Source organism: Podarcis gaigeae (assembly GCF_964106915.1).
Source record: "Podarcis gaigeae genome assembly, chromosome: 3".
Taxonomy (NCBI): Eukaryota; Metazoa; Chordata; class Lepidosauria; order Squamata; family Lacertidae; genus Podarcis; species Podarcis gaigeae.
The window spans coordinates 121,832,153-121,899,958 of NC_139680.1; the positions used below are offsets into that span (position 1 = coordinate 121,832,153).

At 53.3% G+C, this 67,806-nt stretch overlaps 4 protein-coding genes and 1 pseudogene across 24 annotated transcripts in view; 4 read left to right on the forward strand and 1 right to left on the reverse strand.

Moving 5' to 3' along the window:
- MAPRE3 (microtubule associated protein RP/EB family member 3) overlaps positions 1-2,130 on the forward strand; it is a 32,426-nt gene extending 30,296 nt beyond the window's left edge. For all 6 annotated transcript variants that reach the window (XM_083733769.1, XM_083733770.1, XM_083733773.1 and 3 more), the window contains exons 6-7: positions 674-826; positions 968-2,130. In XM_083733769.1, coding sequence (XP_083589895.1) covers positions 674-826; positions 968-1,036 — 222 coding nt within the window. In that variant the 3' untranslated portion in view covers positions 1,037-2,130. The remainder of the gene's footprint in view (positions 1-673; positions 827-967) is intronic.
- A 5,335-nt stretch (positions 2,131-7,465) lies between these two features.
- On the forward strand, positions 7,466-24,951 carry TMEM214 (transmembrane protein 214). 2 transcript variants are annotated; one of them, XM_083733357.1, is made up of 17 exons: positions 7,466-7,608; positions 8,412-8,644; positions 10,430-10,580; positions 12,104-12,238; positions 13,340-13,422; positions 13,809-13,914; positions 14,238-14,319; positions 14,857-14,958; positions 15,626-15,767; positions 17,891-17,982; positions 18,516-18,564; positions 19,698-19,811; positions 21,098-21,215; positions 21,958-22,054; positions 22,204-22,372; positions 23,258-23,409; positions 23,639-24,951. In XM_083733357.1, exons 1-17 carry the CDS (start codon positions 7,497-7,499, stop codon positions 23,763-23,765), a joined length of 2,064 nt encoding a protein of 687 aa, XP_083589483.1. In that variant the 5' UTR covers positions 7,466-7,496; the 3' UTR covers positions 23,766-24,951. The 2 variants fall into 2 exon arrangements, with proteins under 2 accessions (XP_083589483.1, XP_083589484.1); XM_083733358.1 differs by having other exon boundaries at positions 7,477-7,601; positions 8,411-8,644.
- A 3,504-nt stretch (positions 24,952-28,455) lies between these two features.
- On the forward strand, positions 28,456-46,203 carry AGBL5 (AGBL carboxypeptidase 5). 14 transcript variants are annotated; one of them, XR_014562732.1, is made up of 19 exons: positions 28,456-28,644; positions 29,242-29,548; positions 30,072-30,243; positions 31,106-31,272; positions 32,607-32,741; positions 33,126-33,303; positions 34,044-34,222; positions 34,558-35,077; positions 35,610-35,779; positions 36,501-36,636; positions 36,862-37,049; positions 37,958-38,160; positions 38,300-38,497; positions 39,815-39,985; positions 42,172-42,257; positions 42,507-42,553; positions 42,804-42,915; positions 45,310-45,401; positions 45,596-45,736. XR_014562732.1 is itself a non-coding variant. In XM_083733102.1 (19 exons), the coding sequence occupies exons 2-19, from the start codon at positions 29,307-29,309 to the stop codon at positions 45,913-45,915; spliced, it is 3,405 nt and encodes a 1,134-aa protein (XP_083589228.1). In that variant the 5' UTR covers positions 28,456-28,644; positions 29,242-29,306; the 3' UTR covers positions 45,916-46,203. The 14 variants fall into 14 exon arrangements, 12 of the variants coding, with proteins under 12 accessions (XP_083589228.1, XP_083589236.1, XP_083589234.1 ...); XM_083733102.1 differs by having other exon boundaries at positions 42,804-42,964; positions 45,270-45,401; positions 45,596-46,203; XM_083733110.1 differs by having other exon boundaries at positions 42,804-42,964; positions 45,596-46,203.
- Positions 46,144-47,410, reverse strand: OST4 (oligosaccharyltransferase complex subunit 4, non-catalytic). Its single transcript, XM_083733925.1, has 3 exons — positions 47,274-47,410; positions 47,036-47,180; positions 46,144-46,318 (listed from the first exon to the last, which is right to left on the reverse strand). Exon 2 carries the CDS (start codon positions 47,177-47,179, stop codon positions 47,066-47,068), a length of 114 nt encoding a protein of 37 aa, XP_083590051.1. The 5' UTR covers position 47,180; positions 47,274-47,410; the 3' UTR covers positions 46,144-46,318; positions 47,036-47,065.
- An 18,352-nt stretch (positions 47,411-65,762) lies between these two features.
- LOC310842302 (glucosamine-6-phosphate deaminase 1 pseudogene) lies at positions 65,763-67,094 on the forward strand (annotated as a pseudogene). The gene has a single exon. The product of its transcript is annotated as a glucosamine-6-phosphate deaminase 1 pseudogene (transcript).
- Positions 67,095-67,806: the final 712 nt, after the last annotated feature.

Genomic DNA, 67,806 nt, shown 5'->3' on the forward strand with positions numbered 1-67,806 from the left:
ACACACACAAATTGCCGGGGGGGGGGGGGGAGAAAAGAACCTAAGTAGAGGCTTCTGGGTCAGGCCAAGGGGGGCCCATCTCCCTTTGGCCAACCAGACGCCTCTTCTGAGAAGCCCACAACCAGGCTTGACACCCCCTTAGCTGAGACTGAGCCCGTGGGACAAACGGCAGAGGGTCTTCTCAGCAGTGGCGCCCTCCCTGTGGAACGCTCTCCCACCAGGTGTCAAGGAGATAAAGAATTACACAACTTTTAGAAGACATCTGAAGGCAGCCCTGTATCGGGAGGTTTTTGGTGCTTGATGTTTTATGTTTTTAGATAAGCTATAAGCCGCCCAGAGTAGCCAGATGGGTGGGGTATAATAATAATAATAATAATAATAATAATAATAATAATAATAATGTGTGAACTTTTTGATGGGTGGGGAATAATAATAATAATAATAATAATAATAATAATAATAATGTGTGAACTTTTTGAACCCCCCCTGTGTGAGTCTGGGGAAGAAGAGCAGCCCTTTCTCTTCCCTTTGCTGCGTCCCTAAAGGGCATCTCCCTGCAAGGTCTGTGGAGGCCTTGCCCTTGGCCTTGTTCTCGGCTGCGGCAGGAGGGCTGCTGGGGTTGGCGCCCCCTTGCCCGCCCTGGCCCACCTTGCCCGTTCTCTCCCCGGGGCAGTTGGTGGACCTGAAGCTGACGGTGGACGGGCTGGAGAAGGAGCGCGACTTCTACTTCAGCAAACTGCGGGACATTGAGCTGATCTGCCAGGAGCACGAGAGCGAGAACAGCCCCATCATCTCAGGCATCATCGGCATCCTGTATGCCACGGAGGTGGGTGCTGTCAGCCGGGGGGCGCAGCTGCCCTTGCCCCAGCCCTGGCCGCTGCTCTTGGAGGGAGGGGGGGGGGCAGCCCTGGCCGGGGAGCCCACTTGGCCCTGCCTGTGTCTCACTCCTTCTCCCCGGTCCTTGCAGGAAGGCTTTGCCCCCCCAGAGGACGAGGAGCTGGACGAGCAGCATCCGGAGGACCAGGATGAATACTAGCTGGGCCCCCGCCCTTGTGCGCTTGCTCGCTGCCCCACCATGACCGACCACCCCACACTCCTCACAGGCCATGGACATTTACGGTTTTGCATTGTACAGCCTCCTCCTGCACAGTCACACATTATAACAGGTTTCTACCGACCCGAGAGGCCCACGGTGCTTTCTGTGCGTTCCGCAGATCCCGTGGGAAGCCCACGACTACCTGGTAAACAAGCGTCCCTAGAGAGAGGAGACCAGCGCTGTAAATAGGCCTGCGGTGGGGCAGGATGCTGGGTCCGGTGCCCCAGGCTCTGAGCCCCCCGCCCCGCTCCCATCCCACCCCATCTTCCTTATTTATTGAATAATTTTATTCTTTCTCCAGTTGTCTTGGGTGTGAGCGCTCCCGATCCCTTGTATTATATTGAGAGACAAATTCTTTGTATATTTTTCCGTACTGGATTTCACTTGCACTTTGCCTGTTGTGTTTGTGCGGAGCCAAGCTCTGGCACCCCCTCCCGGCTCGGGGGAGTTTGGGGGGGGGGTGCAAGCCGGGGGGGCCAAGCCCAGCACTGGAGGCTTGCTAATTTGGGGGGTGGGTGGGAGGTGGGGAGGGCTTGGACTTGGAATATTTATTTATTGGGGTTACTTTAATGAGGCTGCTGAGAATGTGGCTTTTCCAGCTGCTTTGTCTGACATATCAGGTGGGTTGAGGGCAGGAGAACTTCATAGACGGCTGCCTTCCTCTGCCAGGAGCTTCATGGGGGGGGGGGGTGTGACCCGGGGACATGGCAGCCTTGCAGTTGGGAAGAGAAGGGTGGACAGGAGCTCTCCCCCCGACCCCCAGATCCATCTGTTTCTCATAAGCATCTCTTTGGTTTGCGTTCCACCTCTTGCCCTTGGGGCGTCCGCCATTGGGAGGGGCTCAGGCCTTTGCCGGCTCCCCCCAGTTGTGGCCCACCAAGGTTTTAGTTCATGCTGTTTTGACAAGATTGCCACACAAACTCTGCCTTGGCCTGTTCCTCCTTTTGCATTGCCTGTTTGATCACAGACACCAGTGTGCAAAGCCTGCATCTGTGTTGCGTTTTATTTAAAATAAAAGTTGTGTGGTTCGAGAACTTGTCTACTGCCTCTGTGCCGTGGAGTCCTGCCTGCACTCCAGTCTGCAGGCCTCGCCCCCCCCCACCCCTTTTGTGGTTACTCTTGCGGCTGGGGGCAGTCTTTGCTTTCTTATAGAGCCCAAGTTTTATTAAGGCTTTTCACAACACAATGAAACAAACAAAACAATTTCTAAACCAAAAATGGTAAGAAAGAGAAAGAAGAAAAGGAGTTAGAAGACTATAAGGTGCTGGGATGTGTCTGGGGAGACGGGGGCATTTTGGCGGCCCCCCAGAAGGCTCCAGCTACCGGCCAGCAGCTGGGCGAACGCCAGTTCTCGGAACAGCATAAATCAGCGACACAAGACTCAGAGACCTTTAGAGACTTGGCATGCTGTAATCAGCAGAGTGAATAACTTCTCAAAATGGAAGTGGCGGACAGAGACATATGTAAGCATTATTTACAGGCGTTTATTCAGCATCGTTCAGGAACAAAGGAAAAACATGTCTGCTTCGCTTCATGTCCAAGCAAAACGCAATATAGCAAAAGCAATATACAACGGAAGTTCCCAGCAGACTGTGCTGGACTGTAAACAGGCATGTGACACACAACAGTCATGCCTGTTCCTTTGAAGGTGGAACGGAACTATATCCTAACATAAGGTCCCCTCTCACTGATATATCCTAACTTTTATCCCATACAGGGAAGGGTGTGCCCTCACAGCTCTCACCCGGGAGCAGCCCTTCATTCCCCCAGCCTCCCCCCCCCCCAGGAAATCTCCCCTTCCCTGCCTCTCATACGGGGTCCTTCACCAGCTTTCCATCTTCTTCACCTGTATGTAGTTTTTACCAAAATACATTGAGAGTATTGAAAGGAAGTAATAAAATAACAGGAAGAAATAGAAAAATGAAGGTGATCGATAAGAGCAAAGGATTAAGAACAATAACAGAATAAAGCAAGAGAGAGAGATGACTAAAAGGGACTTCCAGCTCTCCGCCTGTCAGCTGTAACTGCAAGATTCCTCCCGATAATCCCATGGGGTGTCCAGTTCTTCCTCTCGCTGCTAGCTGAGTTTTCCCAGGGTTCAATCCAGGCATCTCATGACCATTCCTTATCCTCATCATCCAAGAGTGCTTCTCCCAGCTTCAGTGGGCAGGGAAGGCCAGTCCCTGCCAGGTGCCATCTGTGGTCTTGCGTCTGGCCACGTCCTCACAGCTCCGCCAAGGCTGCCCCTGCTTCGGAGCCCAGAGCGGGGGCTTCTGCACACAGGAACCAGGAAGGCCACCTCCCCCCACCCCACCCATTTCCTCTGTGGCTTGGAGGTAAAATGGCTGACCCAACGTGGAGGCGGAGGGGTTCGCCAAGACGCAAGAAGTTCTCGTAGGCAAAAAGTACACCAGCTGATTGAGGTGAGGCCTGTCAAACTGGATTACAGGAATTCAAAAGGACTCCTCTTTGGGTCTCAAGCTGAATGACAACTGTAGCATTTTACAAGCACCCAGTTAGAGAAGTGGGATGACGGTCTCTGTGTTAGTGGAATAGAAGCATGGCCACGGGGGCGGGGGGCTTTCAAGGGTAAGACCAGCTGTGCTGCCCTGGTACTTTTAAGAGTCAACACACACTTCCCGTTTGTGTCAATGCACACCCCTCTTGGTATTCTTGGGTTGGGTTCCATGCAGGTTTTCAAGCAGATCACACAGAGAGGGTCTCTCTTCCTCCTGGTCTTTTCCCACCTGACTTGCAGCTATCTTCTCTTTAGAAGACATCTGAAGGCAGCCCTGTTTAGGGAAGTTTTTAATATTTAATGCTGTATTGTTTTTAACACTCGATTGGGAGCCGCCCAGAGTGGCTGGGGAGACTCAGCCAGATGGGCGGGGTATAAATTTATTATTATTATTATTATTATTATTATTATTATTATTATTATTATTATTATTAACTATGGCTCACCAAGGCTCTCGGCAATTTTCAGGTGGTCTCTGGGGGAGGGGAAGTTTTGGGAACCAAATGGCTGAGAAACTTACTTGTCCCATCCTCAGCTTCGTGTGGCGTCTAGCCTGTTGCTCAGGCATAGTCGGTTCTGCCACTGCTGTGTGAGTTGGGACGGTGATCAAGTGGATCAGGCATGGTCCAGATGTAGAAATTGGATTGGGGGGGTGTCCTTGCACAGAACAGATATTTATGTATTTTGCAAAAGAAAAAACAACTATACCGCCAGTTGTTAGGGAAAATACCAAAATGATTATTGGTACCCCGGTTCGGTTGCCTCGGACGGCCAGTCAATCCAGATGCCAGTCATATCAATTAAATGGTGTTTAATAAATAAATAAATATTTTTTTATTTATACCCCGCCCTTCCTGGTTCAGAAAACCGGGCTCAGGGCAGCTAACAACAAATTTAAAACACTTAATTGATGCAACAAAAAACAACATAAAACAAAGTATAAAATGTAAATATCAATAAATTCAGAATCAAAAAATCAGTTTAGGGGGGGAAATCCATTCAATAAACATTAGATGATCACCAAAGCTAGCTGGCTAAATTAGTCCTATTTGGGTCAGCGAGGAGACTGGGGAGAATTAGCTGTGGGATCCCAGAGCGAATAATCTTAATAAAAAGGGGAGGGGAGGAAGGGGAATAAAAGATCAGGTTAAGTTCCAATTGAAAGCCAGGTGGAATAGCTCTGTCTTACAGGCCCTGTGGAAGGAGGTTAAATCCTGCAGGGCCCTGGTCTCATGGGACAGAGCATTCCACCAGGTCGGAGCCATCACTGAGAAGGCCCTGGCGGAGGATGGTCTGGCTTCCTTTGGGCCTGGGACCTTCAAGCTATTATTATTCATGGACCTTAGGGTCCTCTGCGGGGCAGACCAGGAGAGGCGGTCCCGTAAGTATGAGGGTCCTAAGCTACAAAAGGCTTGAAAGGTCAAAACCAATTTATTAGCATTGCAATGCCAGCAACACGACACAGCTAATGGCCTCCGCCGCTTACAAAGCATTTCTCTGCTTCTACTGTCTTGGCCGACTTGCTCGGTGCACGGCTAGCTTTCTCACAATCCTTCTCGACGTTCTTTGGCCATTTGGGTTTTTTCCATAACGAACAGAACACTGAGAAAGTATAGCACAGCATAAAATCAATAAAATTCATAAAACCTCTCCGAAATACATCACAAATCACTAGATCAGCACAAGATGAAGAGAACGAGATCACCCTTCAGGGAAAGGCTGGCTGGGCCCGGGTAGAGAGCTTGGTTTTAAATAAGGGGCCAAAAGAGACAGAGGTCACAAGGGATACCTGGTGAAATGGGGAGGGACACGGAAAGCTGACTTGGGCCCACCTACATGTCATCAATATTGCCTTCTCTGGCTGGCAGGGCCCTCTCCCAGGCCGCCTGCAGGCGCTCTCGCACTGAGCTGTGACTCTTCCGTAAACCAGAGGGAAATGGTGATCTCTTGGGAAGGGGCAGGATGGGGTACAGCACGCTAGAAATCCCCTGTTGACGGAAAAATCCGAGGGCTCCCTTGGACAAAAAGTAAAGACACCAACCTGGATAACATGGAGCAAAAGAGCAGCCTGTAGGCTTGGCCTTTATTGATCTGTTGCAACAGGGTGCTCCCCTCACTCGCAGGAGAGAGGAGGGACCCAGAAAAATGGTGTGCAAGGCCTTATAAAGACTTTTGAAATTGCCACGCTGTAGATCAAGACCACCCCCAGAAACATCATACATACATCACAGAAAGGGCGGTCTACAACAGAAATCTGAGTGCGTTGTTTATCTCCTGTCTGGCAAGTTACCTATTAACGCTCACTTGATTGGATACCCTGGGGAGCCTGGCCAGTGTTTTGTAATGATAAGTACTTAGTTCCTGGGCCAGGTCACAGGCTCACACTCTATTCCTATCTTAAATCTGCCCTAAAGACAGGATTTGTGAAGGAAAAGACAATGTGGAGGCTTTCCCACTTTGACCTTGCAGAGAAAACATTTGCTCAGTTTAGGAATCAAAATGGCTTCAGGTTGGTCTTCCTGTGCTGATCTATGTACATGCGGTTGGTACACTTATGAACATTAGTACCATATATCTAAGACCATAAAATTCCTATCACACCCCAAAGGGGTGGAATCAAGGTGGGTGGTGAAAGTGGGCAGGTGCCATCTTCCTCTATACTTAGGAGACACAGGACTCTCCATGGTTGCTGACTGAGGACTGTGTTCCACCTCCACTCTCAAGGCAGCCATGATTCTGAACACCAGTTGCTGGTGGCCACAACTTAGCGCTGGACCTCATGTTTTCCTTAGTGAACTTAGGGCTTGTTCTATTCCTAATTGTTCCTGTCATTTTAGCCAGCTCAGTGTATTCAAATAATTTTACTTGCCATCCCTCCTTTGTCGGGACCTTTTCCCCCTTACATTTTCTAGCAATGAGCATTCTTGCCAGATGTTGTTGTTGTTTAGTCGTTTAGTTGTGTCCGACTCTTTGTGACCCCCTGGACCAGAGCACGCCAGGCCCTCCTGTCTTCCACTGACTCCCACAGTTTGGTCAAACTCATGCTGGTAGCTTCGAGAACACTGTCCCACCATCTCGTCCTCTGTCATCCCATTCTCCTTATGCCCTCCATCTTTCCCAGCATCAGGGTCTTTTCCAGGGAGTCTTCTCTTCTCCTGAGGTGGCCAAAGCATTGGAGCCTCAGCTTCAGGATCTGTCCTTCCAGTGAGCACTCAGGGCTGATTTCCTTCAGAATGGAGAGGTTGGATCTTCTTGCAGTCCATGGGACTCTCCAGAGTCTCCTCCAGCACCAGAATTCAAAAGCATCCATTCTTTGGTGATCAGCCTTCTTGATGGTCCAGCTCTCACTTCCATGCTTCACTACTGGGAAAACCAGAGCTTGAACTATACGGACCTTTCTTGGCAAGGTGATGTCTCTGCTTTTTAAGATGCTGAATTTAATATTAATATTAATAATATTAATAATAATGCCGCTGTAGTGGCATATAAGAATACCCTCCTTTTCCCAGAGCATCTGCTGCCCCTAGAGGACCCTCCCTTGCCCCTCGCAGCATCTCCGCCTCCCTCGCAGGGTTGTTGCGAAGAGAAGCAGGGCGCCCCCTGGCGGGGAGAAAAGCGAAGGAAACGGAGAGAGACGCGGGCCGAGCGCCCCTAGCGGCGAAGGACGGAACTCCCTCCCTCCCTCTCCGGCGTCGTGACGTGGCGGCAGGAGGCGGGCTCGGCCGGCGACGTGGCAGAGCGTGCGGGCGCGGGGCGGGCGCCTGGGCGGCCAATCGGCGCCTGGGGGAGCCGCGCGAGGCCCCGCCTCCGCCCGCCCTGGCGCATGCGCGCCGGCCGCGTCTTCGGCGGGCCTCCCGGCTGAGGCGGCGGCGGTTGGGCGCGATGGCGGCGGCGGTGCTGGGCCGCTGGGAGGTGGTGGGGAAGCCCGGCCGGAGGGGCGCCGCCGGCGGAGGAGGAGGAGGCCCGTCGGGGCGGAAGGCGCTGGGCGGGGCCGGTGAGTGCCAAGTCGAGCCTCCCTGGCCCGCGGCAGGCGACCCTTCCTTCGCCCAGGGCGGGGGCTCAGGTCCCAAGGCGCGTCTCCACCCCGGACACCTGGGTCCAGCGCCGAGGGCCTTCTCGGGGGTGGCGCCCGCCCTGTGGAACTCCCTCCCACCAGGTGTCAAAGAGATAAGCAGCTGTCCTCTCTTTAAAAGACACCTGAAGAGGGAAGCTTTTAATCTTTGATGGACTACTGTATTTTAATATTCTGTTGGAAGCCGCCCAGAGTGGCTGGGGAAGCCCAGCCAGATGGGCGGGGTATAAAAACAATTATTATTATTATTATTATTATTATTATTATTATTATTATTATTGGTGCTGACCTTTAAAGCCCTAAACGGCCTCGGCCCAGTAGACCTAAAGGAGCTTCTCCACCCTGAACACCGCAGTGCAACTCTGAGGACCTTCTGGCGGTTCCCTCCCTCCCTGCAGGAGGCCAAGTTACAGGGAACCAGGCAGAGGGCCTTCTCGGTGGTGGCGCCCGCCCTGTGGAACGCCCTCCCACCAGATGTCAAGGAAATAAGCAGCTGTCTTCTCTTTAAAAGACATCTGAAGGCAGCCCTGTTTAGGGAAGTTTTAAATATTTGATGCTGTATTGTTTTTAACACTTGATTGGAAGCCGTCCAGAGTGTCTGGAGAAACTCAGCCAGATGGGTGGGGTATAAATAATAAATTATTATTATAATACCCCAGGGTGGGGGGGCAGGGGCAGCTGCGCATTCAGCCTGTGTGACGGCTCTCTCTGCTCTGGGCCCGCAGCTCCCTCGGCCGTGCCGGAGAGCCTCCTGGAGCTGCGCCTGGACAAGGCGGCGGTGGCATCCGGACGGCGGCGGCAGCAGAGCAAAGATGAGGTTCCGCCTCCTCCGCCGGGGCAGCCGGCGTCCAGGAAGGCCGCGGCCGGCGGCGGCAAGAGCAGCAAGAAGGCTCCGCCCGGCGGGGACGCGGCGCCCAAGCAGGGCCGCTTCCGCAGCCTGGAGGACGCGCTCAAGGCGGTGAGTGGCTGGCGGGAAGGGGGATCTGCGGGCGCTCCTGCCTGCCCGCAGAGAGGACACGGGGGACCAGAGGGGGGCAGGACAAGCTGCACTGGGTGGGTGAGAGGCCCCCAGCCCCCTTCCTTAACCTCTTCTGTGTCCATGGTGAGGTGGGCCTAGACCAGGTTTCCTCAAACTTGGCCCTCCAGTTCCCATGATCCCTAGCTAGCAGGACCAGTGGTCAGGGATGATGGGAAATTGTAGTCCCCAAACATCTGGAGGGCCGAGTTTGCCGATGCCTGGACTAGGGCGAGGCAGGCGGAGATGCTCCCATCCTTCTCCGCTCCATCCATCTGGGCCAGCGGGGCTGTCCTGCGCCAGGGCTTCTTCTCCAGCGGCGCCCACCCCATCGTTTTAAACACTGTGCAATGTCTTGATTTGTCAGCTGCCCTGAGCTTCTTTTGATGAGGAGGCAGGGCATCATTTCTAAAAAGTATCCAGAATTGCTATACTGGCTGTGGGTTTGCCCCCCGAGGTGAATATTTCACCTAGCTAGAGAAAGGAACTTTAGAAGAAACCACAAGTTGTCAATACGTGCAGAAAGGTCTCCTCCCCATCCCATGTATCCAGGACTGTTCTTTGAACCATTTCCATGAAGGGACTGTGCCTTTCGCCAGCCTTTGCATAGATGCTGGTGTCTACCTCATACACAGCCTTTAGCTTCAGAATAAATAGTAATAGTCTAAAAAGGCAACTCGTGTATTTTTTTATTTTGGAGGAGGGAGTCCTAAACTTTGCCTTCCTTAATATATGAGCTGGAAATGTGTTGCCTCCTTCCTGTGTCTTTTCCTAGAATGTGGAAGGTGAAGTACAGAAAATGCATCTCTTGTTCATGTAGACTAGGGACCAGCTTGAAGCTGCGGAAGGAAGGAAGGAAGGGAGGAGTGAGTGCTCTAGGGACCCACTGCCTCCCTCTCCCCCCTTGCCTGGGGGAGGGGGCAAGCAGCTGACAGTCCTTCTGAACATTTAATGGACTCTCCACTTGGCGCATGGATGGGATGCTGGAGAAAGAGCCTTTGGCTGATCAGTCAAGGAACCAGTAGTGGAGCATTTCTCCTGCATGCTGAAAATTTAATCCCTGACACCTCAAGCTAAATGATCAGGTGCTCTATGATGTCAAACGTCTTTCTCTGCCCAAGACCCTGGAGAGCAACTGCCAAAGAGGGTGGGCAGTCCTGGGCCAGATGGACAGACAGGATAAGACAGCTTCCTCTTTCCCTAAATTAGATATTTAAAAGACCAAAGGTTCATTGAGGATTGGGGGAAATTCGTGGAATATCTGGAAAATATAAGTGAAGGTCATATAATGCTAGTTGGGTTTAAAAAAGCTCTGTGAAAAGGTTGGAATATTGTCTAAAGAGAAAAAGAAGGAAAGAGAAAATAATGTCAATATAAGCCAGGATTTGTGTGAATTTGTTAAATTAGGGTATGGATGATTTGAGGGGAAGCTGAAGGAAGTCTTACAGAAAGAAATCCGTGACAACAAGGTGTAAATTGCTGTATTTTTTGTTTGTTATGATTTAAAAAACAAAAAAAAATATGCAGAAAAAAAAGACAGCTTCCTCTTTCCCTTGGGGGCCGATGGAGTTGAGGTGGGACTCCTTGGCTGAGGGGCAGCCACTTCCGTTTGTGGAATAGGTTCACTTAGAGAGCGGTTCCAGAAACAGCCCAAATGTGCCCTGCTAAGGTGGGGAGGGGCAGGTCTTCCCTTTGCAGCAGCTCAGCTAACTCTCCCCCCCCCCCCAGCTTGATTTGTCAGAACTCCAGAAGGAGCTGGACAAAAGCTTGAGCATGTTCCCTGAGAATCCTTCTGTGTGGGTCAAAGACCTGGCTGGATATCTGAACTACAAGCTGCAAGCTCCAAAGAGCGACCCCACCCTCAGCCAGCACCCTCATGGTAAGTGTTGCCTTGGAAAGTGTGTGTGTCTGAGAGAGAGAGAGAGGGAGAGAGAGGCTATTTTGCTCGCTTGAACACCCAGAGCACCTGTCCTGTTGTGGGCTTGGTTTGTGGCCTTGGCAGTTGCTTGCACAACATTCAGACTTTCTAGTTCAGTGATCACAGAAGAAGAAACGTGAGTAAGCGCCTGTCAGCAAGATTTTGAATTCTGCAGTTAGAAAACCTCACGCTTGTAAATTGGGTGAGAAGTTGCCAGCATTTGGATGCTGCATGCATTTGTATGGTTTTGCTAGGAATCTTGTTCTTCAGAATTTGGAAAGTTGTTCTCGGTTTTTGGAGGACTGCAGAAACAAAAGTAATACCTGACATTTTTGTGCAGCTGTGACACCAGCGGCAGAATTTTTGCAGCCAAGGAGAGGGTTGTATGGGTTGTAACCCCTGGAATTCTAAACCAGTCTCCGTTCTTCATATACCTGAAAATACACTGGTGGTTTCTTTCTTACTCCTTGTAAAAGAAGATAAAATTCTCAGGGTTGCTGATGATGTCTCCTACACTCTGTCACACAGACATTTTTGTGCCTCCTGGATGGGGAATGTGGGCTTGGCTGCCTGGTTTGGCCTGGGCAGGGAAAAGCCCAGGAGAGAGAGAGGGGCGAGGTCTCCTCCCAGCCATTCCCTCTGAGCTTGTGCTTAGAGAAGCAAGTCTCATAACCACGGCATGTTCAGTTTCTGCTGGGAATGCCTTTCTCGACCTTTTCTGACCGAAGGGAGGGTGAAAAGCAGCTCCTCTCTTTCCTGCCACTATGCCAAGTAGCTGGAAGCCAAGCAGGGGCCTTATGGGCAGAGTCTGCTGCTTTGGCTTGGGAAGGGTGTCAGGTGCCGAATGCTCCCGGCGTGGCTGCACAATGCTGCCTTTGTCTTCAGCGTTTCCCAGTGGCGTTTGGCAGCAAGGCAGGGGCCAGAAGATCCAGAGATGCTCTTCCCCACTCCACAGGGACGTGGATGCTGGGAGTTAATGAGATTAATGAGAAGAGGCTGGCTTTGGCAGTTGGGCAACATCCTGGGCTGGGGCCTTGCAGACTTTGGTGGTCGCTTATTTCCTTTTCCTTCCAAGAGCTCTTATACTTGTCCTCCTGAGCAGAATGCATCTCTGCTCCAAAACCCAGGAGCCCTTGACAGACTCACCAGTATTTGAATTGTGGTTGACATTTGAGCTCTGGCAAGGTGGCTTCAGCATTGGCTTCTGGCATTGCACTGCTGAAGAAGCAGCTGTGCCTGGTTTGGTTCTCATAGGGCAGGCCAGTCACCTCTGCACATTTCTCTCCACGTTATCCTTGTGCTGCCAAGGTAGAATTCTGAACTGGGTTTCCCCGAGAGTCTGCTCAAGCCGCAGTTATGGATTGCTGTGCTGTTTAGGGATGTGGCTTCCCACCTGTGCTTTACTCATGGGAAAGTTGTTGCAGCAGTGAGGGCTAACGAAAGCCAGCCCTTCCTTCACACTGCCACCTTACTTTTGGCTGCAGACTATCCCTACTGCCTTGTGAACAAAGAGCTGAGGAGCACCATCAAGTCCTTGCTGTCAAAATCGGCGGGTGTCCTGGAGCTTTTCTTTGACCACTGTATTTACACAATGTTGCAAGAGCTGGACAAGACTCCTGGTGAGTGTGAAGTGCAGCCCAGTAAACCAGCCGTTGGGTCAAAGGTTCTGCCACACATGCTGCCTTGAGGGCAGAGAGCAGTTGAGCCAAACTGCAGTCATACCTCTTGTTGTGTTTGCTTCATGTTGTGGCTTTTCGGGTTGTGAACACAGCAAACCCAGAAGTATATACTTCCAGGTTTCACCGCACTCGCAGAAGTGTTCTGTGCGCTTCGCACATGCGCATAAGTGCTCTATCACACAGTGCTTGTGCAGAAGTACCACTCTAGTTGCAGACTTTTCGGGTGCGAATGGCACCCCGGAACGGATCGTGTCCACAACTAGAGGTACCCCTGTATTTGTACGCAGGGCCCTGGTGGGTGCTGCATGTACCTCAAGGCAGTTTATGTTCTGGACGTGGCACTAAAAGTGACCAGGGCTGCCCACTGAGGTTGTGAACAAACCTGATTTCACACCCACCTAATTCTCAATGCTGTTACCCTAAAGGGTGCAGCAAGGAGGTGAAAAGCCTCTGGTGAAGCTGTGACTTTTGTGGTGAGGGATTGAAAGATGGGGAGCAGCAGGGCAGAGGGGTGTGGGGTGGAGACCTGAGGGGACCCCAAGGGGGAAAGAGGTGCCAGCCGTGATACGTACATTGTAGGGGGTTGGACTAGATGACTTGTGGGGTCCCAGCCTGCAGTTCTGGGGTCCCAGCCTGCAGCAAGAGCAGCCAGGAGTTGGGTGAGAGACAGCAAATTAAAGTCGGAGAAAGGGGGAAGGGAGGACAAGGGGTGGGATCAGTGAAGGAACGAGGGTTTGGCTACATTAGTGAACAAGCATGGTGCTGGCTGTGTTCTTATAGGGGACTTCAAGAGGGGATTGGGGGCCACAGTAAGGACTATGGGCTCTAAAGCTTCTGCCACTCTATATTGTATTGAGTAAAGCGGGACACCAGGGGGACACGCATACCCGGGAGGGCCTCTGTTCCTCTCCTCCTGCTCTGATCCCACAGCAGCCACATAGATTTGCCAGGAGTCTGTGGCGTGCAAGGGCTCTGGGCCCCAGGCTGAAACGCCCTACCTGAAGGGCCCTCACAGTCTTCCTCACCTTGCTTGTCTTTCAGGGGACTCCCTGCATGGCTACAGAATCTGCATTCAGGCCATGCTGATGGACAGGCCTAAAGTTGCCACCATGAACTTGAGCAAGGTGGGTAGCTGCAGTCAGTTGCCCCGTCCAGCCAGGAGAGGCAGCCCTCTCTCCCTCTCCAAGGTACCCAGGTTCCCAGAGTTCCTGGTATATTTTACTGAGACAGGTAGTAAAAGAGGAAAGCTATCATCTTCGGAATAGGAGAGCATACTTTTGCCCTCCATGCGCATGAAACTGGGCCCCTCCCTCCCCGACCTCCCTTTCCCTGTGCTGGGAGTCCCACCTTCAGTCCCTCACATCTCATATCCCAGAGAAGTCAGGAGCTGATGTTCTGTGCTGGAGGGCTCCAGCTGCTTGCGAGGGAGCATTGTCCCTTTGGCCCCCTTTCCCACTGGGCTCTGTGCCACCGAGAGTTAACCCTGCAGTCTTTCCCTTTTCCACTTCAGTATCTTGAGCTGCTGAGCTCCCATCAAAGCCGTCCGGCCAAATGTCTCACGATCATGTGGGCCTTGGGTCAAGCTGGATTTACTGATCTTACAGAAGGACTTAAAGGTGAGGACGGCAGCAACCTTTTTTAAAAAAAATGTATATGATGATAAACACTTTGGAATATTTTTGGAGACCTAATAAAAATGACATGGGGGGAAAAGGGCTGATCAGGAGCTAGAAGGAGCTGCTCCAGCCCCTTGAACGGTGATGCCCTCTTCTCAGCCTGCCCCAGACCCTCTGGTGGTATGGCTCAAGAGCATGTTGCATGGCCTGAAGGCACATGGAGCAGCTGCCTTTCTGAAGCTCAGCAGCCCTGAGTTCCATCCTCGAACAAACGCAAGGGCAGAAATGTAATGCTGTTGCTCTCCCAACTCTTTTCTCCACAGTGTGGCTCGGCATTATGTTCCCTGTTCTGGGAATCAAATCTCTCTCCCCGTACGCCATTGCCTACCTGGATCGCCTGCTGTTGTGAGTTGCTATGTCCTTGTTTGTTTGTTTGTTTGTTTGTTTGTTTGTTTGTTTATTCAGCAGGGTTCCAAGTCCCCCCCCCCATGCTATTTGACATCTCTCTGAAGCCTCTGGGAGCTGTCGTAGGGAGATTTGGAGCAAAGTGTCCTCAATATGCAGATAACACTCGGCTCTATCTCTTGGCTCCATCAGAATCAGCAGGGGCAGTTAAGGTGTCAGGCCAGTGCTTGGAGGTTCAGATGAGTTGGGTGTGGGCCAATAAACTGAAGCTGGATCCCAAAAGGCAGCTGTGCTGCATGCCCTGGGTTCTCATGTCCGGGAGGCGGCCTCTGGAAGGAGCAGCTCCTGGGTTCAACAGCAAGAGGAGGTCAGCCAGGGATGGTGGGCACAGACAGGGCGGGTTTGGTTTTCCTGCAGTACAGCCCTTTGAGGTAGGCCTGTGGAGGCCCTTGTTCCAGCACGGGGAGCGGAGGCAGAGTTTGTAATGAAGTGGGAGTGGCTTTCCCCAGCTGACAGGCATTGCTTTTTCCTTGGCAGGATGCATCCCAACTTGACCAAAGGCTTTGGTATGATAGGACCCAAAGACTTCTTCCCTCTCATGGACTTTGCCTTCATGCCCAACAACTCTCTATCCCCCAGGTATGACACGGCTCACGGTGCATGGATGGGGAGAGTTAGAGCCCCGCCCCATTCCTGGGGAGACTGAGGGGGGGTGTCGTGCCTACTTTGGAGTGTCTCTGTTTGCACCAAAACACTGCTGTGGAGCGCCCCCCCCCCCAGCAGAAGGGCATCTCCTTCCTTCCTGGGCATTTATTTATCTTTACTTGAAATTGTTTTTCAATTGTTTTGAGATGTTTCCTAGGAAGCCATTAATACATGAAGTAAATAACAGGGAGATACAGAAAAGCCTTTCTGCAAGCTGCCTCACATCTGAGCAAGTTTCCTTTCCTAACCTAAACCCTTGGTAGCTCAGGCAGCATTTAAAAAACCCTGCTGTTAGCATAGAATTCAACTGGTGTTACGGTTAGAGTTCAATTTTGATATTTTAAGAGCTTTCAAATTGATGCTTCTAGTTTACACAATGGACTACTGAACCGTTACAAGCCAAATTTAAAATAAAATGTTGAAAGGCCCCCAACAGTAACTGTACAAGCTGTGCATTTCTTCCAGAGGATGCAAATGTATTCACTGTATAGTTTAGGACAGCGTTAACAGATACAACTATTTATATAAAATCCAGGCAGAACTGTGTGTGCGCATGTAAAAATGCAGCAGTTCATATGCAGCAAACGTTCTTTCTCCCCAGCCTGCAGGAGCAGCTGCGCCAGTCGTATCCCCGCCTGAAAGTCCTGGCCTTTGGGGCTAAGCCTGAGACCACCCTGCACACCTACTTCCCTTCCTTCCTCTCCAGAGCCCTGCCCAGCTGCCCCCTTGATATGCAGAAAGAGGTGAGGAGGGGGCAGAAGGGGGGGGTGGCCTTCCTCGAGCATCTAGTGGGGCTGCCACATTTAGACAACAACTGAGCTAGACTGAGGAGTTTAAAACCTCTGGATGAAAAGGTTCCCCCAGTTTGTTGAGTCAGAGGATCTATTTTGTGTCTTAATTCCCTCCAGTGCCAAACCCATGGGCGGCAGTTCTTCTGATAAACTGGGCGTCTCTCTCTCTCTCTCTCTCTGAAATAGGAGGGGATGTCTGCTGGGCCCTCCTTGGGAGGCTCAGCCCCAGGGTTTTCCTGGCTCTTCTCGCTTCCAGTTCCCTTTCTCTCCCCCTTGCTTGGCTGCCAAAGTGTGGGTTGGAATCCAGGCAGACTGGAAAGGGGCAGGACCCTCCCTCAGCCCCCGAGAGACTGGAATGCAAGCAAACTAGTTTTGTTTGTAGCTAACGTGGCAACCTTGAATTTCCCATCTCTTTTTTTTAAAAATATATTTATTAGCAATTTTTTAATTTAGTTACAATTCCAATAAACAATACCATATAACATATCTTTTAACATAATCTTCTTAACTTCTTTGGACTCCCTCACATCTCCCGCTCCTGCATTCCTAGCCGAGAAGGTTTTTCCAGCAAATTTATCCCCTTTTTTCGATTCTTATTATCTAATTTTCCAATATTATATCTCTAATTTTTAATATCCTTTATTCAAATCTAAAAGAATTAAATATAACTTAAAATTGTTCCAAAAATTTGTTTTTTCTTAAATTTAGCTTATCTTCATATATCACTTCCTCTATCTCAATGGTGCCCAATTGTTTACATTCTAGCATCCTCCTTAACATTCATATAATTTACAATATTTTTGTAAATAGATCTTAAATTTCTTCCAGTCTTCTTCCAACGTCTCTTCTCCCAGGTCTCGGATTCTGCCCGTCATTTCAGCCAGTTCCATATAGTCTGTCAGTTGCATCTGCCATTCTTCCAGCGTGGGTAGATCTTGGGTTTTCCAATACTTAGTGATAAGTATCCTTGCTGCTGTTGTTGCGTACATAAAAAATGTTCGGTCCTTGTTTAACACCTTCTGGCCGACAATACCCAAAAGGAAGGCCTCTGGTTTCTTAGGGAAGGTATACTTAAATACCTTTTTCAGCTCATTATATATCATTTCCCAGAAAGCCTTCACTCTAGGGCAGGTCCACCAGAGGTGAAAGAATGTTCCTTCATTTTCCTTACACTTCCAACATTTGTTATCAGACAAGTGGTATATTTTTGCAAGTTTGACTGGGGTCATATACCATCTGTATATCATTTTCATAACATTTTCTCTCAACGCATTACATGCAGTAAAATTCAGCCCAGTAGTCCACAACCTCTCCCAGTCCTCAAACATGATGTTATAACCAATGTGAATTTCCCATCTCTTCTGGAGGAATTAAATGTCCTCTTAAGGATCTAAAAACAAGGAAAACATGTTTTAGCTTAGGAACCATGGCTATTGTTTAGGTGCAAATTTTTGCAGATATAATTGATTAGCATCCATGCGGTTGACTACAGCTGCTTTTAACAGGGCCACAGTATCATTGAATCAGAGCCCAGGGCAGTGCAAGGCAGGTGCTTACGACTTGGCGTTAGGTGCATTCCCGACTCTGGCTGTGTCTTGGGCAGACAGAGGTGCCAGGGATGGAAGCTGGAGCATTTTGTGTGCTACGCAGGTGCGAGTGATGAATGGCTCTCTCCCTCTGCTGCAGAGACAGGGCTGCAGCAGCCAAATGATGCTTTCAGATATGATGCACACACACACACACACACACACACACACACACACACACACAGTGGCACCCAACCCCACTGATTTGAACTATAGCCTCCTTTCTCTCTGTCTGGAACCGGTAGATGGGGAGGAACCTCTTTGGGCACTGAGAGCCAGAATAGGAAGGAGAGCTCACCCAAAAGGCAGTTCCAGAAAGAGGGGAGGCTGTAGGGAAGGCACCCCTTCCTGACCCCAATTGGGATCAATAAGTGGGGCACAAGGAATGTCATAAATCTGTCGCACTATCTTGAAGTCTTCAGTCCTGTGGCTGCTGCTGCTGTTTGGCCACTAGACTCCTGGGACCAATTCTGCTTTCGTCCTGTGCAGCTGCTCAACTGCCTGGCCGAAGGCCTCCGCCTGGATCCCCTCAGCTTCAATGTCTGGAGGCAGCTGTACATCAAACACCTCCCACAGTCAAGGTGAGACTCGGCAGGGATGCTTCCCCACTGCATGCCCTGCTTGACGGTTTGGAAACCTGCAGGATACCAGTCCTGCTTACAATCGTGGTGGTTGAACGTCCGCTTGAACTTTTTGGGAAGGCTGTGCTTCGAGCCCTCGTGGTTGCTGAAACCACGCAAAGTCCGCCTGGGAGCGGAGGAGCCTCCCCTGTTTCGCAGGGAGAGCAGTGGGGTGTCTCTCTTTGGCAAGGTGCATGCAACAGTGAGCCAGTGTGGTGTAGTGGTTAAGAGCAGTGGACTCGTAATCTGGGGAACCGGGTTCGCGTCTCCACTCCTCCACCTGCAGCTGCTGGGTGACCTTGGGCCGGTAACACTTCTCTGAAGTCTCTCAGCCCCACTCACCTCACAGAGTGTTTGTTGTGGGGCAGGAAGGGAAAGGAGATTGTGAGCCGCTTTGAGAGGGGAGCGAAAGATGGGATATCAAATCCAAACTTAAAAAACAGGCCTGGCTCTGCAGAGATCCTTGAGCTGATGCCTTTGCTTTGTTTTCCCAGCCTGCTCCTGAATCATTTTGTGCAGACCTGGGACAGCACTTCCAAAAAGGTTTGTGGCTCCTGCTCTTTGGACTGCCTCTTGCTTGAAGCAGTAGTTTGTACGCTAGGGACAGACAACACGGATGAATTAATGGCCTCCAGGCCAAAGCAGGCCAGTGCTAGGCAGCAGTCCATCCCCAAAGGCTGCTCCATTGCTAAGGTTCAGTCGTTCCAGCTCAGCACAGCTTGTGCTTTCTGCTAGTTCTGTCTGCTTCTGAGGTTTGCTGTCCCCCATGAGCTGCATGGACAGGGTGAGTTTGAACTCTGAAAGGGATCCTGCTGCTGCCCACATTCTCCATAGTTTGCATCGGGTTCGGAGCAGGGCCTGGGAGGCGCCCATCTGGCTTGAGTGGGGCTCAAGCAGGGTGGATTTCATTTAAATCACTAGTCAATAAGACTTGATTTAAATCGTTTTTTTACTGAAAGACTCCTTCTTGCTGGTATAATATTAATATTTACAACAAGATGAAGGTTTCATTTTTGGAATAATAAATTTTCAGAGTAGTTTTTACAATTCTAGCAAAAATTACTGATTTGGTTATACTGTTAGAAATACATAGATAATTATGAAATTATTGTGAGGCTTAATAAGTTAACTGTTTATATTTGGACAACTTTTCTTCTGTACTTTATTGGAAGGAGAAAAACAATCATTTCCTTAATAACAATTTAAACCATTTATTTAACTAAAGCAATAACATTATAGCATATGTATCCATGTTTGTTAACTGATGTGGTTAAACAATTTTTGAAAAAAACTTAGACTGAGTTTTAGCACACATGAAAAACTTAAAACAAATCATTTGAATAGCCTTTGGACTCATATGTCACTTAAATAGAAAACTATCTTTAAAAAGATTTTTCCTCCAAAAGCATTTTATTTTAAAAATCTGATTTAAATTAAAAAATACGCTTTTAAAAAACCATTGATTTTTATCCACCCTGGGCTCAAGGGGGGCGGGTGCACAGAGGCAAGGCCCCTGACTGGTGAGGGGAGTGGGGAGGGCAGCAGAGCACCTAGCTGTCTGGCCCTTCAGCCCCCGCCCCCATTCCTGCTGCTTCTGTAGGGTTGCAACCATCCCAGTGTGGTCCAAGGCTCACCTGTGGCTTTGTGACGGTGTTTGTGGACCGTTTCTCTTCCAGATGCGGAAATCTTTACAGGAAACAGTTCATTCGTTCAAAGTCACAAACGAGGAACTGACCGTGAAAGGACCAAACAGTGAACAGGATGTTGCAGCTTGCAGAGCTGCCTGCAAGGTATTGTTATTATTTATTCAATTTGTATGCCTCCCTTCATCTGTAGATCTTAGAGCAGTTCACAACATAGTATAAAAACACAAAATACACAATAAAAACGAACAAAAACAAACCCCAAATCTCCCCTCCCACAACACGTTTCAAAGGGTCTCGGGTGTTAGTCAGCCAAAGGCCTGGATAAAAAGGAATGTTTTTGCCTGGTGTATAATGAAGGCACCAGCTGAACGTCCCTGGGGAGAGCATTCCACAAATGGGAAGCCACTGCAGAAAAGGCCCTTTCTTGCGTTGCTGCCCTCTGGACCTTCCTTGAAGAAATTACACAAAGAAGGGCCTCAAAGGATGATCTCAGGGTCTGGCTTGGTACATATGGAGAGATGCGGTCATTGAGGAATTGCGGTCCTGAGCCAATCCTTTGGCCCCCTCATGAGAAGAGAAGACTCCCTGGAAAAGATCCTGATGCTGGGAAAGATGGAGGACACAAGGAGAAGGGGACGACAGAGGACGAGATGGTGGGACAGTGTTCTTGAAGCTACCAGCATGAGTTTGACCAAACTGCGGGAGGCAGTGGAAGACAGAAGTGCCTGGCGTGCTCTGGTCCAGGGGGTCAGGAAGAGGCGGACACGACTAAACAACATCAAAACCAGCACTTTGAATTGGGAGCCAGTGCAGTTGGACTAGGATCAATGTAATATGCTCAAACCGTCTTGCCCTGGTGAGCAAACCAGGCTGCCCAATTCTGCACTAGCTGAAGTTTCTGAACTGTCTTCAGAGGCAGCCCTACGTATAACGCATTGCAGTAATCTTACATAGAGAAGAAGAAGAAGAGTTTGGATTTGATATCCCGCCTTTCACTCCCTTTAAGGAGTCTCAAAGCGGCTAACATTCTCCTTTCCCTTCCTCCCCCACAACAAACACTCTGTGAGGTGAGTGGGGCTGAGAGACTTCAAAGAAGTGTGACTGGCCCAAGGTCACCCAGCAGCTGCATGTGGAGGAGCGGGGAAGCGAACCCGGTTCCCCAGATTACGAGTCCACCGCTCTTAACCACTACACCACACTGGCTCTAGAGGTTGCCGGGGCATAGACAACAGAAGTTAGGCTGTCCCTGTCCAGATGGGGGCACAGCTGGGCCACCGATGGAAGGCACTCTGGACCACTGAATCCTCAAGTGACAGCAAAGGATCCAGAATAATCTCCCTCTTTGGGGGTGGGTGGGTGACCCGGTGGGCTAGCCATCTGCATCCCGGAGATTCTCCTACCTATTTCCTCTCTTTGTGTTTCCCCTTCAGAACCTGCTGCTGAAGATGAAAGCCAGTGGCCTTCCTTGGGCTCGGCTGCTGCTGGTCGCCTTGGTATTCACTGCGGGGTTCCTAATGCATGACATCAGGACTCATGGCTCCTTTGAAGGTGAGGCCCTGCCCCTGCAGGAAAGGGAGGTGTTGCGTTCCAAAGGCAAGGAAGGATTGGACCCTGATTACACACGAGAAATACACACGCCCCGGCCCAGGGCCCTTTATCAACAAAAGAACTTTTAGCACAGCCCTTGTAAGAACCAATCAGATGTCCTCTGAGCATTTCAAAAACATCCTCATGTGGGACAAAGTCAGATCAGAGAAATCCTTGTAACTACAGAAACTACTTTGAGCATGCATATGTGTCTTTAAGCTAAATAAAACAGGGATCAAGGAGGAATGCATTTCGCAAACCCTGGAGGTCATAAACAGGAGAGGAGGGATGGCAAGGAAAGAGAGGCATCTCTAGCATCTCCTTGTGAACTCTCTTCCTGGCCCTTAAGATCTACCTAGACTAACAAAAGCTACATCAAAGCTACCTTCTATCTTCATGGCTCAGGATGCCTGGTGAAGCAACCAGTCTAGGTTTAGAATGCTTATACGTGCCTGTCAGGCAGAGAAAATGAACAGTAGAGAAGATGGGCAGAGGGATTTAATCAGAAATTATTGTCAGTGAATCAAGCCCAGTCAAAGCAATGCTTTCATCGCTGACACAATGGCGTGCTCCATTTTTCATAATTCCTCATAGCAATCCCACGTGACCACCGCAGGAGGCACGTGGGAGGGGGCTGCCCCAAAGACACACACCCCCCCCCCGCACCAGCAGCCCACTCAGGGGAGCATGTTGTGTTTTCCAGCTTCTGCCTCGGCTCAGGTGCTCCGCTCTTCCGGCATCCTCTCCGCATCCCAGCAAGCCTGGAGCAGAGTTTCCCACTTCTCTGGGGAAGGGTACAGGTCAGTGGCTTGCGCTGGCGCTTTGTCGGCAGGGAGGCCCCCTCCCTTCAAGGGGGACCAGGGCAGAAGAGCGCTCTCCCTCTGGGCGGACCTTGGGAGGGAGCCTGTTGCCAGGGTCTCACCCTGCTGCCGCCCCTTGTTCCTTGCAGCTGGCTGGAAGCAAACATACCTCTCTACTACTCTCGCGTGGCCACCGTGCTGGGACCCAACCTGGAGCTGGTGTGGGCAAAGACAAACGAAACGGCCGCCTACATCTCTGGGAAGTGCTCTGCTCAGCTCACCTGGCTCAGTGACAACCTCCCCAGGTTCATCGAATGGGTAAGGGTGGGGCCGGCCCCCCGCTTGCTCGCTGGAGGCAGGGAAGGCGAGGTGTGTTGGGGCGTCAAAGGAGAGAGGTGGGCATCAGCAGAGAGGGTTGTTGAAAGTGGCGGTGAGATGCAGGCCCTGACAGTGGACTTCCCAAAAGAGGCATCTGACCACTGCCGCCTCTTAAGGGGGTCAGCGGCAGACCAGGCAAGGCAGAGTTCTGTGCAGAGAATGAGCCAGGCAGATGGTTGCCCTACCTTCAGAGGCACAGCCGGGCTGTGAACTGTCAAGCGATGTCTTTGTTTTGGGCTGGTTTTAACCCCTCTAGGCCACCAACCGTTTATCTGCTAAGCTGGAGGGTGGGAAAGCCAGTTCACTGGCAAGCACCCTCTGCACCGGCCCATTCACCTGGGTCAACAGGCCCCGGTTCTGCGCATGTGGGCAGTGCCGCTGAGGAAATACAGCTGCAGAGGTATCCGCCACTCCATTGAGTAGCAAGAATGGGCAGAAGCTGTGAGGAGGAGATGGCAGTGGCAGCTGAAGGCCCTTTGCAGAGAAGCCAAATATTGCTCCCAGTATTTTCAGAGTCTGTCCGCCTGCCTGCCTTTCTCTTTCCCACCCCATCCCTGGGTTCTAATTTCCTGTAAGTTTTTTAAGGGGATCTGGACCTGTGCTTATGGTTCCCCATTGGCTGGTGGCCACCCTGTTCTCTTAGATCACAGTTCCTTTTGATTCATATGCCAGTCAGTAACTGAGGAACAGGGATCTTGGCCCTGCCCACCCTCTAGCTAGGAGTGTTCCAGTTTCTGGGTGTGTCTGGCCAGCCACAGATTCTCTGCCTAGCAAGGGCAGGGCTGGCACTTGAGCCTGGCTGAGCCGCCTTGTCTTCCCTCCCAGCTCCAGACCCGGGTTCCAGATTCCGTGCTGCACGGGGCGGAATACCTCAAGGAGCTGCTGCTCTTCCTCATGCGGAACTACTTCTTGCCTGCGGTGGACTACGTTGCTGGGTCGCTGGAGGGGGCCTGGAAACTCTGGGTGGCTTCCTGCAAGTGAGTATGGTCTGCGCACAGCATCCTTGGTGCCACGCAAAGCAGACAGCAGGGGCCGCTTGACTGCGGAAGAGAAGTAGGAATAGAAGAACACCGAATGGGGAGGGGGAGCCCACCAGGTTCCCGGGGGGGGGGGCATCCAAACTGCTTGGAGACAAAACAAGGCATGTCCCAAAGTAATCCAGGAGGCCTCGAAGCATGCATGCTCACCCTCTGCTCTCTCCTCCAGTAGCGAAGGGTCCTGGGAGTGCTTGCGGAAACATGTGACCAGCCTCAGCCATTCCTCTTGGACGTACCTGCAAGACACCACCGTGGCCATCAGAGACTGGGCTCTGGCCATCGTCTCCGGGCACTAGGCGAGGCCCAGGGCTCAGGAGCTGGGCGTGAGGTCTGGGTCTCTGCTCTCCCATTGCTGCTGGCAGCAGGATGTGCCACCTCACTGTTCCGCGGGCAGACCACAAAGCGAGGGGCAGCCTCCACCTCTGACTTGCCGCTGAAGCCCAGGTCTGCCCAGCAGGCCGGAAGCCTCCCAGCTCCCCACCCATTGTGCAGTTGTTCTTTGTCTCCACTCCAGCCTTGCTGAAAAAGCCAGTTGTCTGCTGTCCGTTTGATGGACTGCACCGGGCGGGAGGCAGCAGTGCACACCCAGGTAGCGGCCCCTCCACCTGTCGGTGGGCAAGCACTTTCTGTATCCTACGTTCAGTGCTGTTACCCCAAATAAATAGGCTGCTGGGGCAGTGACCCCCCTCCCTATCCCTCTGCGCATGGAGCGCCTGTTGCTGCTGCCCTCAGCCTTTTCTCTGCGGCTCCTCCAACTGCTCCTGGCAGCTCAAGCCAGTCTCAAGGGCTGGTGCCTGCCCGGGATCCTGCCTTGCCAGTCTCCCACCCATCGCCCTGTGGCCTGAGCAGAGGCTCTGTGGGCATTTCCCCGAGCCATTAAGCTGCCCCCTTCTCTCAGGTGACTGTGAGTCTTTGCCTTCCCCCAAAGAGCTGCCTTTGCCTTATCGTGGAGCCAGGAGGGGAGAGCTCATATTATGCGGCAGGGCCCAGAGAGTAGGAACAGGGCGGAGGGGAGAGAGGGCTGGTCAGCTAGGCTGGTGGATCCCTCTCAAGGAAGGGCTGCCACTCCTCTTGCAAGTTCCATAAAGAAGAACTGTGCCAACTCCTGGCTTGAAGGAAAACTAGCTTAGTTGGGGTCCGTCTTTCGCCTTCTGTAATGCCCACTCCTTGGTCTCTTCCCAGGGCCTGTGTGTGGCCTTGAAGTCTGTGTTGTGACCCTGTTTCCAGCATGCCCTGAATACCTCCTCTCTCCCAGCCAGGCATAAGGACGAGCCCTTATTTGGGAGGGCACAGTGGGAAATAGTGGGTCAGAAGAAGCAGCTCCTGCTCACCAGGTGCTACGTCAGTTGCCAGACCCATGTGAGGCTGCTTTGCCCCAATTACATTTCTCTCCTGCAGCCAGACCTCCAGAGGTGATGGGACCCTGTCATGACAATGGTGTGCGGCTTTTGTCATGTGCAATAAAGGAAATATCTTTGGTTACATGCTGTGCTTTGATTATTTCTCTTTGCTGTGAGACCTTTTTTGCTGAGGTTGGCCCCAATTCTTTATTTTAAAACATATTAATAAGTTGCTTTTTAGGGCAAAGCCTAGTATTGGGAGGAAAAGTGACTAAGATTCCACCTAAACATTAGGAAGAACTTCCTGACAGCAAGAGCTGTTTGACAGTGGAATTTGCTGCCAAGAAGTGTGGTGGAGTCTCCTTCTTTGGAGGTCTTTAAGCAGAGGCTTGACAACCATATGTCAGGAGTGCTCTGATGGTGTTTCCTGCTTGGCAGGGGGTTGGACTCGATGGCCCTTGTGGTCTCTTCCAACTCTAGGATTCTATGAGCATTATGGCCAGTGGTTGGGGCAGTGGGATATCCAGTCTCCCCCACACTCCTGTTTCATGTGCCTGTGGAATTGGGTCTGTAGAGAAGCAGGAAGAAAACCATCAGCCATGCAGTCTGAAAACAAGCTGCCTCCCTCATTATCCCATGCTGGGAGCGGGGTCCAATGGAAGCTGATGACGCAGAAGCAAGAGAAGGGAAGCAGATGTTTGATAGCCTTTTCCTCTAAATTCATGCCAAGATGTACAGAGCCCTTTCTCTCTCATCTCTCCATCCATGGCTTCATTCCACTCCTCCAAAATCACAGCTCCATCATTTGACTGTTTCATTCCTCTAAACGCCTGTGTGAAGGACTTCTCTGTTTCACCTTCTGTTGCCTCCAACTCTTTAGCATTTCATCCTCCTCCTGGCATTCCTTCACCCATATTGTCCTAAGTTTCTTTGTCCTGTTTAACTCCTTTCCATTTCATCTTTCTCTGGTCCACTTTTGTTCAAATCTCTGCTCTAAACTCTTTGATTTGCTCATCAAACAATTGCTGAAGAATGCCAACAGTCAATGGAATGTCCGATGATGTATTGGCCATACTGAATATTCCTGGTCTTATTAACAATTCAGTCTGCACCTTAATAACTTTACAGCTTTTATCTTTTATCAAACCACATTCCTTTTCTACAGAGGAAATGTGATGTAGAAAAATTATGTTCAGTTCAACAAAGGCAACACTTTTGTTGGCAAAACAGAACGAAAAAATAAAGATTCTTGGCATTCAGAGCTTCCTATATTGCTTAAAACTTTAATGGTTGAAACAATTAGAACATGCATATTGTTGCCCCACCCCAGATGTAAAATTCAAGCAGCAGACACAGAAACCTCTCAGTGATAAATTATAACCGTCTCTAAAATAGCTAGAGAAAGGCTTTTGCAGACCCAACTCGCAATAGAGCTCTTCCAGGGCAAGCTGATTCCTTCTCTCTTAAAGCTTCCAGGAGCTGACAAGCTTCTCAGTCTCCCGATTTAGAAAATGACCTTTACAGAGTATTAGAGTTTAATCCCATGCTGCTCCTTCTCCCCAGAGCAAAAAATAAAATCCAAGATTTTTACCTCCGGTCTGATCCGTTTCCCTGTCAATCTCTCCACTGACGACCTGCTAATGGAAGACATGTTCTTCCCCTGGCAGTCTGAAGCAACCCCTCCTGAGGCCGTGAAGGCCACTCTCGGCTCCTCCCGGGCTGGACTGAGACACCACGTGCTGCCCCGACGCTTTATAACCTCGGCAGGCACCTTAGCTCCGCCCACCCGCCGTCCTGGTGCAGTCACGTGCCGCTCCCCCTCCCGCACAGTTCCCCTGGCGACCAAGCAGCTCCCCGGAAGGCGGGGCGCGGCCAGCCAATGGCGCGGCGCGTTGCTATGGAGAGGGCGAGCGGGCCAATGGCGCGCCGGAGGGGTGGGGGGCGCGAGGCGCGGCCAATGCGCGGCGGCCTTCTTGTTGCCTGGCAGCGGGCGAGGGAAGGGCTGGCCTGGCCGGGGCCCCGGGCGGCTGAGGCGGCGGAGACTGAGGCAGGTCGGTCGGAGGGAAGCCGCGGGGCGGGCCGGGCCGCATGCAAATGAGGGTCGTGACGGGGAGCGCCGGGCTCGGGGCCCCGCCCCTTCGTGGGAGGGGGAGGAGGGGCGCCAGCGGAGACCCCCAGCTCGCCCCCCGCCAGGGCGCCAGGCCCCTCCCTCGCCCCCTCGGGTAGACTGCCCCGGGGCAGGGAGGCTCCGCCCTCGACTGGGCTGCCCAGGACCTGCCCGCCCAGAGGAAGCTCCCTGCCGCCAGCCTCGTTGGGGCCCCCTCCCCAGTTATGACGTCAAGGGGAGAGGGGTCCCCTTCCTCCCCCCCCCCCCATAGCTGCCAACTTTTCCCTTTTCTTGCGAGGAATCCTATTCGGAATAAGGGAGTTTCCCTTTAAAAAGGGGGGCAGTTGACAGCTACGTCCCGCCCCCGTCCCGCCCCTTTCGCCGGCTCGGCTCTTCCTCTCCCCACCGGGGGGGGGGGGAGCAAGAAAAGCTCCAAGCGGCCCGGCAGCCTTTCCTCGCGGGAGAGCTTCTCCCTCCCGCCGATCCATTTCCGTTGCCCTTTTCTGAAACTTCTCCAGCCCCGCATGTTCTGCTTAAAAGGCACAGGGACCCGAACTGGGCATCGTGGATTTGCTATACTGGGCTTGTGATACTGGCAGGTTGGTTTCCAGCCTCCTTCCTATTCCTGGTGATCTTTTTTCCCACGGTTGCTGCAAACCAGGCTGATGTTTTTCCATTTTGTTGTCCCTGGACAACTTAAGCCTGTTCCCTGATTAGCTGCTGCAAATTCTGGTGCTTTCAGTATATAAGCAGTTAAGGGGTTTTGCCCTGAGGTGCATCATAGAATCTTAGATCGTAGAGTTGCAAGGGACCCTGGTGATCATCTAGTCCAACCCCCCTCAGTTTCATTGAGGTGGATTTGCTGTTTTGTGGCCCTTCTAGCCAGTGTCTAAACATCCCTCTGGAGCCCTGCAGCCTGCTTTGGTTTTCACCAGCTTGAAAAGTTGTGTGCCAGCCACAAACTGTACTACCTCACTGCTCACTCATACCTCTGGGTAAAAAGCACAGTTCCCAGCTTGGATCCTGGGGGGTAGAGAGAGAACACCTCACGCTCTTCTTCCTTCAACTGCCACATAGTGCTGGCTGTGCCAGTTTCTCATCTCTGTGGCTGAGTGGAATGGCCTCTTGCAGGACAGGACCAGCCCTTCTCCATGGAGAGAGGCTCACAATGGTGCAGGTGGCTGCTCAAGGTTCCTATTGCTGCCTCTGCCCCCACACGAGGTGCCTGGCAGACCCTGCTTCCCCGTGACATGTTGCCCCCGGGGTGCTGCCAGCCAAGCAGCCAGGCCTGTGCCATTCCAGGGTCTCCTCCTCGGAAACACCAGCTGAGCCATCTGGCTGGGCAGCCTTCTTGTCTTCCTGTTGGCAGGCAGGGTGCCCCCTTGAGGTCCTTCTTTCCTTCCTAAGCCAAGCCTGGTGCTCTCTGTCAACGCTGGAGGGGGCCAGAGAGTGAGAGGAGCAGGTGGCCCTGACGGTGATGCTGGTGATGATGGCACAATGGGCCTCTTGCAAGAAGTCTCCCTATTGGCATGCCATTTTCATTCTGGCCCAGTCCTAGAGTGGGAGGCAGAGGGGAAAGGGCGGGATGGAGGCTGCCCAGCCGCTCAAATAGTCCCCAACATCAAAGAGTCGGGCTTGTTTCCCTGGGTGAGGTCCGGTATCTAGGTGCTGCTGGACAAAGAGGTTGCTTTGCTAAGCCTGCTCCCCACAGCAGGTAAATGACCAAGGGTATGTGCTTATGCTTTTGTATTCTGGATTGTGTAGTGGTCCCCACCCCGAGTTTTTGGGGGGAGTTGCAACACCTCCCTTGTTGTGCTTAGGAAGGCCTTCAAGGGAATTGTCTTTTGCTTTTGCAGTACAGTGGTACCTCAGGCTAAGTACTTAATTCGCTCTGGAGGTCCGTTCTTAGCCTGAAACTGTTCTTAACCTGAAGCACCACTTTAGCTAATGGGGCCTGCTGCTGCCGCTGCACCGCCGGAGCACGATTTCTGTTCTCATCCTGAAGCAAAGTTCTTAACCCAAGGTACTATTTCTGGGTTAGCGGAGTCTGTAACCTGAAGCGTCTGTAACCTGAAGTGTATGTAACCCGAGGTACCACTGTACTTGGAGTGTGCCAGAAAAACATCTCAGGGTAGTGAAGGAAAGAGAAGAGAAGATGGTTTGTGATTGGCAAGGCCAGAAATGGACCCTTGGGATTTTTCCCTTAGGCTGTGGGCTTCTTCTCCTAGCAGCCTTCTTCCACTAGTAGGATAAGGAAACTGGATTCATTCTGCAGCAAAGAGGAATTGTGCATACCAAACACAGCTCTTCCCTTCTGCCCTGTAGGAAATCCTCAGAACCACCTGTTGCAAAGAGGAGAATGAGCCCCCTCTGCTGCCGGCGAGGTTACGATGGAGGTGCGCTGCGGTGGCCTCTTGTTCAGCTCCAAGTTTGACTCGGGGAACTTGGCTCATGTGGAGAAGGTGGAGCACCTGGAGGGCGATGGGGACGGTGCCGGGAATGGTGGCAGCGGCAGCAGCAGCACCTCTGCTACCTCAATGGTGTTTGGCACCTCCCTCCCCATTGCTGACTACGAGTTCAATGTGTGGACCAAGCCGGATTGCGGAGACACAGAATACGAGAATGCAAACAGGTAAAGGAGGTAGCAGCCCTCTGTGAGGTCTTGCTAGGCACCAAGAATGGGGCTGTCAGGTAAGGCCTTTCTCGCCCAGGTCTTTACACCAGCACTCGTCTCACCTCCCCTGGAAGTGCTGAAACTTCTCGGGCTGTCGCTTCCAAAGTCTTCCTCCAAATGGAAGATAACATTGCCTGTGGCATTAGGCAGCCGCTGCCCCTGTGGCAAAGCTGTGGGTTTCTTTAAAAAATGCTGCTCCTTCTGCTGCCCCTTGCTAAGGCATGCCTCACCCTGGCTCTGTGCTTGCCTGATGCTGCAAAGGTCTTGTGGCTGCCTCCTTCCCGTGTGAGGCATGGCAGCTTGTCCCCTGGGCCCCCAGGGTGGAGTGTTGGGAGGTTGCCTAGCAAATGAGACATCTGGATTCCTTGTCCACCTGTCCTCTCAGGTCAGAGGTGGAGAGGGCCTTGGGCTGTTGTGGGGGGGGGGGCAGGACCCCTGCCAGACCCTTCCCTGACTATTCCCGATTGCCTTCACTTCCCAGATCCTGGTTTTACTTTAGCGTGAGGGGCGGAGCCCCAGGCAAGCTGATCAAGATCCACATTGTCAACATGAACAAGCAGACCAAGCTGTACTCGCAGGGCATGGCCCCCTTGGTCAAGACGGTGCCCATCAGGCCTCGTTGGGAGCGCATCCGCGAGCGGCCCGCCTTCGAGGTATCTCTTGGGCAAGACCCTTGGGGAAGGACGTTGGACTGGTGTGGACACGGCTTCTGAAAGCAGCGTGTCACGGGGAAGGGCTTGGCTTTCCCTTGTGGGGAGGACGTGAATCTCTGAGACGAGAGCAGCTTTGGGCTGCAAATGGCTGGAGAAGGAGGGGAGCAAGGAGGTTTCCAGGCTCCAGTCAGTGGAGTTCTGACATTTTGGCTCCCCTGCCTGAAGTCTCCTCCCGTCGTCCTTCCAAGGGACCAGAAAGTCGTTTCCTTGCCTGCTTCCCCCTTGCCAAGAGTCGACTGCCTGCTTGGTTTGATTTCAGGCTGTTCTGCTCAGTCACATAGATGTGCTTGTGTTTATTTGTGTGAGAAAAAGCACGCAAGCTGCCCAGAAAGATGAGCTAGACTCCAGATTATGCCTGCCAGGCTTCCCTTTGGCTCCCTACTGTTGTGCCAGGGAGCAACGGCACTGAGGGCAGCCCTTGGCCTACAGCGCCCTCCTAACAAGAGTCCCGGATTTTAGCCAGGATCATTCCCCTCTCTGCCTCCTCTTGCCCTGGCCCCTTGAACGGGCTCTGAGCAGCGAAATGACCCTCTCCCCGCAACAGGCTTGTGTTATGACCCTGCCACAAAAGTGTAGGGCAGAATGCTGAAGGTCAGGAGACCTGGCAGGTGGGCTGTGAGCATGGTGTCCAGTGCCAGGTATCTGATTCAGGTTGTGGCAGAGAGCAAAGACTCTTCAGCCCGGCCCTGAACCATAGCAGGCTGCGTGTGTTGATTGATGTCTGTTGTGCTTCAGCCACAAGGATTATGCCTGGGCAATGGCCACTCAGTGCCCGTTTTGCTTCTTCCTTTTCCCCGTACAGATGGTGGAGACCCAGTTTGTCCTCTCTTTTGTGCACCGCTTCCTGGACTGCCGAGGTGCCACCACCTTCTTTGCCTTCTGCTACCCCTTCTCATACACAGAGTGCCAGGAAATGTTGGCACAGCTGGATGCCCACTTTGCAGAGTGCAGGCACCTCTCTGCTAGCAGGTGAGCCTCGCCTCTGACACATGGCTGCCATCCTCCTCTCTGCCCCCCAACCCCTCCCGCTTGGTCACTCCACACCGGCTCCTGTGAAGTTGGCCAAACTCCTTTGGTGGGGAAGAGTTGGGGTGCTGCCAGGGAGGTTATTGGGGTGCCCTGAGATAGGTCCTTGGTTGGACTGTGGTTCTCTCCCAGGGTTCTGTGTCATGGCAAAGATCCTAGTGGGGACTTTCTGTCTCCCTTTTGGTGCAGACTCTGGCACCGCCTGGAACACTTGGCTCCTTTCCCACCTGTGCTTGTTTGCGGTTTCTTGGTAACTGTCCCCAGGAGCTCCCTTTGGCCCTTCACCTCCTAGCTCCCCCCCCCCCCGCGCTCCTGAAAGCGCTCAGGGGACAGAGCAGCTTTTGCACAAACGCCACCTTATTTCTGATGGTTTCTGCTGTGTTGCCTTTCCCCCAGCTGGCTGTTGTTTGAAGATGTGTTTTGTTGTCTGTGTTTAGTTGTTCTATGTTGTTCAGGATGCTTTCTTTATTGAGAGAAGGGGGCTCTGAATGCTTTCCACAAGTGGAGCCTGCAGGAGCCCTCCTGGGCTGAGGCTGGGCAGGGCTCTTCTCGGACAGCTGCTTTCCTTTGGCCTCTGTTGCCACCTCCTGCCTTGGCAGCACTTGCGGGCAGAAGAATAGCCCTCCTGGGAAAGGGCCTCTCCAGAGCCTCCTTGGCAGCCTGGATGCAGGGCATGAATGGAACAGCCATTGCTGGGTGGTGTGAGGGACACGGCTGCTTCCGAGCAGTGCAGATTTCTTCCTTAGTTATCTGAGCTCACTCCATGACCTGGTCAAGTGCAAAGGAGTATTCCTTAGGCAAAATGAGCATTGCATGAAGGAAGGTCTGCTCAGCCTGATTTCAGGCTGTTCTGCTGGGGGCCTGCCAGCTGCCTGCCCTTGTATATCTGCAGTGGCCACTGCTAGCCTAGCCAGAGGGACAGCTGCAGGGCCCTGTCTAGACAGACTGGCTGGTGAGGCCGGGGACTCTGACCCTTTGCCAGCCTGTCAGCCTTGGGCATTTGCACTTCCTATGTTGCTCTCCAAGATACCTGGCGTGGACAGGACCCAAGGGCAAGCCTGGTCTGAATGGGAAGAAGATCCCCATCCCACTGTTCCTGCTTTCTCACCTGAGGTTACCTTGGTCAGGGTGGGGAGGAAGAGGCTCCTTTGGTCTGCTGTTGTTGAGGGAGGGAGGCAGGGTTGTGGAGTCAGAACCAGTGAAAGGGGTGGGTTAGGGGGTCAGGAGCAGGCGGGAAGACCCTCCCTTCCCATCTAAACTCATGTCCAACATTATAGCACAGTCAGTCGGAAGGCAGGTGCGGACTCTCGGAAGGCGGAGGGGAAGCCACGCCCCACCGCCCACAGAGCGAGGAAATGCCCTAAAGGAGGACGTGCAAAGGGGAGGAAGGAGGCCCCGCTTCGGGGGACACCGTAAGTGCCTGCTTTGGTTCCCTCGCAAGGTCCAGGTGGCCCCACTGACGGGGGAGGGGAGCCCCAGGCGCAAAGTCAGGCTGCCTAGAGGTCCCTCCTGGACAAGAGCCTGGCTTTGCAGGGGGAGAAGAGGACAGAAAGCCCCTCTGGCCACCTCCCTCGCCACAGGGGTGAGGGAAGGAGCACAAGGGAGGATCCTTGGGATCTTGGAGTGGGAATCAGATCCTGGGTGGGGAAAGAAGAGGCTTCCTTGCCTGCTGGGCAGGCGAAGGGGAGTCTGTGGGAAAGAAAGTTTGAGAAAAGAAAGAGACTTTCCTTCTGGCCTTGCGGGGCTTTGCTGGCTGGGAGACAAGCTGTCTGCTCTGCTCTGCTCTCTCCCTGCAGCAGCCTGGACTCCATCTACTACCACCGGGAGCTGCTGTGCTACTCCCTGGAGAAGCTGCGTGTGGACCTGCTCACCATCAGCTCCTTCCACGGCCTGCGGGAGGAGAGGGAGGCCCGCCTGGAGAAGCTCTTCCCGGACAAGCACACCCCCCGGCCCCACAGCTTCGTGGGCAAGAGAGTGAGTTGGCTGCTGCCGCCCCCGTTGGGTGCCCACGTGGGGAGCATGGGGCTTGGGCAGCGCGGCCTGCCCTTGTTTCTGGACACAAGCAGAAGCCCTTTGGCCCACATTGCCTCAGGCAGCCACCTCAAGGCCGCCATCCTTCCTGGTTTGCCTCTTGAGCATCTTCCTCTATGCCTGTGCTTTGCTCTGCAACTGCTACCCCAGTTTCACCCACCCACCCTTTCCGATTTCTGCCTCCTTCCTGCTCTGTGTTGGCTCATCGTGCCTCAGCGTATCCCATTTCAGTTTCTGCTTCTGGCTCCTAGGTCTTTGTTCCTTCCTTGTTTCCCCTCTGTCTTCCTGCCATGTGCTTCCTTCTCCTGCCATCCTCTTGCCTTCCTCCTGATCCCCAGCTCTGCTCTTCTTAAACAGAGCATAGAAAACCCCTTTTAAAGCTGCCTCTCCCAAGTTCGGATCTGTCAGTCTCCCGCTTTTCTTTCCTTCTGCTTCTCTTCCCCCTTTCCTTTGGGTGAGGCTGCAGGCAGGAGTGAGCTCCTTCCAACTGATGCCTGGGGATAACTAGTTCCAAAGTGGTGGGGAAATAAATGAGCACACAAGCAGATGGGTGGGCAGGAGGCCTGTTGTGGTAGCTGTGAGAGGAGCGAGAGTCCTTGCGGAGACCCCGGAAGATGTCCAGTTTGGGAAAGGAGCAGATCATCCTCCCCCTCTCTCTCTTTGTGCCCCCACCGCCCCAGCAGGTGTTCTTCCTAAGCAGCAGGGTGCACCCGGGAGAGACACCCTCCAGCTTCGTCTTCAACGGCTTCCTGGAGTTCATCCTCCGTGAAGAGGACCCTCGGGCCCAGATGCTGCGCCGCATGTTTGTCTTCAAGCTCATCCCCATGCTGAACCCGGACGGAGTGGTGCGGGGCCATTACCGGTGAGTAAAGCCAGCATAAACACAGAGGGGTGGCCAGCCCCAGCTCAAGTCCCAGGCTGGTGGGACAGATCCCTCTACGAAGCATCTATCACTGCAGACTCATGCTAGGTGAAGGCTGGGCGAAGGCAACTGGCCAGTTCACTTGGCCTGGAGGGAGACACTCCTTAGGTGTGTGTGTGGGGGGGTTCCTCTCCCACCCCCCAACCCATCTCAAGGGAGCTGGTGGTGGCTGGTGCTTGTCTCTTCCTGCCTGAGACACCCAAGCAACAGTACCCAGGAGGAAGGGGGCTTTGCCCAGCGTGGCTGACCCCTCTGGCTCCTTCTCTTCCCCACAGGACAGATTCTCGCGGCGTGAACCTCAACCGCCAGTATCTGAACCCTGACGTTGATCTGCACCCGGCCGTCTACGGGGCCAAGGCCGTCATGCTCTATCACCACGTCCACAACCGCGTTCAGCCAGGCTCGCCTGACTGGCGGGCCTGCGTCCCTCCCCTCGGCACCAAGGCTGCCAACCAGCGCTCCACCCGCAACTGCACTCCCAGCGAGGAGGCCCCCCTCTCTGAGCTGGAGAAGGCCAACAACCTTCGCAACTGTCCCAGGGATGCTGGCGTCCCCTCGCCTCAGGACCACCAGCCCTCAGAGGCGCCCGGGAGCAAGGACCAGGATGTCTGGATCCTCTCGGAAGACCTGCCTCCCACGCTCTGTGAGGAGAAAGCCGAGGTCCGCTCTCCTCCCGCCCCGGAAGCCATCCCACCGCAGCAGAGTGGCCTGGCTTACTACGTCGACCTGCACGGGCATGCCTCCAAGAGAGGCTGCTTCATGTACGGGAACAACATCTTTGAAGAGGCTCTCCAGGTGAGGAGGAAGAGGAGAGGAGCCGGAGGTCCGTGAGCCAACAGTGGGCAAGAAGGGAATGGGAGGGGAACGGGACCCACAGTCCCAGGCTTGAGGTGATTGAAGATCCCCCTTCCAAGTCCAGCCAAGGCTCTAGTGCCTCTGAAAGAGCAACAGCTGCTGCTGCTGCTGCTGCTGTGCTTTTTTCTCCGATTTCTAGGCACAATCAGGGAGGGCCATTGCAGACTTCCTCCCCTTCTTGGGTGTCTCCATTTGGTCGGCTGAACCTCAGTCTTTTCCTCTCCTGGTCTCTATCATTTGCTGCCTGGGATCCCAACTCCATCAGCTACATGGGGCATGCTCCCTTCTGCGCATGCCCAGCCAGCTGTTGTGTTGGCCTTGTGGCAGGAGGCTGAGCTGGGCTGGAGAGGGGCAGCTGTCCGCTGGGGGTGGCTGCTGAGTAGCACTGGGGACTCTGCTGGTGGGTGAGCTCAGCTCCCAGTGCCTGAGCGGTGAGAAACGGCAGCCTCAACCTCTCTGGTTGATCTCGCAGGTTGAAAACATGCTCTTCCCCAAGCTCATCGCCATGAACTCTGCTCACTTTGATTTCACGGGCTGCAACTTCTCCGAGAAGAACATGTACGCCAAGGACAAGCGGGACGGGCAGTCAAAGGAGGGCAGCGGGCGCGTGGCCATCTACAAGGCCTTGGGCATCATTCACAGGTGAGCAGAGGACACAGCCTCACCGACAGACCAGCCACTTATGCCTTCTGCTCCGCACCTGCCTTCAGACAGCTTCAGAATATGAAAGATTCTGCCTCCGTCAAGAGAGACCCCTTCTAGATCAGCTCAGAGCTGATTTGGACCATGGAATAAATACAGTCGGGAGCATCAGTCCTCACCTCCTTTGAGAGCCGCTCATTAGAGGATCCTGGCAGAATAGGCAGCCAGGGAGAGTTGGGTGGCCAAAGTAGTTTTGCATCCATAGTGGCAGTGCTGGCTGAGGGCAGGAGTGATGGATGAGGCCCAGTTCATTGTGGATCGGAGTCCGCATTTGGGCAGAGGTAGAGTGTGTTGGTTAGGGTGGTTATATTCTGATCTGTCTTTCTGGTCTGGGGGCACTCCTCCTCTTTCTCCTCCTCCTCGGTCGAAAGTTAGCCCTCTTCCCCTCCACCGTTAAAGCCTGGTGCTTGGTGGATCCTAAACACTGCCAGGTGGAAATGTCTTTTATCCTACCTGGCTGCTTCTCGGTGTGGGATCAGTTTTTAAAAGGGGGAGGGGGAGCCTGTGGTGAGCATGTCAGTGGAGCCGGGTGTCCACAGGAACACGTCTTATTGATAACATTGTCAAGAACTGAACTGCTGTCTTTTAAACTGTGTGTGTTTTTGTAACAAGTGTAGAGACGTTTGCAGGAGGCAACCTGTAACCCCTCTGTTCCTTCTAGCTACACGCTGGAGTGCAATTACAACACGGGACGGTCTGTCAATGCAGTTCCAGCCGCTTGTCATGATAACGGGCGGGCGACCCCCCCTCCTCTGCCAGCATTCCCCTCCAAATACACGGTGGAGCTCTTTGAACAGGTATCAGCCCCCCCTCTTTATTAGATGAGCTTTGTGTGGGTGTCAGCGGGTGCCTAGTTCCAGGGACTTGCCCCCGGGGCGGATGGGGCCGCCTGGAGTGGTCTTGGCCAGGCAAAAGAAAAAGCAGCAGCAAGTCTTCCTCTCCTAGTTGCCTGTGAGAGCCGTGATTTTGCCTGGGGCCTGACAGTGCTCAGGGCTTCCTGGTGTCTCTCTCCCTCTGCCCAGGTGGGAAGGGCCTTGGCCATCGCAGCGCTGGACATGGCCGAATGCAACCCCTGGCCCCGGATCGTCCTTTCCGAACACAGCTGCCTTAGCAACCTCCGTGCCTGGATGATGAAGCATGTGCGCAGCATGAGGGGCGTGGCCGGCTGCTCCCGGAGGAAGGGGGCCAAGACTCCTCCCAAGGGGACCAAGTACGGAAGCTGGGGAGAGGCCGGTGGGGTGACGCCGGGGCTCCCAGGGTCCCTTCCGACAGGCCTTCCTGCACTAGTCAGGACCTTGGCTTATGTCCCACAAGCCCCTGGGGCCCTGCTGCTCTTCTGCACCTGCTGCCGCCAAAGCCTCTTCCTCCTGGTCCCATCGAAGGCTCAGGAGGAGGACCAGGCAATAGAGCAGGCGGAAGCCCCTCTCCCCAGAGGATTATCATAGAATCATGGAATTGTAGGGTTGGAAGGGACCCCAAGGGCCATCTAGTCCAACCCCCTGCAGTGCAGGAATTACTGCTAAGTCTCATTTTTGGGTGGCCCACTCAGTCACCTTCCGGTGGCGAGGCTTGAAACAGCAGTTTTCAAAAGGGACGGGGATGTCTTAGCATGGAAGGGGTAGGCTTGGTCTGAAGCACAGCATTGGATCCCAGTCAGATTTTGCAGAAAGAAGCCTCCTTTTTCCTAGCCTTGGTTCCCCGTGGTTGGCTTCAGCAGGGGTCAAAGAGGGCCCATTTTACTCTTTCGGAACCAGCATGGGATAAATGCCCCCAACCACAGTGACACTGGCAATATGCAACTGCGCGGATTTAAATATCGGAGGGGGAAGGGAGAGAATGTGCATTTGTGCCCATTGCCCACATACTTTTTTCCAGCAGGATAGAGGGACTGAGAGGTTGGGCTAAAGGGTAGATCTTGAGGAGAGATGGTGTTATGTTGCAAGACAGAGTCAGTGATGGAGGCCTGGGGGGGGGGGGAACCCCCACCTGTGCCTCTATTCAGACACCTTGAGAAATGAAGCCTGGTGTGTCAGAGGCCGCCTCTTCCTGGGCCCACAGGGTGGGCGTGCTGGGTTTCTGCCCCTGCGGTGACACCCTCCCTTTGGCCTTCCCTCCCAGCGGGGTCTCTGCCTCCAGCTCCGATAACTCCCTCTGCCGGGGCCGCAGCTTCAGCAACGGGAGCAGCAGCAACCAGCAGGCGGCGTCCCCGCAGGTCAAGACCTCGCCCAGCTTCACCTTCAGCTGCTCCCAACCCGATGGCCCCCTGGGCATGGGCCAGGGGCCTCCGAAAGGTGCCTCGAGGGTGCTGGCACTCGTGCGAGGTAAGCTCTGCGGAGGATCCGTGCTGGGCGCAATCCGGAGGATCTGGGAGTGGCTGCGCTGGCAGAAGTGACAGCCTTGCAAGAACCTCGCCTTTTCTCTTTCTGTCTCTCTCCCTCCCTCTTTCTCGTGAAATAAAAGTGTTCCACAATAGATCCCAGTCATCCTGTGAGAGCTGGCCCCCAGTCAACCTGAGCCCCCCACCCTGCTCTCTGAACCGAGGGGAACCCCAGGCTTCAGGGGACCCGTGGGGGTCTTATGTAGAGCGCTGGGCAGAGGCCTGTGCTGCTGCTGCTGCTGCTGCTGCTGGTGGTGGCGCTACTCCTGAGGAAGCGGCAGGTGAGCTGGTCCTGCAGGGAAGGAGGGGGCTCTCCAGCAGCAGGGCGCCTGCTAGGGAGGTGGGGCGTTTCTCCCAGGCTAGCCCCCGTGTGGCAGTGGGCCACGTTCCTCTCCCACGCTTCCTGCAAGAAGCTCCGGGTGCTTCCATGAGGCGAGGCAAAGCCGTTTGCCTTGGGCTCCCTGCCATTGCACCGCTGCCAGCCCCACCTGCCCCAACGCCCCTTGCCGTCCTGGCTACTGCTGCATTGTGGCACTGCAGATGCCATGGCAGGTGAGGGTGCAGCTGCCAGCAGCAGTGTGGGGCAATGGCAGGGGTAGGGAGGTTGAGCATTTTGCCCACAAAAACATCCTGGGCTACGCCTGGCCTTTGGGATCCTTTGTAGCCCTGCGAGACAGATTAAGCCAAGAGTAATTTGATTGAGGCTGCCCAGTGAGCTGCTTTGTGCCCAGGCAGAGATCCTGAGCCTCTCTCTGCCAAGGGCCAATCGTCCTCCATCACCAGCTCTGCTGACCCAGCCAGCTTTCCCCATGGATTAGCCGCCTCCCTCCCTCCCACTGTCGAGGAGTTCAGCCGGGGGTCGGCTGGGCTGATAGAGCACCATCAGGCAAGTGCCACCTCGAGAAGAAGAGAATGGTCTGCTGAAAAAGGAGGAAGGACCTGGGCAAAGCACAGGCAGGCAGCCCTCGCACTGCTGTAGAGATGCCCCCCTCTCTTTCCTCCTCCTCCTGCTGCTGAAGGAAGGATAGAGATAGCCTGGACGGATATATATATCATTGAATGCATTAAAGGATTGTGGGATTTGTGCCCCCACCCACTCCAAGGAAAGCTTCCGGTTTGGGAGTGTATCAGGAGGGGCGGGGCTCACCACCTTGTAGCTCTGCAGGTGCAGCAACCTGCTGCTGTTCCCTCCTCCCCCACAAAATGGGCTTCTCCCTGGGCTGAGGTTGGAGGCCCTCAAAAGGCCACATCGCCCCGGCCAAGCCGCTGCCTCTCCCCACTGCTGCCCCCGTTCTCAGTGGTGTCTGGTGCCCGACAGCCCTCCAGAATTGGCTGCCACTGTGGAGGCGCTTTGGGCTCCCTTAGAGCAGCAGATAGGGGGCACAGATCTGCCCCCCTCCCCAAGTGAACGGAACAGCCACGCTCTCAAGAACTGGCCTTTGTTGGAGACGAGAGAATGGATTCCCCCCCCCCCCCGGCTTCTTCTGGGCAAAATGTGTTCAAGCCCTGTGAAGGAGGGGAGGTGCTTGATGGGGCCACCCCCACCCCGCTGCCCCCTCGCAGAACTTGGCTTTGCCTTGTCCTTTCTCCCTGCTCAGAGTCGCGCGTCCAGGAGAAGCGCCGTCACCAGCACCAGTCCTTGCTGCGAGCAGCAGTGAGCAACATCCAGGCGCCCCCACCTCTCTCTTCTTCCACCAGGACGGCCTCTCACCTCCAGCCGCCGACCGGCCTCAGCTCCTGCCCCCTCCCAGCCACCCTCAACATGACAGGTGCGTCTTCCTTCGGTCAACCTGCCCCCCACCCAGCCTGACTAAAGGCTGCCTGGGCAACACAAGGGTGAGCCTCTTGGCTGCTGGAGCAAGCCCGGGGCAGAGGCCGGCATGCCAGTCAAACACTGGCCTCTTCCTGCCCGTTCTCAGGTGCCACCAATGCCTGAGTCAGGCGAGAGGGGAAGCAGCAGAAGCAGGGAACCTCTTGCCTTCTTTTCTCCTACCAAAAGTCCCCCGTCAGTTGGGAGGTGGTGATAAAAGCAGTAGAGACCCACGGTGTATATTTCTGAACTTAATAGTTTCAGAGGTCTTACTAGAGCGGGGACTGCCTCCCAGTTCCTGCTCTCCTTCCCAGCACAGCCCCTGTCAGCTGTGTCCTGCGTGGGCAGTCGGTGGGAGCAGAGCTGAACCCTTGGTGCCGCTTCCCTCCTTAGCTTGTTCACCCTGGGGAAGAGAAGGAAAGGCAGACAGGAGAGCTGCCTGCAGAGAGGCCTGCAGATGAGGCATCTTCTCTGTTGCTTCTCCAGGGGGCAAGACTAGGATCTGCAGGGTCTTCCTGGCAAGCACATTTGAGCAGAGGGTCCCCACCCCAGTCGCAGCATCACGTTTTTAGTGATTTCTTGTTAAGTGTGCCCCCTGCTTTTCACCTCATCTGGGTCTCGTGCTGCTTTCAAAGTTTTAAAATATATAATTTCTTCCGTGTCTCTTTCCAGTTGTAACCCTTTAAATATGACATGGTTTGACAGTAAGTAACAAGTGGTTGAAGCTGCTTCTGCCTGGAACGCTATTAAGGATTCTGGCCAGAAATCTGCATTGCTGCCCAGGGGTGGTGGGACATGAGGACACAAATTCACCGAGAAAACCCAGCATTGCAACTGTATTCCCTGTTAGCATGTAAAACTCGAGCCTTTCTTTCTTTTTTATCTTTTAAAAGGGGTCAGATAATGTAAAACTTTGGTTTCAGAAGAGGGGGTTCTTCAGATAACGCCCTGCCCAAATGGCACATGCGACCCTCCAGATATTGTCAGATTCCCAGCTCTCCTCAGGCCGTGGCCTGGCATGATGGGAACCGCAGTCTAGCATCCCTTGGAGGGCCACAGATTGGCCATACACACCCGTGTTTTCTATTCCCTTGCCAAGTGACCTTAGTGGGAGAGCCTTTTCTCAGGCGGGGGCAAAGGAGCAGAGATGGAGGCTCTGGCGCAGTTGTGGCACTGGGGGTGGGAGCTGCTCAGAAAAAGCCAGCAGAAGATGGCAGCGGGGAGCCAGCAGCAGCTCTCCTGCCCCTGCATTTGGGGGGTGGGGGCGGCAGGTCGGCAAGCCGGCGGTTTGACCCACTTTCGTCACTGAGGCCTGGAATTGTTCCAGGTGGAGAAAGGGATGTGCCAGGCTCTCCTAGGACCAGCCTGCTGGATCAGGCCAGTGCTCCATCTAGTCACAGGGGCCAACCTCTTAGCGGGGTCTGAGCCCAAGAGCCCTCTCCCCTCCTGTCGCTTCCAGCAGGTCGTACTCAGAGGCATCGCTGCCTCTCTGGAGCTTGGCATTCAGCCCGAGTACTTTTGCTTTGGGCTTGGCCGATTACTTGGAAGATTTGCTGACCTATAACAAGGGGAGTTCTCCATGATTTCGGGGGCTTTGCTTGAGGGTACAACCTGTCCTAGAGCCTCATGGTGCAGCTATACCTCGGGTTGAAGTTGCTTCAGGTTGAGCGTTTTTGGGTTGCGCTCCGTGGCGACCCAGGAGTAACGGAACATGTTACTTCTGGGTTTCACCGCTCGCGCATGCGCAGACAGTCAAAGTGACGTCACGCACATGCACAGAAGCGATGAATCACAACCCACGCCAGTTTTGTTTGCTTCAGGATGCAAATGGGGCTCTGGAACGGATCCCATTCATATCCAGAGGTACCACTGTATATGCAAGGACCAATATTCTCAGGGGATCACCCCACCCTCCCTGACAAACCTTGGAGCTTGTGTTGCTGCTTCCTGGAGGCTGGTTAGGCAGAGGACAGCAGAAACTGGTCCCTCCTGCCCAGAAGGGCTACCATGGCCTGGCTAGTGGTCTCTCTCCTTGTGCTGTGGGGCAGCACAACCCTTTGCCAGCCAGTCCTTGTAACCAGGAACACCTCTTGCTGCCTCCAAGGATGTTCATCTCCCTCCCTCCCTCTCTCGTTGGTCATGCAGGGCCTGGCTGCAATGGACTGCAGGAGGCAGAGCACCCCAGTGAGGAGCTGAAACCGCCTCCGCCTTGTGGCCTAGCCTTGCTGCAGGTAAAGGGGCAGTGGTTAAACAGGTGAGGGGGGTGGGGTGGACTCAGCTCCTAGCTTGCAGCTGGACTGCAGCCCTGAGCCAGAAGTCATGGGCAGCAGTCCTCTTTTGCAACCAGAAATCAAGAGGCGGCGCCGCGGGCCTTGATTTGCTCCCCCTCCTCCCCAAACGAAGGCTCCCCTGCCCCCTCACCCACTGCTCATGGCAACTCAAGCAAGCCAGGCAGCCTCTGACTTCTCTTTCTTTGGCAGAATATTTCAAGGCGGCTGAACAGCGAGCAGCTCTCAGAGACACCCAGGTAATGGCTGCAAGACAGCAGACTGTGGAAGCACCGGGGGTGGGGGCGGAGAGTGCACTGACCCCCCCTGCTGTGCTTGAGCTGGAACAGGCATGAGATCAGGAAAACAGAGCCTGCCTCGGCCCTCTGGAAGTTTATCCCTCCCCAGGAAGCCAGGCAGACATTCGGGCTGCTGCTCAACATTTCCCAATTCTCTTGCCTGAGTGACCTGGCTGCTGAGCCCCCTCCTAGCCTTGCCCTCTTCCCGCAGGCTGGAAATACTGATGCCTCGGCCAAGCCGGATCCCCATCCGCAGGAGACCGGCTGGACAGTCCCAGCATCTGCTCAGGCTCAGTGGCTGCAGTGACGACTCCTCCCTCAAGGTGTGGAAATATGCCCCCTCACAGCTGCCACCTCAGAGTTCCCTGCCAGGTAGGCTCCTCTGCCAAGTGCCCGGGGGCAGGAGATGCCCTATGCCCAGGCCTGCTGGACTTCCAGAGATGGCACCTTGGGAGCCTTCAGCTCCCTCATTTCCTGGGTCAGACAGCAGCATAGGGCAAGCCTGCTGCTGGATCAGACCCTCGGGTCCAGCAGCCCGTTCTCACAGTGGAAACCAGATGCCGGTGGGAAGCCTCCAAGTTACAGAGCACAACGTCATTCTCCCTGCAAAGCACCTAGTATGTGAGGTTGGCTGCCTAGTCATTAACCACTGACGGCTTATCCTCCATGAATTCCTACACGCCCAACCAGTCACTGTCTTCTACAGGAGGGGACACCTACAGGAGGGGCAGAGATACTATTGCAGCAGGAGGTCCAATCCAGTGTCAGAATTGGGCCTTCACTGTAGCAGCATCTGCCCCTTGGAACTCCCTGTCATATAACAGGCACATTTTCTTCCTTTTTTAACACAAGCCTTTCAATGGAGGCTTTCACCCCAGCTGGTATCTGTTTCAGAACTGAGTGGATTTATATATGCATTGCTTTAAACTATTTTTCTGTGTGTATGGTGTTGTATACAAATGCAAGTGTTTTAGCTGTGTGTGTGTGTGTATACACACACACACACACACACACACACACACACACACACAAATACAATTGTTCTCTTTGCTTTTACTGCATAGTAAACCACTTTGGGGGGCCTTGTAGAGAAGGAACCCATAAATGAAGTAATTTGTCTAGTAGTCTCCTTTGAAAGCCACCTGCAATATTGGTGAACATCACATTTTGTAGAAGTGAATTTAGTAGTTTTAATTACATCCTGTGGGGAAGTCCTTCCTATTGTTCTCCTCAACCTGCTCTCCTGCAGTAGATTCATGGCATCCCACATTTGAAGGTTCTAGTATTTGGAGTCAGGGGGCACTTTCTCCACATTATCCATTATTCTGTAAGCCTCTAACAGAGGTATAGGCAAACTCGGCCCTCCAGATCATGGGTAGGCAAACTAAGGCCTGGGGGCCAGATACGGCTCGATCACCTTCTAAATCTGGTTCGTGGACGGTCTGGGAATCAGCATGTTTTTACATGAGTAGAATGTGTCCTTTTATATAAAATGCATCTCTGGGTTATTTGTGGGGCATAGGAATTCATTCATATATTTTTTTTTCAAAATATAGTCCGGCCCTCCACAAGGTCTGAGGGACAGTGGACTGGCTCCCTGCTGTAAAAGTTTTCTGACCCCTGCTCCAGATGTTTTGGGACTACAATTCCCATCATCCCTGACCACTGATGGGAGTTTGGAGGGCCAAGTTTGCCTATGCCTGCTCTAACATGTCCCTCCTTAGAATGGGGGCTGCAAGTTCCCAGAGCTGATGAGGCTTTTAACTTGTTCTGAACTTTCTATGGTATTACTGCATGGTTTTGTTTTATATTGTTGTAAATCGCTGCAGTATATTTGTGTGATACAGATGTATATATATATATATATATAGGTTTTGGTGTCCTCGGGTGTCTTCCCGTGTAAAAGTTGGGGTGTCTAGGCGACGTTTCGACGAGGTCTCACTCGTCATCTTCAGGCTGGTGCTTTCGGCTTCTTGTTACTGGAACAGAGCGGGATCTCAATGTTTGAGTTCCTATAAATACTGTAGAGGGGGTGTGGTGTCTAGCCTCCAATGTTCTGGGCAGAGAGGAAGTTCCCAGGCTAGTGTGCCTTTTCTTCTTTTGTTCCTTAATTACTTGAGAGATACCTTGAGTGATTTCTTGAGTGATATCCTGAGTACCACTTAGGTGGGTCATTAGGTGTGGATTAGTTGCTAAAGTCTTTGTGTCTTGACCTCTTGAACTTTGTGAAGAGTTTTCCTGAGAAGATGGCTGTATTGCACTTAGCTAGACACCACACCCCCTCTACAGTATTTATAGGAACTCAAACATTGAGATCCCGCTCTGTTCCAGTAACAAGAAGCCGAAAGCACCAGCCTGAAGATGACGAGTGAGACCTCGTCGAAACGTCGCCTAGACACCCCAACTTTTACACGGGAAGACACCCGAGGACACCAAAACCTGCATTCCTGTACCCGTGAAAATCTACGAAAGCAAATATATATATATATTATAAAGAAAGTGGTATCCAGCATCATCGAGTCTAAGCAGCCCCTACGGATTCAGGAGTGCCACCCTGACAGCATCCCTGGCAGGCAGGCAGGCAGGGCCTCCCCCCCCCCCCCGCCTATAACAGCTAATTCCTGTTAGACTGACCTCCTGCGAAGCCTCCCTCCCGTTTTTCCCCCTTTTCCCCTAGTGGAGTTGCTCCTGCTGCTGATGGTCTGCTCTCCTTGCAGAGTTTCCGCTGGACGTGCCGGAGCTGACGGTCATGGGCCAGAGGGAAGAGCCGCTTTTTCTGTGCAACCCCCCCAACGTCTTGCTGGACGAGGTATGGCTCCCCTGCAGCCGCTGCCCTCCCCTAGAGTCCCCGCCCTGTAGGCCGAAGAGGAAGAAGAAGCCGAAGCGCATCCACCGCGGCGTAGGCAGCGGCCACCCTCCCCCTTGAAGCAGCTTGGGGGGGCAGCCTTGCCCCGACGGTGACGCCGCTCGCCTCCCCCCCTGAGCCAGATCTCTCTGTTGCAGCACATCCCGGGGCAAGCAGATCCCCCCCAGCTCACCTACCACAAGATCCTGTCTTTCTGCACAGAGGCCTGATCCGCCAGGGGGGCCGGAGCAGCTGCGGCCCACCCGTTCCAGCGCCTCCGCAGCCGCCCCGCAGCAGCGCGCCAGCGACACGCCGACGACACCGACGCCTCCCCCCGTGGTGCGCCAGAGACCGCCCGAGACACCCTCCCCGTCCGGCGAGCGCTTGCCCCGGCCTCCCCCCAGCCCTCCCCCCCGCCCCTGCCCCTTCAAGCCCAAGCTGCTCTTTGGGACTCGCCAGCCCATGGTCCTGGCTCTGAGCCGCCTCCCTGCCTACGAGGGGCCGCTCTCGCCCAGCGGCGGCCAGCTACACAAGGCGCCACCCAGGGCCTAGCTCCCTGGCACCCACCTCCTCTGCCCTGCGGACCAGCTGGCCTGGGAAGGAGCCCCCCGGGAAAGACCAGCCTCGCCCCCCCCACCCACCAGGCCCTTTCCCCAGCAGCTGTGTACATAGTTGGTTACTGGCTCGGAAGCTATTTTTGGACAGATTTGTCTTGTGAACACGTTTCTATTAATAAATTTTGTTTGACAAAATGAAAAATACAAAACAACCAGCGGCGGGCGTCATTGGCGGCGTCTGCAGGGGCCGCGTGGACCCGGGTGGGGGGTGTCGGGTGGGGGGCCTCGCTCCAGCCATGGCTCCCTGCTTGTCGGCGGCAGCTCCTGAGGGTGGGAAGAGAAACGGGGAGAGGTAAGGGGGGCGGCTTCTTCGAGCTCACCTCTGCAGAGGAGACATCTTGGCCTCTTTCTTCTGCAGAGATTCAATGAGCAAGCCTGACTCCTTTGCATTCCCAACTTAGCTAAAACTAAGTGTTGGCTATTTGCGGTTTAGTAGTGCTGCAGAGAGCTTGCTGGGGAGACCGTGCATTAAAAAGAGACTCAAAAAGTACTTAAACAAGGTTTTAATAACAAAAACAAAAACTCCTTTTACACTAAAGATAACAACAACAAACGTGACCCAACCACCAACCCACCCCCCTGGGTGCTGCTCCTTATATACTATGCCCAAATGCTGACACAGCTTAATTAACACAACTCAGCAGCACCTGCTATGTTTCACAGCTGTAAGACTGGGTCTCCTTACTTGCCCTGGCCCTTAAAGACATACACAACTTGTGAAACAATAATGAACCTTCACCTTTAAAGAAACCATTCAACTTCTTGCAGTGGTGGCCAACTGGAGGAGGCCTGTGAGAAAGCAGCAAGCGGGATTCAAGCCCAAGAGCACTCTCCCCCCACCCCCACCCCCCCCTCCAAGAGCTGGTTCTCCCCAGCATGGCCGCCTGCAGGAGAGGAGGCAGAGAACGGCCAGGGCGGCAGCTATAGACTTTGATCACCCTCTGGCTAGGAATTTGCCCCCCCCCCGCCCCCCCTTGGTACCTGCCCTCCTCCCGCGGCTCCTCCGGGGCGTCACTCCTGCTTCTTGGGGTTGTTGACGGCCACGTAGTGGTAGAGGACGACCAGCAGGAAGAGCGAGACGCCCAGCATGTTGGCGAAGATGGCCAGCTGCACGTCCGTCACCATCCTGGGGGGGGGGGGGGAGAGGGAGGGAGGGGGGTCAGGCCAGGCAAGCCAAGGGGGAGGGAGGGGGCGGCGGGGGGGGGCCGAGTCTCCTCACCTGGCGGGTCCCGATCCCTCCCTCGATCTCTCGGTCCGGCGATCGCGGAGACACGTCTGCCCAGCTCCAGCCGCGGCGCCTTGTGGGAAGCGGGCCGGACGTCCGGCGACGCTCTGCCCCTCGCCTGCTCTGTGCGGACGGGCGACGCTCTAGCCCAGGCATGACTTGGGACTACAATCCCCATCATCCCTGACCGCTGGGCCTGTTCGCAAAGGGGTGATGGGAGTTGTAGGCCCAAAGAACATCCCACGCTCTCGCGCTCCCCTCCGCTCTGGCCCTCGGCTGCTCTGTGCTCCGCCTCTCTCTTTCGCCGAGCGGCGGCGCCCCCTGCGGGCAGAGTCTGGCAGCGCTCTTCGTCTCCCCGCCGGGCGAAGGAGGCGCGGCTCTGGGGCGCCCCCGGGCGGAGGCGAGGGAAGGGGACTGGGCTCCCCGCCGCGCGCCCTTCCCGGCCCCGAGTCGCCCTCCCTCTGCACGGGAGGCCCGCCCCGCACATTCACACGTTACGCCCAGTCCGCGTGTCAGGCGTGCAAGGCGCTGCCCGGGCAGGAGAAGAGCGCGGGGGCTTGGAAGGAGAAGCGCTCAAGGGAGAGACCAGCGCCTCTTGCAAGGAATGGCTCCGGGCACCGGCCTTCCGCCCGCAGGGCTGCCGCTCCTCCCTCGCCTCGTTCTGCCCGCGGAGCCTGGGCTCTGCTCCTTCGCTCCCGTCTGGACCCTGGGATGCCCCCCCCCCCGCCTTCTTTGAGGTTTGGCAGGCAGGAGCTTCCGAGCCCCACATCAGAGGATACCCCCCCCCCCGCTGCTCTTGCTGGTCCTTCTGGCGGGGCTGACCCCGAATCCACCCTCGGCATCTCCCTGCATTGCGAGGGGTGGCCTTTGGGATCCCTTCCAATCCCTTGTTGTTGAGTCATTTAGTCGTGTCCGACTCTTCGTGACCCCCTGGACCAGAGCACGCCAGGCCCTCCTGTCTTCCACTGACTCCCGCAGTTTGGTCAAACTCATGCTGGCAGCTTCGACAACACTGTCCCACCATCTCGTCCTCTGTCCTCCCCTTCTCCTTCTGCCCTCCATCTTTCCCAACATCAGGGTCTTTTCCAGGGAGTCTTCTCTTCTCATGAAGTGGCCAAAGTCTTGGAGCCTCAGCTTCAGGATCTGTCCTTCCAGTGAGCACTCAGGGTTGATTTCCTTCAGTATGGAGAGGTTTGATCTTCTTGCAGTCCATGGGACTCTCCAGAGTCTCCTCCAGCACCAGAATTCAAAAGCATCCATTCTTTGGCGATCAGCCTTCTTTATGGTCCAGCTCTCACTTCCACACATCACTACTGGGAAAACCATAGCTTTAACTATACGGACCTTCCAACTCTACATGTCTGTTATACCAGGACCAGCAAGGGCAGCATTTTTTGCCCAAGAGGCGTGTGGGGGTCCTCAGCAGGGGGTGAGGAGAGGAGCCCCTCGGGGTCCCATGGGGTCTCCCTCCATCCTGTCGCCTCTCATGCACGTTTTCTCCAGACTAAACAGCTGCCAGGACTGCAACCTTTGGCTGTAGGCTGGGCAGAGAAGGGCAACTGGTCCTGATGGAGAGCTCCTCTCGCTCCTCTGAGGCAGCACTCAGTGGGGAAGCAGCCCAAAGCCACCCCATTGCCTGCTTGGTCACTCTGGAGACGCCAGCCCCCCCTTGCTAGGTCCAGCCAGCAGCCACTAACCCTACAAGCAGCTCAGCCTCTCTGGGCGCCCAGCCTGAGACCCGTCCTGTCCATGGAGTTGGGAGTTTTAAGGTGCTTAGTCTTATTAACTGAGAAATCTGAGGGCTCCCTTGGACCAAAAACAAGGACACCAGCCAGGAATCCCAGAGCAAAACAGCAGCCAGGAGGCTTGGTCTTTCTTGAAGACTGTCATGACAGGTGGAACAAGGTGGAAGCCCGGAACAAAAGAGAACCCAAACTTTTATTAGCTGCTAATCCCCGTGTTATACCCCCAAAAACTACATCACGGTTACATCATGAAAGGGGAGGTCTGGTGGCAGGAATCTGAGCATCCTGGACCCTGCCCCATGGTTCCCCTTGCCCTCCACCAAACACCCATCAAGTGGAACAAAAGAGATATTTACATTTCCCTGTTTCCCAGCCAAGTTCATCCCACCCTTTTGTCTTCATCTGGGTTTGTTATTTCTGGAATGGCTGCCTGTCTGGCACTCGGGTATCAGGATGCCAGGGATTATCACTCTGGCAGAGGAGCTGCTGAGGAGCTGAGCTCACATGTCTAGATGAATTTCTGAAGTTTTTCCTGTGAGCCAGTACAGAGATACATTTATCAGCGAATTCTGACATTTGGTATCGTGCAGCAAAGGCCCTTTGAATAGATAGGAAGAAACTGTGATGAAGTGTTCTGTGGGGACAAATCACCAAAGTCACAAAAGTGATTGTGCTGATTTTGGTAGTGCATGATATCGGCTGGAGGGGCAACCCCTCCCCAAACTATACATAAATTCCTGCAACAGTCTTCATCTCAGGGTTGTGGGTTCAAATTCCCACATTGGGCAAAAGATTCCTGCATTGCAGGGGGTTGGACTAGATGACCCTCGGGGTCCCTTCCAAGTCAACAGTTCTATGGTTCTGTTATCAGTGACTCTAATGACAACTTTGTAAGTGTTCTTCTCTGCAGCCTTCGCTTCGGCTCGGCTTCCTTTGCACATTTGCCCTGCAGATGTCAGCAATGCGCTAAAAAGGGTCTTTTCACAGGGCTCCCCCCCCCTCTCCCAGGGCGGAAGAGGCTCTGTTCAGGGACAGACTTGGCTCCCTCCTCCTCCTCCTCCTCTCAAAACTCCTCCAGCTCTGATCCTGCTCAGGCTCCTTAGCAGCTGTTATTTACATAACAAAAAGCTTAACTGGTTTGGCCCTTGATTGAGTCTGGACCCCTAAATGGGCGCCTGGCTCCATCCTGTCTCAAGCAGCCTTGGGTTATTTCATTCTTCCATCCATCACTTTTTGCAAAAACAAGTTGGGTTGGCTTGAAGAAAAGGCAACAGGAGAGTCAAAACAGTCGCATCATATGGAATACTGAAAGCTAGGAAAAGATCCTTCTCCGCCCCAAGCAGAAGAACCTCGAACCTCATCAAAGAGAGAATAAGAATGTCTTTGCCTGAAAGCACCAGGTGAGCCTCCCAGGGGGAGGGCAGCCCACAGCCAAGGGGCCACCACTGGCAGGGCCTCTCCTCCCATTGGCAGCCTCTGCACTTGCCTCCAAGGAAGGCTTCTTGGGGAGGGCAGCCTGGGGAGACGCAGACCTTGTGATCCTGGGGTCCTGAACATCATAATAATAATAATAATAATAATAATAATAATAATAATAATTTACCGTATTTTTTGCTCTATAAGATGCACCAGACCACAAGACGCACCTAGTTTTTGGAGGAGGAAAACAAGGGAAAAAAATTCTGAATCTCAGAAGCCAGAACAGCAAGAGGGATCGCTGCACAGCGAAAGCAGCAATCCCTCTTTCTGTTCTGGCTTCTGGGATAGCTGCACAGCCCTTATTCGCTCCATAAGATGAACACACATTTCCCCTTACTTTTTAGGAGGGAAAAAGTGAGTCTTATAGAGCAAAAAATACGATATACCCTGCCCTCCCCAGCCAGAGCCAGGCTCAGGGTGGCTAACACCAATAAAATCACAGTAAAAGCATAATGGGGGGAAAGGAAAAAAAACCAATTTAAAATACAGGTTAAAATGCAATTAAAGGCTTTCTAGCAATGGAGAGGACGGGATGAGTGCTTGCCCAGTCGCTTTGAGTGACCAGGACCTGGGAGAGACCAGGGTTCAAATCCCCCCTGGGTGACTTGGGGGCCAGCCTCTCAGCCTAACCTACCTCACAAGGTTGTTGTGGAGCTTAAATGAGGAGGGGGAGAAGGGTGCAGGTCACCTTGAGCTCCTCGGAGAAAGGAGGTGGGATGTGAATGCAATAATTGAAGAAGCTCCATTGCAGCTGTATCTGGAATTCGAGATCTGACTGATTCAAGTCTCACTTGCCCAGAGGGATGGGAGAGTTCTGGATCTGGCCCTCGGGCTGGATCCAGGTCCCTCTCGCTGCTTTGCAGCACCAAGCCCTTGCTCTGAGTTGGACCAGACCCCGACCGGCACTCTTTGCAGACCGGCCAGAATTGGTGTTATCTGCTGGGGCTGCCTGACCCAGAGACCCCCACCCCACCCCCTCACTGCCAGCAAAGGCCTGTCCTTGCTTATCTTTATCTATGAAGGTTTCAGATGTGCTGGAAACCACTTAGAGATTTAAACCACTTAAAACAGCAAAAGCAGCATATAAACCCTCTGAATAAATCAGTGCAGGGCAGGAGATATGCTTCAGAGATCCAGACTGTGGGGAGCCCCAAGAAATTAACAAATACAATTTGGACTATCATTTGATCTTTTTTATTTTAGTTTTTTTTATTTTTTATTGAAGTATTATGATTGGATATTTAATTGGTTGTTTTTCGTTGGAAAATCAATAAAAATGAATGCAGGGCAGCCCCAGTTTTGACCACGTCAGCTGCATCAGGCAGGAAAGCTCCACAGAGCAGGAACGTCTCCTTGACCTCCCAGACAAATCTGATGTGACAGCAGGAAGGCGTCTCAAGGCACCAGGCTCCTCTCTTCCAGGTCCTGGGACTCCGGAGCGGAAACCCTCCTGGTGCGCTTTGCTACAGCCGAAAGTGGGGACAAAGCCGCCTTTGGGAAGAGAGCGGCCTGCAGAGCCAGAGCACATGGGGGTGGGACTTGTGGGGGCTGCGTCCCAGATTGGCTGCGTTTGATGTCATGGAATGCTTGCAGGCCTTTTATCTGGCGATGGCCGGGGCAGCAAAGGCCTGGGAGAGAAACGGCAGGCCTGGTGTGCTGGGGGAGGCCCTGATCCAGGGGAAAGGAAGGAAAGCAGAGCTGAGTGGGGAGATGGAGAAAGTGGGCAGGCCAGGGCAGAGCCCAGCAACGAGGGAGGAGAGGACACGCAAAAGAAAGCTCTTCTTTATGCAGTGTGTAGTTAGACTATGGAACTCTCTCCCACTGGAGGCAGGAATGGTCACCAACTTGGCGTCCTGAATTTTGTCTTGCTCTCAGGAAGAGGCAACATGACAGACGTCACACATGGCAGGGAGAAAGTGGAGAGATGTGGTGGTTTTTTCCTCGTTACTTTATTTCCTCGATATTTTATTGTATTTTTGGTTTTTATGGAAGCCGCCCAGAGTGCCTAGGGAGGCCCAGCCAGATGGGCGGGGTATAAATAATAAATTATTATTATTATTATTATTATTATTATTATTATTATTATTACTCTAGAACTCATGGACAACTAAAGAAACTGAATATTGGAAGATTAAGGGTAAGAATTTGCTGCAGTTCTAGCACGACAAGGGATAGACTAGATGAGCCTTGGGGTCCCTTCCAACTCTACAGTTCTGTGATTTGGCAATGCCATCTGGATTCTCTCCTGGGAGGTTGTGTGTGTGTGTCTGTGTGAGAGAGAACAAATGATGACAATTCCAGAGAAAAGGGTTTTTGTGGAATCGGCTCTTCTTTCACTGGAAGTTTTCAGAACCTCTGGCCCAAGCAAACCCAGTGGGAATTCAAAAGCCTGGATGATGCACCTTCGTGTCGTGAGTTGCATCCGGTCGGTTTGTTCGGTGGTCACTCTGGTGTTTTTGGCCCTTCTGGGGAAATGGTTGGTTCTTGGACGTTCTGCCTTTAGGAGCAATCCTAAGCACGAACCTTCTCTCAGCCAACTTGGTGAAGCAGATAGAGCAAAGATAGAATGATCCCTGGGACAGGAGAGCCCAAGGATGCCCTCCGAAAGGAAAGGCATGGGTCTCACTTTCTAGAGAGAGAGACCCAACACACACACACACACACACACACACACACACACACCCTCCTAGCTTATGGTGACCAGATCTCCCTCTTTCTCAGGGACAGTCCCCGGATTTACAAATCTGTCCCCAGACAAAATCCGTCCCCGGGATGTCCCCGGATTTGATGTAATGTCGCCGGATTTATATTTTAAGAGTTGTAGGTTTATTAGTAGGGAATGAACGTTGTGTGACTGGTTCAACGGCACAAGACACCTCATACGGGGACTTCCGACGAGGCAAAATGTCAGGCGCCACGGCAGAGAGCAGCTCCTGAAGCCAGCCAGAGCCGATTGCGCTACCAGTCAGACTCCGGGCTGCTGAGGCTGCCGCTGCCACTGACAAGGGGGAACTGCTGACACACACATACCATGACCCAAATCAAACCAGGAAGGAGTGCGCCCGGCCACCCGGTCAACTGACTTCTCTTATTTTGAAAAAGAAGTGTCCCCGGATTCTTTGAAAAAAATCTGGTAAGCTTATGCTATCTCCTGTTGGATAAGAAGAACCAGGAGAGGCCTGGATGGAGGAGCCCCTTGTCTGGCCAGATCAGGCTGGACATGTCACAAAGATGTGACCAAATCTGGTGTGCAGATCAAGGGGAGCCACAGTCCCACTCTGTTCTGCCCACCTGCAGCCCCGTGTCTGGTTCTGGGCATCCCAGTTTAAGGAGGATATGGACAAGCTGGAAGGCGTGCAGAGGAGGGAGACCAAGATGATCAAAGGTCTGGAAACCAAACCTTATTAAGAATGGTTGAAGGAGCTGGGGATGTTCAGCCTGGGAAAGGGGGGACTGAGCGGAGATATGAGAGCCATCTTCAAATATCTCAAGGGCTGTCATGTGGAAGAGGGAAGAAGCTTCTTTTCTCCTGCTCTGGAGGGTAGGACTCAAACCCATGGCTTCAAGTTACAAGAAGGGAGATTCTGACTAAAGATCAGCAAGAGCATTCTGACGGCAAGAGCCGTTCGACAGTGGAACGGACTCCCATGGGAAGTGGTGGACTCTCCTTCCTTGGAGGTTTTTAAGCAGAGGTTGGATGGCCATCTGTCATGGATGCTTTAGCTGAGATTGCTGCATTGCAGAGGGTTGGACTAGATGACCCCTGCGGGTCTCAACTCTGTGGTTCTGTGATTCTCTCTCTGGGACCCTGCAGAGCACAAGCAGCGGGGGAAGCCCCCTCCTCTTCCTTTCCCAGGGGCCCTGCAGGACCTGTGCTTCTGCTGACTCAGCTCCACTTGTCCAGTCCAGGAGGCTCCTGTCACCTTCTCCTTCCTCCAGCAGCAGCAGCTGGGAGAGATCAGGAAAGATGGATTGGGGAGAAGGGGGGTCTGGGAAAGGAGTGAGGGGGGCTGTCCTGCTGGGGGGAGGAGGAAAAGGGGGAGGAACAGCTGGACCAGACTCCAGTCCCCACAGTGCACTACCGGCCTTTGCTGCTGCTATGGCCTCCCCACCCCCTTCAGCGCCCCCTACAATTATTTCTGCTTCTGGGTTAGTAGCTGTAGAGAAAATATTTGCACCTTTCCAGGAGTGGGTTCAGCCAGCTGCAGGGACCCTGGAGGACAAGAGGCAGGAAGGGGCTGAAAGAGGACCAGGCCAGAGGGGGTTAACTCCAGCATCCTGTTCTCAGAGACCAGCCAGATGCAAACAGATGCAAACAGCAGCAGCAGCAGCAGCAGCAGCAGCAGCCCCTCCTCTCCCCACTTGGGATTCTCAGCTCCTGGAATCCAGAGGCATTTACTGCATCCAGCAGTGAGGGATGGAGAGACTTCATCATCAACATCATCATCATCATTTTATTTGTATTCCACCTTTCCACAGTGAAAGCAATGCTCAAGGCGGCTTGCAATTGGAAAAGATTTACAAAGACAGCATTCATAAAAGTAAATAAAACACATCAAATCTGCATAACCAAACTGAACAATTTTCACATAAAAATAAAGTACAGTGGTACCTCGGGTTAAGTAATTAATTGGTTCTGGAGGTACATCCTTAACCTGAAACTGTTCTTAACCTGAAGCACCACTTTAGCTAATGGGGCCTTCTGCTGCATCCTGAAGCAATGTTCTTAACCTGAGGTAATATTTCTGGGTTAGCAGAGTCTGTAACCTGAAGCGTCTGTAACCTGAAGCGTCTGTAACCCGAGGTACCACTGTACAAAAAAATAATATCAGTAAAAGCAAAAACTCCGAACAAACCTTCCCCTAGAATACCCCCATCCTTGCTGGGCAGCAGCAGTTCTTATGAAGCCTGTCAGGTGGAAAGAGGCAGGATCGGGGCCCTCAGGCTCCCAGCAGACCAGCCTTCCCTCTCTCACATTCATCCCCCATTCCCAGCAGCGATGAGCCTCGAAAGGCAACCAGAACTGCACACCCTCCTCCAAGTGTGATCACACCATAGATTTATATAATGATATGATAATATTAGCAGTTTTAGTTTCAATCCCTTGATGCTCCATAGCATGGAATCCCCCTTTTCCACTGCTCTCAGCCTGAGCTGCCTCTCAAGGTTGTGGTGGGCTCACAGGTAAGGGTGCATATGCTTTGGGCGAATGGTTGTTGTTGAGTTGTTTAGTCGTGTCCGGCTCTTCGTGACCCCCTGGCCCAGAGCACGCCAGGCCCTCCTGTCTTCCACCGCCTCCCGCAGTTTGGTCAAACTCATGCTGGTAGCTTCGAATACACTATCCAACCATCTCGTCCTCTGCCGTCCCCTTCTCCTTGGGCCCTCCATCTTTCCCAACACCAGGGTCTTTTCCAGGGAGTCTTCTCTTCTCATGACATGGCCAAAGTCTTGGAGCCTCAGCTTCAGGATCTGTCCTTCCAGTGAGCACTCGGGCCTGATTTCCTTCAGAATGGAGAGGTTTGATCTTCTTGCAGTCCATGGGACTCTCAAGAGAATTGGGCGAATTAAGTACTGCAAATAGCTGCGCTGGCCTCAGCCAGGTGTTAAATCTCCTTCCATTTATTTTCTTTTTTATTTATTTTATTTATTTCATTTATATCCCACGCGGTGTCCTGCGTTGTTCTCCCCCACCCTCATTTAACTCTCACGACAACCCTTTAGGGTAGGTTAGGCAGAGACGCAGCGACTGGCCCACAGTCACCCGGTGAGCTTCATTCAAGCCCAAGTGGAAATTCAAACCCTGGTCTCCCCAGTCCTGCTCCGATCCACAAACCACCGCACCGAGCTGGCCCTGGAACTGGGTGCAGCCGCTGGACCCGAAAGCGCGGCTCGCAGCCTGGAACAGCGACGGCTGGCTTGCAGAAGGCGCAGCTGGGAGCTGCCAGCATGTCACGAAAGTGTGGGAAGCTTCAAAGTTGTCCAGGGTTCTTCTGCCAAGCAGGATGTTGCGCGGAGCAGAGGAGGAGGGAAAGCTTAGAATAACCAGGCTGGACTTGCAGCCCCGGAGTCCAGGCTCCGCGCCAAGGTGGCCCCCCTCCCAGGTGCCGCGGGAATCGGGTTACGCATCGAAGATGCGGCAGATAAGGAGCCACCAGGCGCCCTTCTTTCTCCCTTCTGCAACTGGAAGTTTACATGGAAAAGCTCTCTTGTTAAGGGATGTGTTGGCAAGGCACCTGGAACATGCTCGGATAAAAAGGCAAGAGAATTACAAAAAGCAAATTTAAACGGACAGAAAAGCCGCGTTTGGGGAAAAATGCGTTTCCAAGAGATCTGTATGTAAACAGGTGGCTCTTTCTGAATTCTTCAACACTCCTCGTGTGCAAAGGAGTGAACAGCTGAAGGCGGCAGGGGGCCAGATCTCCCCGCTGAGGTCCAAAGGCAGCTCCTAGCAGATGAGGCTCCAGGTTTCTAGCCTGGGAAGCAAGGAAACCGGTGCGGCTGCATGAGGAGCTTAAACATGAGCTGAGAGTTAAGAAGGGCATGTCTAAGAAATGGAAGAATGGGGAGATCACAAAGGAGGAGTATACAGGAGTAGCCAACAGTTGAGTTCAGGCTTGCAAGAGAGGTTAAAAACAGTGTGTCCCCCCTAGAAAAATAAGTGCCAATACTCATCATGAAGTCGTTACAGTAAGTGTCACACTTTTTAACCAAAAAATAAGGATGCGCCTGTCCTGGGCCCGTTGTTGTTCAATGTCCTCATAAATTTGGATCAAGGAATTGAGGGGGTGCTCATCAAATTTGCAGATGACACCAAATTGGGAGGGGGAGCTGATGCCACAGAAGACAGAATCAGAATTCAGAATGATGTTAACAGATTGGAAAACTGGGCCCAAGCTAACAGAATGAATTTCAGGAAGGACAAATGCAATGTTCTGCACTTAAGACAGTGCACAAATATAAGATGGGGGACACCTGGCTTGCCAGCAGTAATAGGAAGAAGAAGAAGAAGAAGAAGAAGAAGAAGAAGAAGAAGAAGAAGAAGAAGAAGAAGAAGAAGGAGAAGGAGAAGTAGTTATTATTTATACCCCACCCATCTGGCTGAGTTTCCCCAAGGCAAGTGAAAAAAGGCTCTAGGGTAAGGTTACCAGATTTTTTCCCCAACGAATCCGGGGACACTTTTCAACTTCAATTGATTTTGCATGGGAACTGATTTGTAAATCCGGGGACGTCTGGTAACCTTAATCTCAGGGTCTTAGTAGACCACAAGCATAACACAAGTTGACAGTGTGATGCTGCAACAACTAAGAACCAGATGCTATTTTAAGTTGATGGGCTCCCAGGAAAGGCCACTCCAAAAACAGGAGGCAGGATTTGATGGGCCCTGGCCTGACGCTGTTTCGGGGCTTGCCCCCTTTCCTCTCTCGGAGTGGGGGATGCTGTGGGTGTTGATGGCGCAGGAGGATATTCCAGAGGGCACCTGCTCTGTGCTGCTGCTGGCCCTGTGTCACTGCCCTTCCAGGAATCATCCCGGCAGAGGGAGGGAGGGAGGGAGGGAGGGAGGGAGGGGGGAGGCATCCGGGCAGCCTGTCCAGTGTTGCCACTGGGGAGGAAGCACCTGCAGAACCACCTTGCATCTGTGCTGTGGGGCAGGCGGCTCCTGCTGCCCTTTCCCCTTTGCTTCCTTCCCTGGGAGGCGGGCAGGGAGGGGGGAGCCAATGGGGGGAGAACTCCGCTTGGAAGAGTGGCCGGGTGGGCAGAGAGGTCATTGAAACCACCAAAACAACAACCCAGAGGAAGACGGGGGACTCACCCAGTTCCCTCTCCCCAGCCCAGCTTCTGCACTAAGGAGAGGATGGCAGAACTGTCCCCTGACAGCCACCCCCCCAACTGAGACGCCTACAGAGCTGAGGTGTCCCCACAGGCTGCCTCCACACCTGTGGGACCCTCCCCGCCTGCAGGTGTGCCGGAACCCAATCCTGAGCATTGCAGACCCCTTTGACCCTGGCGCAAGTGATGCCCTGATGCCCAGCTCCAGAGCTTTTTGCTTCGCATGTGGCCCCAAGGGGACTTTTGTCCAGGAAGGCAGCCTATAAATGCTTAAAATATAAATAAGCAGATGGTTTGATTATTTAAAATACTGTTTACTTCAAAGTCCTCAGAGTAGCTCACGAAGCAAAAAAATAAAATAAAAAAATTCAAGACACATTACAATAATAAAAGGACCAGGAACTATAAAACCAGAGAGCAAGAAACAGCAGCTAAAGCGAACAGCAGACATTGCAAGGGAAGAGAGCCAGCGGCAGCAAAGCAGGCACTCAGAGGCTTCCCGAGTGGGAAGCAAAGGAGAATCAAGTTGGGGCCTTGCAGATCTCAGAAGGAGGACTTCTGAAGCAGACTTTGAAAGCAGGAGCATTTATCTGAACAGCCTTGGCAGCTGACGAACTTTTGATTCTCCTGCCACTGGAATGCTGATTTGAAGGCTTTGTTTACTTATTTATTAATATTTAAATGATGTTTTAGAGTGAACACTGCCTTGATGTGGTGGTAGAGATACTTTTATAAATACTTTTATAAATACTGTAAACGAACAGTTAAGGCAGGCAGCCCTTCGGAGTTGTCTGGGGGGGGGGGCTGCCAAGCCCTTTGCCACTTGGTTGGTCAATGGTGCCCCACGAGAGATTCTAAGATGGGTGGCATGGGGTGAAACTGGCCGGCCCCATTGACAGCTTCTGTGTTTGAACCACTGACCATTTCCAAAGCGTCTTAGGAGGCAGCCTCACATATAACGCTTGGAAGTCATCGGATCTGGATGTTACCAGAGCATGAGGGCTCAATAGCCACTAGCCAAGATGACCACTTTCTGCCTCCGGTGGTATGATCCTGAATGCCATTGGCTGCTGCACTCAAGTCCTGCCTGGGGGGCTTCCCTGAAGAGGCCCCCATGAGAACACTGGCTTGGTGCGGCTGCAGCCTCTCCTGATACATCCCTGCGGCCAGTAGAGATGAGCAGACACAGCTGAAGAAAGGGAGACTGGAATAGCTCTAGACCCCAAAGTCGGCCCCATCCTGTCTCCATGCACCTACAGCAGGCGTGCTACACCATCTCCCAGGTGTGGGAGAAAATCAGGCCTTCGCGTTGTGTTTGGGGTATGAAATATACCCAGAGTCAAGTGTGGATTTCATGCTCTTTATTCAGCTCATAGTAGTGAGGAATGGAAGTTCCCCCCGAAATGTCTGCTTTATATACATTATTTACACAATGGGCCCCACGTGATTGGCTAGTTCCAGGATTCTCCTGTAGGCCAATCAGGTTGCGGATTCACTTCCACCTGGAGTTGGATTGGGTGGCTCCTGCGGACCAATCAGATTGCTGCATTCTGAATCCTATTGTTCTAGGACCAATCAGACTGCTGCAATTTGGATCCTATTCAACTCAGTACATAATAGGGTAAAAGTCAATTGCATTGGAGAAGACTCCATGGACAGACTTCCTTCTGAGCTCATCCACAGGGTGTTCTGCTCACATACAGAACGTGGCAGCTTCTATAGAGGTGGCAGAGTTATCACAACCTGGTTAACCGGAAACCACGGTAAAGTAGCTTTGCAGGGGAAAAACTCAGGAAAACAGCATTGCTGGTCAAACCCCTCACAGAATCATAGAGTTGGGACCGCCAGAGTCATCTAGTCCAACCCCCTGCAATGCAGGAATCTCAGTTAGCGCATCCAGGAGAGATGGATGCTTTCTTTAAACATTCTTTAAACAAACCAACAGGGACGCAGGTGGCGCTGTGGGTTAAACCACAGAGCCTAGGACTTGCCTATCAGAAGGTCGGTGGTTCGAATCCCCGCAATGACGGGGTGAGCTCCCGTTGCTCAGTCCCTGCTCCTGCCCACCTAGCAGTTCGAAACCATGTCAAAGTGCAAGTAGATAAATAGGTACCACTCCAGCAGGAAGGTAAACGGCATTTCCGTGCGCTGCTCTGGTTCGCCAGAAGCGGCTTAGTCCTGCTGGCCACATGACCCGGAAGCTGTATGTCGGCTCCCTCGGCCAATAAAGCGAGATGAGCGCCGCAACCCCAGAGTCGGCCACGACTGGACCTGATGGTCAGGGGTCCCTTTCCCTTCAAATACTCCACACTTCCTTCCCCTTTTCTCCCGACTCTTTTTAGCACTCTGAGGGAGACAGAAGCAGAACCAGGCTTCTTGCAGGCCTCGCAGACCAGACCCAGCCCAGATTTGGCTCAGTCTGGCACTTGAGAATATGGACGCTGCCCGCCCCATCGCCACTGAATGGGCCTCAGGGCAGGTCCTTTCGCCTGCAGCCCCCCCCCCATGGGCACCCCAGCCACGTGTCCACTACAAGATCAGCTCCTTTTGGGTCCTGGGCAGCGCCTGGGGAAGAGATGTGCAGAAGGAAAGGCACCTGAGCGGGGGGGGGGGTTATGGAAACAGTCCGTGTCCCCGCGGATCTTGGGCTCTCCTGTGTCCGGGGGGCTGGACGGTGGGCGCGGGCTGCTCTCCCTCTCCCAGCAGAGGCCCCTCCCTGCCTCCCCCCCCCCCGTCCAGGCCCCTCTCGGGGGTTCGGCCAGGAAAGTGCCATTGGGCTGAATTGCGGTGGGGAGTGGCCGCCCCCCCTCCCGGCCCACAACCGCCTTCCAGATGCTTTTCCCATAAAAGGCAAAAGAGCCTCGACTGGGAAGGAGCCGCCAGAGCTAATGGGAGCCAGTCGGGGAGGGGGCGGGGGGGGACCAGAAGCCTCCGCTTGCGAGGACATCATGGGGTGAGGGGGTCGGGGAGCTGGGCAGGCAGCGCCCCCTAAGACTCCACCCCAGACCCCTCGGTCGTGGGTTCCATTAGAGAAAAGGGGAGCCCCCCCCTCGCCCGCCCCGCCTGGGGCGTCGGACCCAGGCAGGCAGCCGCAGACATCCCGGTCCGGCAGCCACTGAGGCACCAGCGCTTCCTCCTGCCGCCACGAGGAGGTGCTGCAGGGCTGGGAGGGAAAAGGCAGGAGCTGGAAAGAGGGGTATTTAGGGGGGGCATAGCTGCCTGCCTGGCCCCCTGCGCCCCAGCAAAAAAAAAGAGTGTGTCCTTCGATGAGCAGCTTCCTAAACGTCCCCGGGGTGGCTGCTTTCGGGGTGAGGGCACGTGCAAAGAGGACCCCCCCCAACACACACACAAACACTCAGCAATCTCCGCTCTCCACTGTGGGTGGAAATGGCACGCACCCCAATTCCTAGTCTCCGGGGGGGGGGGGCAGGACTGCCTCCATTTCCAGGCTCAAAACAAGTTATTTGTAGGCAGCTAAAAATAGCCGGAGGGGGAGGGCAGGGTCCTATTTCTGTCTGGGGGAGAATGCTCTACCTGCCAGCGCGTGATGGGTGTGTGGAGGGGGGAAGGGAGCGCCCCCTCCCCGGTTTGTTTGCCTTAGGAAAGTCGGGGGGGGCGAGGGAGGGCCGGGAGGGGGACACCAACAGCATCCTGGCGGCTGTAACCAGAGCTGCTTCCCCGGCCAAAACGCGGCGCGGAGCTTTTCTTTGGCTCCAGAAGCTCAAAAAGATGGGGGGGGAGAGAAATGCCCCCTCCCGTGTCAACAGCGGCGACCCTTGCGATGCCTCCCCCACCAGAAACACTCAGAAACCTCTTCCAGCGCCTCCCCCCCCCCAAACATCCAGCGTGGGACTCGGATGACCTGTTTGGGGTCCCCCCCCGGCGCTCCCTCCCTGGGGCTGCTTCTGGCAGGAGGCGGGAGACACAAGGCAGACCGCAGCCGAGGCGGGAGAGACGAAGGCGAGAAGGGAAGGGACCAGCCGGGCTCCGGATTCAGGAGGAAGCTTGTGGCTAAGGGGGGTGGGGTGTTTCGGGAGAGGAGAGGGGCCGGGTGTGCGTGTTCAGGGGGCCGGGCGAGTATGGCGCTGCATCAGGTGACGGGGGAGACCCCCACCCCGACCCTGGAGAAGGAAAGGCCAGACCAGATGGGCCTGCTATAAGGAGTGGCGGGGATGGGTTCCCCAACTTTTGCGATCACATAAATGTAGAGTTGGAAGGGATCCCTGAGGGTCATCTAGTCTGACCCCCTGCAGGAATCACAAGTGATGGTGCTTTAGCACAAGTGAGGCTCCCAACCTGTTGGGAGTTTTAGTCTGACCCATCACCAGAGGCTCAGGTGGAGCCAGCTTCTTTTCTGCTGCTGCTGCTGCTCCAGAGGGTAGGACTCCAGCCAAGGGATTTAAAGGACAAGATTCTGATTAAACACCAGGGAAAGATTTTTGTCAGCAAGAGCAGCTCGACAGTGAAACACATGACATCGGAAGGGGATGGACTCTCCAAAATGTGGGAATGTTCAGGGTGGCAAGAGAGGATATATTCTTAATGAATATCCTTCCTAACTTGCACTAGCAAGTTCCTTTACATGCCCAGCAGATAGCTGGTTGCAGGCTCGTGTGAGCCTCTCATTATTACACAATTCAGTCTGTCTCAGATCGAATTGTATGTTCCTGGCAAGTTCCCTTTAATTCCTCTTAAAAGAATAAAGACACCACAATCTTATTCAAAGTCAATAAAAGAAGTTTACTCACATCAGTTCACGGTTGGATTCCTGAAGGCAGACTTAGTTACAAATATGTACATGCGGATCTACCCCATATGGGAGAATAATCCCAGTGCTTCTGCTAGCTGAGAGCAAACAAAGCTGGTCAAACGAAGAAGAAAGACAAAAAAGAAGAGGGAATGTGCTGTGTGACTCATCCTTTTGTTACCTGGTCAGCTTAGGTGCTCCAGCCAGGAGGAACAGGAAGTTTTGACTGGCTGGACCAAACATTCCCTCGCATGTCTTCTCTAGCATTACAAAGGAGTGTTGTACTTGACTGCCTCTCATGGATCACATCCCACACAACAGAAGTCTAGTGTCCAGATCAAGGGAAGTCATGTTGTTGTTGTTGTTTAGTTGTTTCGTTGTGTCCAACTCTTCGTGACCCCATTGACCTCATAGCCCCTCTCTATTCTGCCTTGGTCAGACCCCACCTAGGGTCCTGTGTCCAGTTCTGGGCACCACAATTTAAGGAGGATGTTGACAAGCTGGAAGGTGTGCAGAGGAGGGTGACCAAGAGGATCCAGGGTCTGGAAACCAAGCCTGATGAGGAACATTTGAGGGAGTTGGGTATGTTTAGCCTGGAAAAGAGGAGACTGAGAGGAGCTGTGAGAGCCAAATATCTCAAAGGCCGTCACATAGAAGAGGAAACAACCTTGTTTTCTCCTGCTCTGGAGGGCAGGACTTGAACCAACGGTTTCAAATTACGAGAAAGGAGATTTCGACTAAACACCAGGAAGAAACTCCTGGCAGAAAGAGCTGTTGCGCAGTGGAACGGACTCCCAGGAGCAGTGGTGGACTCTCCTTCCTTGGAGCTTGTTAAACAGAGGCTGGGTGGCCATCTATCATGCTTCAGCTGAGATCCCTGCATGGCAGGGGGTTGGACTAGATGACCCTGGGGGGTCCCTCCCAGCCACGATTCTATATGGAAAGCACCAGGCTGCCCGAGGCTGCTGGTTTAGGAAGGAGGAAGGAGGCGCGATGTTGTCGTCTCCCCTGCCATTGCTAACCAGGGACTCCCCCTCCTCTCTCCCCACAATACTTGCTAGGAGTATTGTGGGCCCGATTGCGTGGAATCCCCCCTGACTGAGCTCGGAGGGGCCTCTCCCTGCCGAACCTCCAGTACTTGCCGGAGAGTTTTCACATTACTACGATTGCAGCAGGCACTTTAAGGAAGCTTTTATGATGTTGCGGTCCGTTTCCACGGACTTCCCTGTATCCCTTTTGCAACCTCTTGGGGAGAAACTAAAATGTGATAGAAATGGTTGGCACAATCCAAGCCCAACCGTGTCTCTGCCCCCCCCCCCCCGTCCTGCCGCCTGCCTGTTTGCGGAGGGCAAGCTCTGCTTTGTTGTTGACTCAGGCGCTCCACCCAGATCCACCCATGTTATGCTGATCCGGGATCTGATCTCTCTTCACACGCCAGCTGCCGCCTTGCTTGCCCCTCCAAGCTGGTTTGCTCAGGCCCACCCCCCTCCTGCCAATCAGCCACATCCCAGGGATTATGTGGCAGGCAGCGCAGCAGTCTCCGTGCAGACAGGCCGAGGGACCCCAGGAGCTCAGGGGGCTGGAATAAGTCCCAGCCTCAGGGCATGGCCTTCCTTAACACCCCCCCCCCCCCGCCATCATAATGGAGGGAGGAGGAGTGCTCCCTTTAGATGTGGCAGCTTGGACCACAAGTCTGAAAGTGGAGAGACACAGAGGGAGAGGGAGAGAGGGAAAGGGCAATGCACTTCCATGCTCTATTTTAAACTACTCTGTTTTTATTCATTTAAGTACTGGATGACCAGCAAGCAAATAGTTTAAAAAGGCAAGTTTTTATTATTTTACTAGATGCTGACAGCAGTCAGGAAATAAAAAGACGCTTGTTTCTTGGGAGAAAAGCAGTGACAAACCTGGACAGCATCTTAAAAAGTAGAGACATCACCTTGCCAGCAAAGGTCCGTATAGTTCAAGCTCTGGTTTCCCCAGTAGTGATGTAGGGAAGTGAGAGCTGGACCACCAAGAAGGCTGATCACCGGAGAATGGATGCTTTTGAATTCTGGTGCTGGAGGAGACTCTTGAGAGTCCCATGGACTGCAAGAAGATCAAACACATCCATTCTGAAGGAAATCAGCCCCGATGCTCACTGGAAGGACAGATCCTGAAGCTGAGGCTCCAATACTGTGGCCACCTCATGAGAAGAGAAGACTCCCTGGAAAAGACCCTGATGCTGGGAAAGATGGAGGGCACAAGGAGAAGGGGACGACGGAGGACGAGATGGGGGGACAGTGTTCTCGAAGCCACAAACATGAGTTTGACCAATCTGCGGGAGGCAGTGGAAGACAGGAGGGCCTGGCGTGCTCTGGTCCAGGGGGTCACGAAGAGTCAGACACGACTAAATGACTAAACAACAACAATATGGTTTTATGGTTTTATAAAGTTGTAAACCACTGTGACGTACAGTATTTCTATGAGATAGTGGTGCAGTATATAGTTTTATAAACTAACAACAAACTGTTGTGAGGAACGTCTCCAGGGCCTTCTACGCACAAGCACAGGCAGAACCCTCCCTCCCAATATAACAGCCAGGCTGGCTGAATATATATTCAGTGACATCATTCTTCTTTGCTCTGTGACATCATCACTTCCACAGCAGTGAACTGCGGTGCAAGTGATGTCACCAAGGAGCCTCTTTCTCGGCTCAAGGAGGAGGCAGGCCAGGAGTGGACTGGAGAAGACAGGGCTGTAGCAGAACGGTGAGCATGAAACTCATCATTCTAGAGGACCATGCTCAGGTCAGCGAATGGGCAGCAAAGTACATTAGGAATCGGATCATCCAGTTTAGTCCTGGTCCAAGCAAATATTTCACCCTTGGACTTCCCTCCGGAAGTACTCCGTTAGGGTGCTATGGGAAACTAATAGAATATTACAAGAACGGAGATCTTTCTTTCCAGTATGTGAAAACCTTCAACATGACTGAGTATGTGGGACTTGCGAAGGATCACCCTGAAAGCTACCACTCCTTCATGTGGAACAACTTCTTCAAGCACATCGACATATCCTCTGAAAACACCCACTTTCTGGATGGAAAGGCAGCAAACCTGGAAGAGGAGTGTGAGGCTTTTGAAGAGAAAATCAAAGAGGCTGGAGGAATCGAGCTCTTTGTTGGAGGTGTTGGCCCAGATGGTCACATTGCTTTCAATGAGCCCGGCTCCAGCCTGGTGTCCAGAACCCGAGTGAAGACCTTAGCTATGGACACCATATTGGCCAATGCCAGGTTCTTTGGTGGAGACCTCTCCCGAGTGCCCACCATGGCACTCACCGTTGGGGTGGGCACAGTGATGGACGCCAGAGAGGTGATGATTCTGATCACAGGAGCCCACAAGGCGTTTGCTTTGTGCAAGGCCATTGAGGAAGGAGTCAGTCACATGTGGGCCGTGTCCGCCTTCCAGCAACATCCCTGCACCGTCTTTGTGTGCGATGAAGACGCCACAGTGGAGCTTAAAGTGAAAACTGTGAAGCACTTCCAAGGTCTGATGCTGGTCCACAACAAGCTTGTGGATCCACTATACAGCATAAAAGAAATGGAAGCCGGGAGAGGGCAGTCCAAGAAGCCGTATAAGGACTAGCCTCTTGCGATTCGGAGCAGCTGGTCCTTACGCTTACGTGGAGCTGGTTGAAAGGCTCCTGCCTCTGTATCTCAGGAACGCTCTACAGGAAAACACGCTATTGGAAAATGTCATTTTCTCAGTGGTGAGGCAGTAGCAACAGATGTAGCTGCACCATGGAACGAACTAATTGTCAGTTTGCCCCTTTTTAAAGACCAAATGAGGAAACCGAGGCTGTCTCTTCTCCTTAACAGAGCACTGCATAACTTAAGGGTTACGGAGAAGAAAATCTGAATATGTTATCTGTCTGCATAGCAAAAAGATGATCTGTAACCAAGAAGGGGACGTGAAAATGTGGAGCTTTTCCTACGCATCTTTTGTTACATTAACATCCGTACATTAAAAAAACCAACAACCAAGGAGCCTTTCTGGGTCATCTCTGCTTCCCAATAGAACCATATTGAGGAGGGGTCTTCTCCACACACCCCACCAGCTATCTGAGGCAAGGTGTCGGTGTTATGTACTGAGTTGAATAGGATCCAAAAGGCAGCAGTCTGATTGGTCCTAGAACAATAGGGTCCAGAATGCAGCAGTCTGATTGGTCCACAGGAGCCACCCAATCCAGCACCAGGTGGAAGTGAATCCGCAACCTGATTGGCCTACAGGTGAATCCCGGAATTAGCCAATCACATGGGGCCCATTGTGTAGGACCAATCAGACTGCTGCCTTTTGGATCCTATTCAACTCAGTGCATAACAATTGAGGGGCGGGGATGGAGGGCATCGCTAGCAGGAAGGAGAGGGGAGAGCTGGCACCCTGGTGAGGAGTGGGGTATCGCTGCCGTTGACCTGCTCAGCCCCAACCACTTGGCAGTCCATGGGGGGGTCGCCCTGGGTTGCTGTCGGTCCCAGAAGGCAGATGCAGGGCTTGTGTTGGGGCATCACACAAAGCCCCCTTTGTTCTACAGGAAGTGGTCAGCCCCACCCAAGGTTTTCCTCCTCTCTGGTGGTGGTCTTGGCGGGTCTCGGGGGGTGTGTGTGTGTGTGTCATGTGACACCTGTGGGGCAGAACCTTAGTTGTCCAAGTCAGGTCACAGAGGAAGGGGGCAGCGGGGCCATAGTTAGGGG

What these genes read in the sequence shown, in the direction of transcription:
- TMEM214 (XM_083733357.1), top strand. Translation starts at nt 7,497, where the DNA reads ATGGCGGCGGCGGTGCTGGGCCGCTGGGAGGTGGTGGGGAAGCCCGGC. An exon ending in TCTTACAGAAGGACTTAAAG is followed by an intron (nt 13,915 to 14,237) that starts GTGAGGACGGCA and finishes TTTTCTCCACAG; the next exon opens with TGTGGCTCGGCATTATGTTC. An exon ending in GACTCATGGCTCCTTTGAAG is followed by an intron (nt 21,216 to 21,957) that starts GTGAGGCCCTGC and finishes TGTGTTTTCCAG; the next exon opens with CTTCTGCCTCGGCTCAGGTG.
- AGBL5 (XM_083733102.1), top strand. Translation starts at nt 29,307, where the DNA reads ATGGAGGTGCGCTGCGGTGGCCTCTTGTTCAGCTCCAAGTTTGACTCG. An exon ending in TCTTTGAAGAGGCTCTCCAG is followed by an intron (nt 35,078 to 35,609) that starts GTGAGGAGGAAG and finishes TTGATCTCGCAG; the next exon opens with GTTGAAAACATGCTCTTCCC. An exon ending in GGTGCTGGCACTCGTGCGAG is followed by an intron (nt 38,161 to 38,299) that starts GTAAGCTCTGCG and finishes GTGAAATAAAAG; the next exon opens with TGTTCCACAATAGATCCCAG.
- OST4 (XM_083733925.1), bottom strand. Translation starts at nt 47,179, where the DNA reads ATGGTGACGGACGTGCAGCTGGCCATCTTCGCCAACATGCTGGGCGTC.